The sequence below is a fragment of the Anopheles coustani genome, chromosome 3, assembly GCF_943734705.1.
Source record: "Anopheles coustani chromosome 3, idAnoCousDA_361_x.2, whole genome shotgun sequence".
Taxonomy (NCBI): Eukaryota; Metazoa; Arthropoda; class Insecta; order Diptera; family Culicidae; genus Anopheles; species Anopheles coustani.
In genome coordinates, this window is record NC_071288.1 from 60,161,970 (window position 1) to 60,234,058 (window position 72,089).

At 43.9% G+C, this 72,089-nt stretch overlaps 1 protein-coding gene across 4 annotated transcripts; it reads right to left on the reverse strand.

The window, feature by feature from the left end:
* Positions 1-2,438: 2,438 nt before the first annotated feature.
* On the reverse strand, positions 2,439-37,372 carry LOC131271519 (frizzled-2). Of its 4 annotated transcripts, none has more exons than XM_058272972.1 (3): positions 36,818-37,372; positions 33,023-33,157; positions 2,439-7,644 (listed from the first exon to the last, which is right to left on the reverse strand). In XM_058272972.1, exon 3 carries the CDS (start codon positions 7,356-7,358, stop codon positions 5,262-5,264), a length of 2,097 nt encoding a protein of 698 aa, XP_058128955.1. In that variant the 5' UTR covers positions 7,359-7,644; positions 33,023-33,157; positions 36,818-37,372; the 3' UTR covers positions 2,439-5,261. The 4 variants fall into 4 exon arrangements, with proteins under 4 accessions (XP_058128955.1, XP_058128954.1, XP_058128956.1 ...); XM_058272971.1 differs by having other exon boundaries at positions 36,697-37,372; XM_058272973.1 differs by lacking the exon at positions 36,818-37,372 and adding an exon at positions 36,477-36,543.
* Positions 37,373-72,089: the final 34,717 nt, after the last annotated feature.

Genomic DNA, 72,089 nt, shown 5'->3' on the forward strand with positions numbered 1-72,089 from the left:
TTTCTGGAAAACAGATGACGCCAAATAATTGATTCTTCGGGTGTTTGATTGTTTACATTCAAACCTACTATTATACAACGAAACTATTATTTTCAACCGTTTATGTTAAAACGCAAGGCATTTCCGTCAAAAAACGCAAAAGCGTTCTGCACAAATGGTGCTCGACTCCTAACATTTCGCTAAGGCAATTAGCGAAATCGGTAGGTGTGAGTATCGGAGCCGTACGAACCGTCATCCAAAAGTTTCGGGAGGAGTCCAGCTTCGAGGATACGCCGAAAAGTGGTCAAAAACCTGGTCCTATCGACCAACAGTTGAACCGGGAACGAGCAAAAGCATTCAAGCAAAAATAGGAAAGTTCCATTCGCGATGTGGCTCAACAAATGGGTACCTCAAAAAGTAACGTCCAATATGCCAAGGCAAGATTGAATTTAAAATCGTACAAAAACAAAAAAAATCGAAACGGAGTGCAAATCAGGCCGCATGCGTTAAATATCGGGCCCGGAAGCTGTACGACAAGCTGCTGTGCGACAAATCCTCATTCATCAGCTCGACGATGAGTCAGCCAAGACCAGACCAATTGAGATATTTTGAGCTCTAACGAAGGCACCCTTGAGGAAACATGTTAAAACTACGGAAAACATCGACAGTTTTCAAAAAAACTGTAAAACCGTTCAAAAGTGTCAAAAACCGTCCACGACAAGTCTGTGCTGAGCCATATCGGAGGCGACAGATCAAAAGTGCAGTCATTAGCATACGAAGACATTTTTTTAATTTTGTTTTTCCACAAATAGTCCAGAACAGAACCCAAACACAGTTTATGAAACAAAAATTCAGTTTCTGGAACAGGTTTTATTTTTTAGCTAGTTTTTAAATCGTGCTTATACTTTCGGGGACACCCTTTAGGCGAAAGATTTTCCGATATTTAATGACGTTCGTGGTTATTGAGTCCATTTATGCAAGGGAGAGTCAGGTCTCTGTTGAGCTCGAGCCAACTTAAATTATTGCTATTTCAATTTTGATTTAAATAGCCTTTACTCCTTTTGTAGTCTTTTTATTTTATTTATTTAAGTATCTTTAAACAAGTAGACTAAAAACCCATTAAAACTAAATTTATTTCTAGGTTTGGTTTAAATAATCTAATTTGAAAATAAAAATAACCGATGGTGGGATTTCAAATAAATTTTAAGCATTTCGACATTGGAAGATTTTGATTTCTTGTTTGATTTGATTAACTGTACGATAATGGTAGGTGGCAAATAAATGTCTGACTCGCGGGGTAAGTTTTTAGGGTCCTTTTATTTAACCCTCTTATTTAATCACTTTGTGAAATTTGTGTGAAAAAATGTAGGGTGAATTTTATTTCCTTGTGATATTTATTCGACCAAATTTCCCATACCGTGCAATTGAAACACAAGTTTTATTATATTTTTTTATTATTTTAATAATTTATTAAACAATTAAAAATATGCTTTCACTTCCACTGTATAAGAGGTTTTTCTTACTTTAGTAGAGTTTACTGGTTTTCGCCACACATTGTTCTTCCTGCGTTATGTTATATACGTGTTGTTACAATTTCTTCACATTCGTTTTACCCCTGTGGGTAGCATGCTGGCCTGCACCTTCCCCGACCGTGGTGTGCATATTAAGTAGAACTATTCGACATATAAACACACCGATATAGACACGATCTTTCCTGTTCATCGTTCCTTGAGGGTTTAGCGTGTGTTCGATTTGTGAAAAACCGTAACCAAACTACTGTACAGAGTACGAAGCGAGCAAACTTGCTAAAAATGTGAAACAAAACAAAAAACAGCAACCGAATAAAGCCTTAAAACATCCGTTATCCTTGCTTCAGTAGCTTGGTTCCGTGGGTCAGCTTTTTTTTCTAGTATCGGATGGCAGTAATGTGTCAGTTATTTTTCACAAACAACTAAATGAACAATATTCGTATACAGTCTATGTATCTGTTAAAACCAGATAATTTTAAAACGTTTTTTGTTTCTTATGGTTGAGTGTTTTTCCGTATTGTTAAATTTCACCCTAATGTTCAGCACAAAACGATACTATTTTCATTCTACCTTCTATTGCTCATCATTGTTGTGCACTGGCAATGATGTGATTGTTTAACTTTCTTTAACCTTCCGCTACAAGCCCTCCGCGAGGGTTACGAGGAGGAAGCAAACAAAAAAAAAATAAACGATACATCCGTACGTCACCACGCTAGCATTCGAAGGGATTTGCTCAGGTGTGAGCTTGTTTTTCCTTTGGTTTTCCCTTTTTGTTTTATTTTCTCATGCTACCGGGTGGTGTGAAAAATGTGTTGCAAAGATGCTTAGTGAATGAAACTGCAGAGTGAGCATACGTGCAACCGAACAGTGAAATTTGTAGTCGGATAAATATAGATGCCATTGGCAGAAAATGAAAGAATGATACAGTGATTGGAACTGCTTGATGGAATTTTTGCTCCGTATGTATGTTGTGCAGTGTTTCGGGATTTTCTTCTGCTTTTTTATTCGACGAGATTTCCTGGTTTTACCCGACACGCATGATTCTAATGAAAATGTCTTCCCAAAGCACGATTTGGATTCGATCATTCGAACGAATAATGCAACCTGCTTTCCTCTACGGACTTCAGTTTCTTATCCAACCATTGACTTAATAGTAAGTGTTTTCCTAGCTTATTGTTCTTCCTTTGTGGTTTTCCTTTGCGTTTTCGTTAATCATCTAACATTCCTATAGTGTATACTGTACAAGGGCGGTCACATTCGCACACAGTTGCTGGCTGCAAACATCTCCGCATCGATAACGCTGAGCTCGCGTGGCTGTCGAGAGATGGGCGTACCTGAATCCGTGCCATCCGCAAACGGCCGGTCAATAAATTACAAAACATTTACACTTGGTTGCCGGTGTGCCCACCTTGCGATATTCTGATGCACTGCCCTTCGTGGATGGCCATTGCAGGCATGTAGAGGGGCAAGTCGAGTGATAAACCGAACGCGGCCACACTGCTTGACACGTATCGTATCAGCTGCTAATGTAAAATGTAGCATTTTGGTTGATATGTACACTAAATCCAATTCGTCCACAAGGGGAGCACTGTGGCAGCTACTACTAGGTAAAAGCGATCTATAAAACATAGCAATTGAACGACCGCAGAAATGGGAAGGTTTGGTTCATTCAACACAAATACAAAAAAACATAGGTACGAAGCCAAACCCGCCCGCGACCGGTAGTGAAGAGAAGCCTCCGGACAAACGAACTGAAAGTAAATCGAAAGGACGAAACACAAGAGAAGGTAGCTGCGACGACCGTCTTAAAACAAAACTAACTATATTATCTCTAAACGTCACTTGCTCGGCACCCTTCAGCCGAGAAGGGGCCATAAGCTGACAGCTATATATGGCAATCTGAGAGTAACAACGCTTGCACTGGACGTTTACGAAAGTTAGCAAACACAAGTGTAGAAAGTAGGAAACGCTCGTACAAAACACATCATCAGCGAGGAAACGCGTGAGCCATCTCTCGAGAGAGAAAGAAAAAATACGGTGAAAACGAAAATAAACGTACGCAAATATGGGAGCCATGGATTGGATGAATTCAAAAACAAAACCATTAGCAAGAAGTATCCATGGGAGCTTTACAAAGAAATATCACTCGTGAAGCGAAACAATAGAAGCTTCAAGTATTTTGACTTCTCGTCACCATCAAACACATATCAAATCAAAACAGAAACAATTCGCAAAAAAAACGATGCGCACCGAACAGCGATGAAAAGTGAACCTGTTTTTCTATCCAATGATCAATGTTATTACGACGAGCTAAGGTTTGATTTCCGGGGTTTTCGAGTACTTTGTAAATTAATGCTAATTACGTATAAAAGTTCCATCTCAAAATGCACCATTTAGAAAAAACGTTACTTATGTCCGTTTGCTTACTTGAGGTCTACGGTTTTAGATGTTCCCTATGCTGTATCATGCGCTTGCGTTGGCGATTTCGGGTTAAGAGTTAATGTAAGGAAGTAGTTTTGAATGAGAAAAATCATCACCACCATTTGTTTTATGGAGCAGTGTAAGGTGTTGTTCTCCGCTTGGGATTTGCGTTGTTTCATGGTAAATAGTTTCCATTGTGCGTCAGCGTTATGTTTTAACTCGTTTCAGTCGGGCTTGCATTTTTTATATGTATCTTCTTTTTTTGTGGCTGTGAAAGGGTATTGTCATGTTTGATTTCGTCTTTAGCGCACGGAAAGTAATATCCTCCTACGAATTTTCTTCGTATCGATAAAGAACATAATTGCAAGTCCATTTTCGTACGTTAAATTGCCCACCCGTTTTTCGCGCGAGACATTCAACTGTTTGATTCAACGTCTTCATCCGTTTTCCGGCAAGAAAATGTACCTAATTTTTCCTCTCTGTACAAGGGATACACACACACGACGTTTGCTGATGCGTTACGTTGGCGGCTGTTGGCGTATTATCTTCTCATCTTCTCTACATGTATAAAATATAACTTACAAACTTCCACATACCCCGCACGCACAATTTCGTACGACGTAATACAAACCGCTCTTTAAAACACTACGTTTCAGTTACTAACCACACATTGTCGACTAGAAAAGAGAGCCGCTTGCTTGAACTGTCCTTACACGATAACGCTTGTGTTATGTCACGTCGGTTACTCCTGCCGAAGGGTGTTTCTACCCATTTCATTTATGTGTTTGTGTGTGTTTTTTAACGCATAGTAGAGGGTGGCTTGGGATGCAGTATTATTATCGTAGGTAAAGGAGAAATTACGATGATAGAATAGGTAGGTTGTAGTTTCTGTTGGTTGTTTGACTGTCTCCCATTAAACACTATCGCGACAATTAGTAGCCCATAGTAGAAGAAGTATCGATTTGAGTTGAGTTGACTTTAATACTATTAAGAATAGCGTTCGCGGTCCACCCACAAGGTCACCTAAGCACGGTCACGTTGCCTTCCTTCGAGCAAGATCCGGAAGAAATGGTGCCGGGGATGTTGAAGGAGTGGTGGCGGAGTGCAGGGAGATTTGCCGCGCGTACGCTGTTTTATTCACAGTTCACTTAGATTGCTGGGTGGTATCCATCGGCCCGTATCTGGTCGTACGGTCAACTATATCGGACCATAATCGCTGAGGGCTTGCCCTGGTTGCGGACCGGGAAGCGTTACAACGACTGAGACGGCGCGCGGATCGACGACAGATCCGGATCCGGCTGTTAGGGTAGATGCGCCGCCTATATCTCCAGGTCATACGTGGCTAAGAGGGGCCTGCTTGAGGACGTGATGGTGCAGATGGTGGTGACTCGTTGAGGCCACGCTGCCGACGGTCTGAGTGTAGGGGGTGGCAAGCAGGGAGGCCGCTGCTGACCCCGGTACGCCAATGCCAGACGTTGCGTACGGTTGCGGGAGTGGTGGGCGTGGTTTTATCAGCACCTGACCGGCACCGGTCGGGTCCGGCGAGCCGAACAGCCTTCTCCAGAGTCGTCGCCAGGAGTCGACCGTTTTGCCGGACCAGATCCACACACCGGACGTGATGCCGACGGCCAGTGCCATGAAGTACTTCAGCATCAGCACCGAGTAGAGCGGCTTTTGTCGCAACCCCGGTGCAACCTTGCACGGGCAGGTCAGGCCGGTCATCCAGTCCTCGAAGTATGATGCCTCGTACAAATGGCACCCGATAACGATCGTGGCCGGCACGGTGTACAGAACGCTGAAGATGCCTATCCGGATCATTAGCTTTTCGAGTTTATCCGCCTTCGAGCCGGCACCGATTCCACCCTGCTGCTTGATGACCGAACGGATGCGGAACAGTGACACGAAGCCGGCCATCAGGAACGTGGTTCCGACGACCAAGTACATGAACAACGGGGCGAGCACAAAGTTCTTCAGATGCTCGACGGAGGTATTGCCCACGTAGCAAATACCAGCGACCGGATCACCGTCGACGGCGGGTCGTAGCAGCACCGAGACGGTTTGAACGGTCGGGATAAGCCACGCGGCCAGATGGAAGTACTGCGAATGCTTCGAGATCGCTTCATTACCCCACTTTAGGCCGGCGGCAAGGAACCAGGTGAACGACAGGATTACCCACCAGATCGACGACGCCATGCCGAAGAAGTACACCATGATGAAGATCATCGTGCAGGAGCTCTGGCCAGTCGACGGGTACTTGATCGACTTGCCGTCGCACGCAATCTCGTCGTGGCCGAGGAAGATGCGCGTCAGGTAGCCGCACGACACGATGAAGTAGCACGCGGACAGGAACACGATCGGCCGCTCAGGGTACTTGAACCTTTCGGTGTCGATGAGGAACGTGGTCAGTGTCATTAGCGTGCTTATGCCGCAGAGGCCGGACCACAGCGCTATCCAGATCCCGGCGAAGTCCTTTTCCTCCTGCGTGAAGAACGCCCCCCGACACGGGATCGCGCAGTTTTGCACGTCGCCGACCCTTTCGACACTTTGGTTGGCGCTTAGGCTGCCGTGATGGTGCAGTAGCGTTGTGGTGCTGCTTTCCCTCCCCAGGGCTACCAGTGGCTCCCGGCACCGGCACATGCACTCTTTTGTTCTTTCCCCGGGGGGATTTTGGCAGTTTTTTGAATTCTTGCCTTTGCATTTGTTGTTCTGCTGGCCTCCGCTGCCACCGCCTTGTCCACCGCCGCCGCCACCGCCACCGGAGTGTGACTTCCTAGTCGGTTTGCTCGAATGTCCCGAGCCACCGCTACTACCTCCCCCACCCGATGACGAACCGCCGGCACCTCGATCACCACCACCGTGCTCTTCCTCGCTCGGCATCTCCATGCACAGGTTATCGCTGTCGCCCGACACGGGCAAACTCTCGCACGCCATACGCTCCGGCCAGTTGAAGCTGTACTGCTGCATGATTGGCGCACAGCCGGACCGCGCCCGTTCGCATACGCTCCGGCACACCGGGAGCGGTTTGTGGTAGTCCTCGATGCAGATCGGTGTATACATCGAGCAGAGGAAAAACTTTAGATCGGGCGAACACTTGATCTCGACTAGCGGCCAAAACTGGTGCACCTCCAGGCCGGCTTCCTCCTGCGTTTCGTGATTCATCTCGTTCGGGAACGAGGTCAAATTGTAGCCGATCCCGCGGCACATCGGGATGGTGATTTCTTCGCATCGCGAGTTCGGGTCCTTCGGCACGGCAGGTACGTGTGGCATCGGGCTGACGCCCGAGTGGTAGCTACCTTCCACTTCCCACCGTCCACCGGCTGCTACCAGCAACAACAGCCCTGCAAGCACGTACATTGCTGAGACTCTCATCCGCCGGCTGCTGCTTCTCCTGCCTCCACCGCTAGCTTTACTTCGTTCCAGCAGTGACATTGTGTGTACAGAAAGGAGACACTTTTTCGCGTTGTCCGTGTGTTCGTTAAAGGCTTCGGTGCCCCCTGGTATCCTTGCACTTGCTGCTCCCTGCAAACGCTCACTCTTTGAAGGCAAGCTGAACTCTTTCCTCTCCTTCGATTTCAGATGCTTTTCAACAAACCGAACGTCATCCTGCTACCAGCGGCGCATGTCAGATTTGCGATAGAACGCGCCTGCAGCCCAGCTGCTCGTCTCGTCCTTCCGGAGGGGGATTAACTCTCCGTAATTAAACTATCGATGGAGTCTGTTGGTGATAGAAAGCAAAAAGAATGGAACATTGATTAGAACATTAAGTTATACAGAGGTGCTTGTGATTGGTTTGTGAAATTAATCACGTGGTCGAATTACCAGGGCACCATCATGGGGAAATAAGATCTTTTCGAGTGTATAAAACTGTCATCCGCAATCGGAGGGCGTGCTTTAATGTTCAGGCGACTTTTCGAATCGGAATATCCAACCGCATTGCACTTTGGTAATTGTATTTGTCACAAAACGATTGATTCGAGATGGAAGTACAATTCGAACTGCAACAAAATGGCAGCTTCCTATGATTGGGAACCTCAACAAATTGTAAATTGGGAAAGTGATTTTTATTGAATTTAATTACGACAACAGTGCATGAATGAACATGGTTTTGCGGAGGGATCCTAGATTTTCAGAGTTATCTATTCCTGCTTCTAGTTCCTAGTTACTTGCCGCTTCAACAGACAGAAAATTAAAAAAAAAGTTTTCCACATCCATTCGCCTCACCACTAATCAATCCGGCACTTCGACAGATTTTACATTGTCTGTAGGACCAGAAGCTACGGTATTTGCAAGTGAACAGTAACCGTTTACAGCTCGACGAAATGTACAGCAACTATGCAAATGAGCAGATGGGTTTGCCTGTTCGAGAGTCCGACTCACGAGCCCGTTAACACCAACAGACCGTAAATAGTTGTACCACCACCGATTGAGAAGGAGAGCTGTCTATCGAGTGCAGTCCCCATGACGATGCACTTTACATATCCGTTTAATTTCCCGTCCCAGTCGGTCCCCTTGGGACGCCGATGTGTCTTGTGCAGCGCGCCCGGGGTTAGATTCGTGGATACGTGCACAATTTCGCGCCGTAGGAGATCTACGGGCAAATAAGCCAATGACACACGAGACCTACGCACGCAGCATCTGCATGTCCCATCCGACGACGGGAACTACGTAGCAGGCACCGTAGTTGGTCGACAACAGATTAATGAGGGAGATCCTTCGTCCCCGGGGGGAAAGGAACAGCGTTGGAATAGCAGAGCTATTTCGATTAAACGGCACGATGGTATAATGCGTAAATGATGCGGTCTTACCAGTACTGCCCTTTGCCCGAAAAGCCTGTCTTAACACAAAAGGACACATCGCTTGTCAGGAGGGAGGGGTTTGCGTGTGTGTGTGTGTGTGTGTGTATCAATTTATGGTTCTCCAAATGACGGTGGGGACATGCTGTTTGGCGGGCGGCGGTGAGTGGATTTGCCATTTCTCAGTTGACAAAACAGAGTAGTTATGTCCCCAGACGCTCTAGCAGAAGGAGGATCCGCTTGTAGGGTTTCCGCCAGCAACGAGACCTAAGACAATGGGAGGCGTTCGTTCTGGAGGACATGCCGAGGTGTAGAAAGAGAGAGAGAGAGGGAGGGAGTGAGGGAGAGAGAAACCGACCGCTTACGGTGAAGTGTTTGGAAGGTGTTAAAATTATTACACAAGTCGGTTTCGCCTTTCGTTCGCCCCGGGTTTCTTGGTCGGACTGTCGTTCGTCCGGCCGCTTCTCTTCGTAGCGACAGGATTGTGCCACTCAAAATGAAAACCACCAACGGGAAGAGGAAAGGGCAGTTGGTTGTGGAGGTTTTTTTTTGCTTCTTCTTAGGGCACACAACGCCCCTGGCGTTCGGTTACGGTGCTGTATCATATTTCAGCCACCCAATCGGTTGTGCAAATAACTGTTGGTGTCTCCGGTCTCTCCGGGAACCGGAGTGTGTGTGGTATCGATGCCTTGCCGGGTCGTCGCGTTGGGGTTCATTCGATCCGGGGTGGATCCCTGGGATGTGAGGTGGGTGCCGGAAGGCGGTGGAACGTTTTCCGCGTGCTGTTGGTTGAAACGTTGACACCTTGTGGCGTTGCGCTTATCCCGTGTTTTCCGATCCGTCCACTTTCGGCCGCGGGGAGGAAAGGCAACATACAGTGAAAAAAAAGGGACACAAACACACATACATCCTACTGGCTTGAGCTGTGGTAATCTAATCATGTGGAAGATTTCTGCACAGCATGTCCCGCGAACAAATTTCAACCGTGTCGCATGCTTCTTACTTTCCGCGCACAACCCGAGGTGTTGGTATCACTATGTTTTGTCATGCTCCCCACGACGCCGTGTCAACGTACATCGGGAACAAGACAGCTTCCATGTCGGTTTGCTATTTTCCAATCGTCTCACAGTTTTCGCATTTTCCATGGAAAATACCAGCATTTGCCAGCGAGTCAGCCGGGATGGGCATGCTATTCAATAAACTAACACCATCTGTAATACCCTCGCTAGCTTCGCAATAAAAAGGTGTTAAAGGTTCATCTGTGACACGTTTACCAGTAGCTTCTGACATGACAAACACGGTTTAAGACACTATGAACAAATGTGCTGCCGATTAATGACCCGCGCCGGCCATAAACGATGTTTAATTTGTTGATTCAAATCTCACACGACAAAACACAGTTGCAGCACCAGATCCCGGCTCACGCATCCTCAAGTGCGGCCGTCGGCCGGTTCCGACATGCAAACCGTAATTATATTCGACACGATAAGCGAGTCATACCGGGGCGGATCCTGGCCTAGGTAGCCATTAAGTTTTCATCACGAGCGAAACGACAGGAAGTGATCAATAACGTCGCGGTTGCCGGGGGGACGACGGGGCGTGTCTGTCATTAGCGTCCCGGTGTTCAGGTGCCCCGTGTCCCGGGAGTGCATATGTGTCTCCCCCGGTGCGCGCACATGTCATCCCGGGGTCCGGGGTGTGTTAGTGCGCACGAGGAAGGGAAACGGTTAAAAACATAGGATATTAACCCGCGGCAAACTGTGGTTCGGGTTCCGCCGAAACTCTGCCCCTGTTTCCGGGTGAGGGGTGATGAGTGTCTAGCGAGCGGCAAGTACTCCTTCCCTCCCACCCCCGGTGCAAGGAGGGACAAGGGAAGAACATCAAATTTTATTATCTGTAAACTATTTTTATCGAACTCGTGTTCGCGCGCGGCTCGTTGCACGAGTAAGGTGCATCATATCCCGCCGTTGTTTGTCTTCTGGGAGCCGATCTTGGCCGTTGCACTTTCGCTTGTGGCTTGAAGAAGCCGGTCGGTGCTTCTTACTCTTGAACCAAGAAACATTTGGCCGGGCAGCACACACGCTCGAAAGAACAACACACACATACACACAGCGAGTAGTCCCGGGTTTGTCAAAATCAAACCAGATGCCGGCGGGCTGCTGCTGGCGTAACCGTGGAAGATGAGGTTCGGAATGATGAAATCTCCGTCTGTTGCCCGTCGATGCCAGGGAAAGGTTCTGCTGGCGGCAGGGACAGGTACGTACACCGCCCGGTACACGGAGTTCCAGTACCGGGCACTGTGAAGTAAACATAGCGTCAAACAAACAACTGCATCCAAAAGTGCACTGCTCCGGACAACCCGGCCGTACCCCGCGGGATCCCTGTGGTGCCCGCTTGGTGGACTTCGGTTTCAGGCGGCTGCATAAAACATGTTTGAAATGTACACAACATTACACCATGCTGCTGATGTGGCGGCCATTGGCGTGCTTTAAGAACTTTGTACGCAGTGCATTAAATCCGAGCCACTGCGTCAGCATAGTATGGTAGAGCCTTTTTTCTCCTCTCCATTTTTATGATTAACGAATAGACTCCGCTGCTCGCAGTATCACCGGCAACGAGTAGCGTATGATAGTACACACATATCTGTAGAAATCATGATGTACTCAACGGGGGATGAAGTGAAAATCATTCGATGTGTGCCAATAACTACACCTGCATGATATGCTCAGCGAACTGCGCCAATTTTCACTCAATTATTCCACCAGTAATAATTCACCGTTAACTCCCACAAATAAAAGTTCCTGCCCACAGGGTTTGTTCGCGAGAACATCCCTTCATTTTAATCCAATTTTCTCAGAAAAAAAACCATATAACCATCGTTAATTGCATTTTAATTACAAGTCTCAATCCGTCCGAGCCAGCGACTGAAAAAGTAACGCACTACGGAACGATATTTAAACCAAAAACTCCATTCCGGAACGTTTAGGGAACGGGACACACATCCGCTAAAGTTTACATTACCGTGACCCGGTCGGGGTTTAGAATTAAATTAGTCTGCTGTTAGGAACGTACAGTAAATGGGGCTAGTGAGGTCGTGGTATCAAAGGATAGACACGGTAAGGGTTGTTTATAGGGAACGCTGGGGCAAAAGAATGCTTTGGTGCAAGTTTGTGAAGCGGTTATCGTAGGTGTATATATTGCGTTTCTACCAAAAATGGTGAGTAGAATGTTGCTGATGAATTGATTTATTTATCATGAAAATTTTAGTTACTCTTTATGATACACGCAAAAAAACAACAACTCAGTCACAGAATCGCCACAGAGATTTGAATGCTAAACATGGGTTCGAAATCCGAACGTGTGAAATAGTAAGTAAAAAAGTCACTAATTTCCACACGGATATATGAATACCGAGCAGGGGATTCAGAATGTTGTTATATGTTAACTCTTTACCTCTTTTGGCCCCTCAAAAGAAACAATAGAAAACGTACTCACTTACTCTCCACCTTGTGTAGTCTTTAACTGATACATTTATCATATTTGGGATTCCAATCTCTGGTGCGACTCTGGTGTAGTTATGCTTTCTCTTACACATTCCTTTTTCTGGCTTCGAGCTCTGTTTAGGATCGAAATCTGAGTGGCGATTGGAAGCTCATTTTGCGTGTTGTAAATCGCATTTGAGTCACTAAATGATTCGAATCAACGTGATGATAGCTCAGTATTTTTCAAATCTTTAAAGCAGGGGTGGGAATACTCCATATTCCCAATATACAAAATTATCACGAACTCCTTGGCGAGCGTCGCGGGGCTAAGGCATGGAAAGAAACGATCGCAACGAAAACATGATCACAATCTCCACCTCCAGATTATGCGTACGCGGGTTGTGGTGATCCGCACACGCAACTCCCTTGCGCGAGTCGAACCACGGAGTGCGCTTGTTGTTATTCAAATTTATCGTGCCTCAACCCCTATGCAAGTGCGGGGAAAGAGAGCGGCCCGAACCCGATCCTGATCTCGCTGACAACCTGTTTATAAAAGCCAGGGGAACCAAGGCGAATTAAAAAAAAACACTGCTGGCAAGTTTAAATAGCTCACCTATAGGATATTAAGGTTTTTCGCTTGCGTGGTCTTCTGTCCCTTGCCCAAACTCCCCTTTGGTCGTTGCTTCTGATGGCGAATGTGTGAGCCAGCCTCCACACATCAGCTTAATTTCCCTACATTCCCCTACGGTGTTATGGAGAGGCCGAAGGGAGCGGCGCACACACATCGTTATTTATGGGACAGTTTTGTGTAAAATAAAGAAAAGGGGTAAGTGAAAAAAGGAAACCAGATTTGATGCACTCCAGTCCACGGCCCCGCTGTCAATAAATCTCCAACGTACGTAAGAGGCACTCGCTTGTGTCGATTATTTGCATTTTAATTTATAAGTTTATGAATTTATGCTGCTTTGTGCGCAACCCGGTGCAATTCATCGTTGCCTCGTTGCAGCATTCGATGCCATCGTGGGACTCGTGCGCTCATTACGGATCATCCCTCGCTCCTCGGGGCCGAACGGCAAACCCGAACGGTGGGACGACGGCGATGAGAATATGTCATGTGTTTATATTTATTTTCCAATCAATTACTTAAGCGATTCCGTGGGTCGCACGCGTTCGCGCGTTCGATTCGAGGCTTCCCTCCAATCGATCGTCGTTTGGCGGTTACGATCGGTCTCTGTTGGAAATCCCGCACCACTCTGGGGTGGCGTGGGCAATTTGGTATTTTGCATTTTTTCCCCCTACCCCCAACATCCTCGATGGTTCGCCTCGCGAAATGATGCTCGATTAATTTAAAGCAATGGAGCGCTTTTTCGCACCCCGCAGGAATCGGCAAGGGGTTGGGTGGGGTGCAAGTAGGGCGCGGAGTGCAAGTGTAACGTGAAATGAAATCTGTTGCCTCATCTGTTTGTTGTCGTTTTGCACCAGCCTGCCGCCGACCGGCCTCTCCGCCTTGTGGGCCGACGTTCGTGGAAGCGACGTTTATGACGACCATCATCACACTTTCCCGCTCGAGATCGGCCAGATCCCGGTTGTGGTTGGCGTTCAATAAATATTTTGACAGCCAGTGTCCGCTTGTGAAGCTGTGACCTTCTTGGGACAATTTTCTTCATACGCAACAAAACGCAGGCAGGCAGGAGGAACCGGGAAGCAGCAACGTTGGGATGGTAAAATCGGTCGCCAGCAATTTTAATCAATTCGAATCAATTGACTGCCAATCGATCGAAGGCTCGGTGCACGCTTTCACGCAGCATGTCCGCGGCTCGGCTGGCCAATATGTATATTCATGAAGAGTGGGGTTTGCGAGCGCCCAGCAATGACACGACGTCGAGCAAAGGTCTGTCCAACCGAACTCCAATGAAGGGATGATGAAGCTTTAAATAGAAGTTGATATCGCCGCCTTCCGACCGGAGCCCCGACCGTGGCTGTGTTTTAGCTCATGTTTGCATGGAGAAAGATGGCGATACGCAACCATAACCCATGTTGTGCCGGTGTTCGGTAAAACTATGGTACGAAAGCTAGCGAAACTGACAAACCGAACAGTCATTGTGCAGAACAAGAAACGTTTATCGCGATGGTTCGCGAAAGGAAAAATCGATTTCCAAACAATTGCACACAGGAGAGTCGAGCGCGGTGTCGTATTTTTTTTCTGTTCTATGACGTTCATGTAAAATGTCGGTCCTTTTTGATGCTGAAGTTTCTCGGGCATCTTCCGTGGTCCGCATTTTCCTCCAGCCCTCAGAGTGAGCAGGAAGACGAACGCATCGAAATCGAGGAAAAGTAATATACATACCCAGTGGAACACATGTCTCCTCAGACGGTCTCGTGTCGGAGGGTCAATATTGACGCTCTCAACAATCAAAACGAAAAAAGGCACACACATACGAGACGATAGAAAATTAGGCTGACTTGAGATGAAATGAAAATACCGAAAATACAAATCTTTAAACCACCGCAAAGTGGCCTAAGCGTATATACTCGGCCTACCTTTTGCGTAGCTGAGCGTGGGGAGGTACGACGCGTGACGTTGTTTTGCCCGTTCGTTGTTTGAGAGAGGTTGAAGAGAAAAACCTCCCGACACCCAAAATACACGTCTTCAGATCGTGCCACCAACCAAACGGCCGACTTGGGAGTTCCACAACGGGTTGGGTGTGTGTTTTTTTAACCGTTCCTCGGAACGGTGACATTAATTTGTTCACGCCTCCGTTGGCAAATTCAAACATCGTGAGGTGCAAATTTTGACAGTTCGCTGTTGTTCGCTGCGGTGGGTCCAACAACTCCCCCTCCCCTTTGATGTTTCGTTCCAGTTTTGATGATGCTGAGGGTTTTCGAGATTTTTTAACGCTTTAAGTTGGCACCTAAACAGTGATCTTTTTTTTCCTTCAACAAGAAGAAACCTTCACGAGTGTGTTTTTAGCTTTTAGGTTCGCAGACTTTATCGAAGCCATCACATGTATGAACTGAACGGTAAGCGACAGTGGATCTTCCGCTCAATGGTGCAATTGTGCAATCGAGACACAGAACCCGGCTCGAATCGAACCCAAAGGCTGCAGGCTAGACTAATATGTAACTATGTGTCATCGTTAGCCCGGACAGCCCAGACAAAACACACAAAGATTTCCACGTCTGGTCGCCCTATGGCGGGTTGCAATCGGAACTCACGGAACCGCAGAATCCACCGCTCGTAGCGATCGACCGAGGAAGCGACCGGTACACCGTGCATGGCCTCAATAATGCTGCCACAACCGGCTACACTCTGTTTAAATATGTATTCTCAGCTCGACATTCCTCGACAGCAGCAACGGCAGCAGCACTGTCCTGTTTATTTTTATTCTCCTACATTTTTTAATATTTTTTTTCACTCTACCCAGCTCCTAGGTTTCTTTATTTCACCGCCATCTTTACTTATCGCTCCCCGCTGAACGAACGTCCTCTATCAGACGCAAGTGTTTGCCAGTGTAGCGCACATTTTCGCTGGTTTTACTTTTTCCAGCGTTTTGTTTTTTACACCATTTCATGCATCGATGGCGTTTGTCAGATTCCTCGCCATTAGTACACGCTCCTATCAAGAGGCAAGCGTGTTTGTGTGTATGTGGAGTTTGGTTAGAAAAACACAGCCCAGGAAAAGCGGGTGCGACGTGGCCACAAGATGTGATGCTACGCGTGTTCGGTCCGAAGCGATGATTGACATCGCGTGAAAATATTGAACGGAACGCAGTGTGTTTTTGTTGCTTTCTTCCCTTTCCATTGCTCGCTGTCTTGTGGAGGCCCTGGGGCTGATAGGTGCTGGGTAGACCGTACCACCGGGCAGGAAATTAGTAAACCGGCTAAGTCGAAATTATTCGCACCCTGAAGGAGCTGCCCCTCGTGTCTCGTGCGGAAGCGACTGGTCGCGTAACGACAGATGGTAATTAATAATAATTTCTGGCTTTTCAACACCAATTTTGAGGCAAGCAAGCAACTGCAAAGGCTCCGGCAGGAAATGCTGTTCATGCGGCAAAAAAGACCACGAACAGCTGAGAACAAGACGAGCAGTCCATTATACTTACCAACGGATAAGTAAGTACAACCCGCTTTTGCTTAATGGAGCAAATGTAGTGCAAATCTTTTGTGGACAACCCGATTCCAAGCCGATGGGGAAACCTAACGGCTATTCGCGCTGGCACTGGTCACATCCTACGCTGGCAAATATTGACATCGGCCCATGCGTGTTCTTGTTTGTCGACATCGATATACCTTTCTTAAGTGCGCTTCCGTAAGCCCTCCCGCTTCATGCCGCAGAGGGGTTCCGGTATCGACGGTAGTGCAAACGGTGCGATAAGGGAAGCTTAAGCTGCACTTCTCGATCGGGAGGGAGATGTGTGCTGTACACGATAGTGCGCAACATCGGACGAGCACTTGAGCTAGTGCAATCGCAAGCGCATTGGATCGAGATCCGCCTTAAAAGTCGATTCGCCGACGACGGACGGTTTGCATTTCGTCAGCATCCGATACCGCACCCAAACTGCGTACCGTTGCGGAAATGCACTCAGCGATGCAGAAAGAAGGATCGGGCGGGGAAGGCTTGGGAACATGCACCATCCCGTTGATCGACTCCGAAGGGGACGGAAGGTTTGGAGCGAAGCAGTCCATGCGAGGAAAAGTGCGCAAGCAAGATAAATAAAAGTGAAAATTGTTTGTGGAACTGCTAGATAAACACTATTAAAATCTTAATTTCCACCGCAACAATCAATAACAAACAGCCCCGGCTTACAGAATCCTCACCCTCGGGCGGGGAAACTCGGGATGAACTTCTTCCGCTTCAACATCGCACCATCATCGCGTCATCGCCGTCGTCTTCTGTCACCGGAAATCGAAGACTTCATGCAACGGATGTGAAACATCAGCAGGGGGGTGGGGTGAGAAGGAAGTGGGAGGGGTGGGTGGCTAACCAGCGGCTCTAATCTATTTCCAAATTGGACAAACATGACTACGGATCACCCGCTGTTCGAGGCGCTCGTGGCGTACGATAAACAACGAGCCGCCTTCGGGAGTTCTGGAACTAGGAATAGAAGTTCTCCTGCACGTGGTCACACACACACACGAGAAATCCACACCGCGGAAGTACTCCACTCCATTCGGCGAGCATGTGTGGAGGAGCCGCTAGCGGGGTTAAAAATATGATTGACAATCCGGATTGAATTTCGGAAAGAGACTATACCCCCGCCATGGAACAGTCATGTGTTCACGAGCACCCGACTAAACAAGATCCCTGTTTGTTCCACTGATCGGTGCGCATAAAGCCGGGTGTATTAGGAAGACAGATGTCGCAGCGAACCGTACCATCGTCAATCCGGCCAAGTTAGTTGTCACTTTCGCTTTTCGCCACAACAATTCACCCAAGGGGGAGGACGCGGTCGGTACACAAGTGAAGCCAGCAGTAAATTTCAGTCTCCCGAAGCCCTCATCTGGGTGTCAAATGTCTTATCCGAAAAAAAACCCGGCCCATATGGCGCCCAACAACCACGCGGTCGCTGCTAAGAGTTGATGTGTTGACTTAACCTAATGGCCATATTCCTTAGCGGCCTAATGCACCGAACTCTGCAACCGTAACTCTGAGGGCGCAGGTTCACCGCGTGTAGCACACACGTACACATTTTTCATTTGGCTTCATTTTGCATCGATTCCCGGGGATCGACATAAATTTCCAGTCCACCATCCATAGCATTGCAGTTCATCCGCGACACACCGAAGCGTGGCGGTTAATTTCGGGGGATGATCTCTTGGTAAACAGTGAAAAGCTGTATGCCTTGGAGGCGCGCCACTCGGTCTGCGCCCCGTAATAATAACACCGTCGTCAAGTCAAAATAACGTACGGATTTGTTTTTTGTTTTCTCCCGCGATGTACGGCCGGAAAATCACGCACTTTGGTTACGGGAAAAAGGTTTTCCTCTTTGGATGCACACAACGAGCAGACGACGGGCGTGAGACTGGAATGATCATTAGTGTCAGAAGCAACTTATTGTCGCCATAAATAAATGCACCTAAATACCAACGTTTCCAGAAACGCAACTTCAGCAGCAAATAAGAGAGTGAACTGATTTTTTTTCGGAAACGGAGGCGTGCAATCATGCGTTATTGGTTTTTGATGAATACGTTTGGATAAGCATAATTTAGTATACGTTGTTATAATACAGGTCACTGACTGAAAATGTTGATGATCAAATTATTGATTGAATTGTGCTTATTTTTGCATAATTATGAACCTACTTTTAAAACTCATTCATTCTCTAGAATTTTGATAAAATATTCCATTAGATTTTAGAAATGTTCTTGGAGTAGTGAAATTCATATCTACACATCCGAATCCAAACAATAGCTCGCATGCGTCGTCTCTATTTTCCCTACTTGCCACAAAGGGCAATGGAGGTTGCATTATTTTCCAGTTTTAATCTCGACAACCGGAAAACAAGTCGAACAGCAGCAGCAACAAGAGCGGATGCATAATGTGCGAATAATGAGCATTATGTGGTGCAAGGTCTGGCACCAGCGGTCCATTGTCACCGAGGGAAAGCGATTTTACGCCTCAGTTAAGCTTATCCCTTATTTTCACCTTCTCTGTGCATTCGAGACCCTCGACAAGTTCGAGGATTTTATCAGGACAACTCCAACTTTTCTACCAGTTGACACCTTTGCGGGCCTTATTTTCTGATTTAAACGCTAAGGGAAACTATCCATTGCGCGGAAAAAGAAAGTCTACCACAATCGATGGAAGGAGGTTTGTTAAGTTCATCGTCTGATTTAATGAAATTGTATTACGATACATCCGATACATAAAATCTATTGCATAAATCTTTCTTTTGCACAAATACTCATCCATAATTTAAAAACATACTGAACGAGCGTAGGTAGGAAACGTCATGACAGTGGAATTTAATTTATTCTAACATGACCTGCCCCTCCGGGAACGACCCCTTCACCGGGATCCGGTTCCATTCCTTGGCATTCATCGATCGCAGATGATCGTCATTCTCACCGGCCGGCATGCAATCGCCTCCTGCGGTTGCTGCCGGATTCTGGGAAAATTCCAGCTGTGCCCGTAAAAGAAAACAAACCTCCACGGAGCTCCTCCAAAACCAGAGCAAGCAAAATAAATAAATTTTAATTATTTATGACAATTTATTTATACATGCACTCGGCTACCGTGCACCTCATTATTTATCCCACCTCGTCTCCCCGATGCGATGGGGTCGGTTTATCGTACCTCAACTGGTTCGAGGGGGTGTGTGTGTGTTCGTGTGTCTCCTTAAGATATTGTTCCCGGTTCTTAGGCGGGCCGGGACCACAACGACGCGGTGGCTCATTCCCGTGCCCCAAAACGAGGCCCGGGCCTTCTTCGAGAACACCGAGACGGTGGTGGCTCGATGGCCCTTTTTTCTCCGATGCCACACTCTCGAGCACTTTCCGTCATCATCGTCGCCGCTCTCCGGTTAAGTTGATATTTTGCATTTTTAATGTTCTTCTTGTTCGGTGCACGATGATGAAGTGGAGCTTGTCTTTTCCATCCAGGATGAGATGGCTGGTTTCTTCCTATCGGTGGTTTACGAACCGCGCGACCAGAAAAGCCAGAAATGAGTGGTTTGTGTGTGTGTGTATACAGCTGCTACCACGCTGTTGTCCCGAAGAAGTGGTTACCATTTATTTTTTAAATGTAGCAAAAACGTGTCCTTTTCTCAGCCTTTTTTTTGTTTTGTATTTTTAATGTCACTCGAATGCGCAAAGTGCAGTTTTGCAGTGGCATACTTCGCGATGGCAGTAATGAGCCACGTCGGCAGGTCGGGTGCGTGGTTTGGTTGAGTTATGTGCATTCTTATTTTTATATCTTTATGGAATGTTGTATGTGATGCGAACAAACGCCATATATTAAAAGATTCAAAGGTGCATTAAATGTGTTCTCGTTCGACCAATCATTCCCTAGATTAACATGTTCAAATCTCTTGTACACATATTGAAAATAGTACAATACATAAAAAGTATCTTCATCATGAATTCGATACATTCAAATGCTTTGAAACATGGGATGGCTAAACAACGACATACAGCATTCCAGATCATTCGACCACCCGGGATGAGAGGCTTGCGATATCTGCTTTCAGTTTGGCAAAGAGGAGTATATTATGGCGTTAAACTAACGCGAGGAATTCAATTTACGGTCCAGTCACCAGTTGGTCGTACTGGATACATACACCAGGCGTCGGACGTGGGAAGAGCAGAACGTGGCGTCGTCCACCATTATTGGTGGTTAGATTAACTGTCCACCCGGTTCAGAAGTGAACTAGTTCCACGAGCGCTACGAGAAGAGCGCAAAGTGACGAAAGTGGACGGAAAATTATGTGAACTCAGCTTTCCGTTTGCGCAGAAACGGCGCAGAAACACACGCCGGGAGACGAAACCAACGGGGCCTTATTGTCGTACTTCCTTCATCGCCTGGCAGAGATGAATTGTGCGGAAACGTACCTGAGAATAAAACCCATATTAATGGCGAAAAGAAAGAGAAAAGAGAAAGAGAGAAAAAAGATTAATTAGTTTGGTGCCACATAAATAAAGATTTCGGAACAGCTACGCGCTTGTTTGATGAAGGTGGATGGGCGCGTAATTGAATTCGAAAGCATGCCACAAGAAGTGGACTTGGCCGAGAATTAACGAGAAGATGGATCACATAAAATGGTGAAGGACGTCTTTTTCTTCGTATACTTTTAAAGTATTTTAGCCAGATTTCCAATTTCTGATATAATAGCTTGGAGAACATTAAAAATACAGATCAAATGCCTCAAAACCAAAAATAAAAAAGATTTTTTTCATATTTGTGACTACATCGGTTGAACAGTGTGTAAAAGTACCGTACCAACGATAATTAGAGACAAAAGAAACTTCCATAAATTACTTCACAACTGTTTTTGACGTTGAAGCATAAAACATTCGTCGATAGGAATAATTTCGTGACGTTCGCAACCGTAAATAACTTTTTCCGATCCGCGCACCGGGTTGGAAAATGTTGAAACGCATAAAAAAGGTTCGCTTTTCCATTCTCGCTCAATTTACGTGCCAATCTACTTGCTCGCCTCACTTTAGCCGTCAAATTCTTTCTGTAGGGATTTTCTTTTCCATTCCGCAAACAGGAAATCATTTCCATCCTGCTTCCCGTCTTGCACGAAATCAATCAACTACACCTGATTTTTTTCTCCTGTCCCTGCCTTTAGATCAGTTTTCCCCGGCCGAGTACCTTCGGACAAAAGGACATGGTGGAGGCAGTGATTTCTTTCATTATCATTCTGCCATTTAGCCAGTTGCTGGCGTTGGATGAACAAGCTCTGTGATTTTCCCTACCAAGATGTGTTTTTCGCCAGGGTTTTCTTTTGCCCTAAACGCTAAGGGGGTTAAGTTTGGCGAGGCGCGCGATAGGCGATGGGGATAATTTCTTTTGAAATACTTTCCCCTCCGAGGGGCGTGCGATTTCAGCGCGAATAAGTTATCCCCGGTTGCGTGGGCAGAAAAATAGGATTTGCTTTGTCTGCTTTACCTTCTCCTCAATTTCCATCTTTCCAGGCGATGGTTTGTTGTCCTTCTGCACATCATTTCACGACTCGCAGGTACCAGAGTTTTTTTTTCTGTTTCACCAAAAGTTTTTCCCCAACTTTTCTTGCCATGCGCAACCGGGCAGAGTCTAGGCGGTTTCCCTATTTCTTTAGTTTCTCTTGACTATTGGCTGTTGTGTTTTTCGTCAAACTTTGCACCGATTCAAGAAGGTGAAAACTTTTTCGATTAGTCCACCACTTTCCACCGCTGGCCGCCATTCATGTCCATCATTTCGAGAGCATGATTCACTGGAAGCCACCGGATTTACGTCAAACGAACTGCCGTGAACTGCGCGACAGACATCGGGTCCGCCACAGCGGAACAGCAGTTATTCTTGCGGGGTTTCAGGTTGATTGTTTACAGATTAGAGTTGATTGGTGTACCGGCTGGTTGCCGTGTACCGTGTTGGTGAGAACTTTGGTGGGAAGTTTTAAGTTTAAGCAAAGCACCGAAAAGTTTATACATCCTTGCCATTTATTTGGAGCTTAAGGAACTCGCACGAAATGGATGTATTGCTTCAGCGTGACTACGATTTTGTAGATTCCAATAACATCCAACGCTTGAAGGGACGTGCCTGGTAGTCATTTAGAACGGCCGAAAGTAAGCCCAAGTGGCGTTCTTCGTGTCCTTATAATTTACGAACAACAGTATTGCGCAGTGAAAGGACAAACACGACCCCGGTGGGGCTCATCCTTCGAGCCCGCTGAAGCGAAGACGGGGAGGATGTTTAAGTTTTATTTCGAGCGATCCCTGAAATTCGATAGCTCACAGCTAGGGCGTCGGGAGCGTTAATGAGCTGAAGGAGTCGCCGCAGAGTAGCGGCAGCTCACGCTTTTTCGAAAACTAACGAGCCGGACGGCATGGAGTCGAGCCCGGCGAACGAGCCGGCAAAAGGGAACCCAACAAACGTGGTTAATTAACGTGGTAACGAAGCGGTGTCGTCGTCGTCGTCTGCCAAGTCGCCAAAAACACCCGATTCGGGTGACAACTTGGACAGAAAATGTCGTCCGCTGGGTTTCTGTGTTGGCTTGCGTCTTGTCTTACGTTCCGGATGAAACATTGCCGTCCGCTCTTCCACCAATGCCGTAACGAAATCTTACGAATCCGCCAAAGCGAAAAGGGACGACCACGACCATTTCCCAGCGGGGGACCTTCCGGGTGCGGTGGTGGTTAACGGAGGTCGAAAGCGTGGTCTGCGATGGCCGTGAGGTGAGCAGCGGTCGGGCAGGCAACTTCGACGACAGCGAATTTCCAGCCCGTCGGCCATGTTGGCGTAGAAACGCTATTATCAACACTTTCCAATCGCAAATGTTGCTCTTGCTAGCAAGCACCACGACGACCCTCAGGCACCGTATTGTCGCCTATCCGTCGAACGCGGACCGAGGTGACCGGTAGGGCAAGCGACTGCGAAATATGACAACTTGCCTTGAGTCTTTCGAGTAGCACTCCGTACGCCTCAGGAGTTTTGTTGGCTATTCTAGCTAGCAGGCATCGGCCGTTATCCGGCGGCGACCATTCCTCGCACCCGGTAGCAAACACCCTGGACGACCCAGACGATGATGTACTGTTTATCTTTTCAATTTTTACCTGCCCACCAGACGACGGTCATCGTGGGCTGTCGTGGGACACCCCGAGGACGTGACATTACCTATTCGATTAGTCTGGCACTGTTTCTTGCAGCAACGGTTCAGCGAAATTGCGCACTACACGACACTCAACGGCGAGCCACGTTAGGCCTGCAGGTTTACCGAACCATATGCTGGATAGTGGTAATCACGAGCTCACGAAATACTTGTAACGCCTGACGGTGGGCTAGGTTCAACGCTGAAGATCGGGTGTTCTGCACACGAAACCTGCCGGTACTCGCCGGAGTCCTTGTCATCGATCCAGAAGATGCGTCCGAGTAGATAAAGAACTGAGAAAGGGGGTTCTTAACATTGCAGGGATGCATCTTTTACCTCCGGGAATGATGGCGGCAGCAAGGAGCGGTTTCGGTTAGAGTGTAAAACCAACAAAGCGTGTTCGAGCCCGAGCGAACGACGCCAGATGTGTATCGATGGTGAAGATGCACCAGTGGTCCCGGATTCCTGCCCACAACGAAAACCAATGATACAACGCACACAAGAAACAAAAAGGAAGCCGGTAGAGTTCCAAATTCTGGAATGGTCCCACGCAAGTCTCAGGGTCTTGGATGCAATTGATCTTTTCTTTTTCGTTCCTTCTCTACCTCGGACGCTGTTGCACGGTTACGAGGATACGGTTCTCTTCTTTCTAAAGCCGCTGCCCCTTCACCCCACTCGGACCTTTCTTACGATCGACCTTCGCGATCGAGCGTCCCTCATGTGTGCCTCTGCCCCCTGCCACGAACGAAACAGATCAGATTTCGAACAGCACGGCCGGGTTTTCTCCTGCTGGTTTGCGTCGCTGGTCAACAACACTCACACGCTCGCTGGTGGTTTCCGGGAAACCTCGGAGGCCCCGTCTATTGCCGCGCCGTGGCCGGCTTCCCAACCGATGGCTCGCGATCGTATCAGAATACAGGAATTTCAATAACGATATTTTCAACAATTTATACCCATCTCATCATAACATGTCGCGTCCGTAAACTTCGCTGCGTAGGCAGCGTAAATTAACTCCACCAAGATTTTCGGGGTGCGTAATTTATTTCACTTTCAAGATATTTTATGTCACCGATATTTTACTGAAACTGAAACCCCTCCGAAGGAAGAAATAAAACTGTTCGCTTTTGAAGGAGTTAAGGGAAGCTTAAAAAGGGAAATGGAACGCCAGTTCGTACGACATGTTCCGAAACTTCCGTGAAGGGGTTACTCTCGCAGTCCAATTGGTTTGGTGCATGTAACCTCCCAGCTATCGGCTCGGGAGATCTCGGTTCTTGCAATGTTCAGAAGAGCAGCTTTACAACGTGACAGTAAAACGAATTGCTCGAGGTTTCGAAGCAGCTCGTTGCGGAACGCACAGAGAGTCGTACGTAAAAAAAGATGAATATTTAATCAAAACAAAACAAATCTGACACTACCGAGAACACCATGGGACATTAGACTGCAGTTTTGCGGACGAGAGGCGACGGGCCGAAGAAACGAAGGGAAACCATAATGAAAGGAGAACCTGTACGCGCAGACAAGTCGCTTGCCGAAAGAATGTAGCCTTGTGCAGACGGATTGGACTGCTGCTTCTTATGCTGGTCGCCCTCTTGACGTCGCCGAGCGCTTCAACCGGGACTTAGTCAAACAACTTCACGCGCAGCAGGAGGGCCCGGCAGGGTCTTGTGGTTCCGTGGCGTCGTCGCCGTCCGACGCAACGCCACCTCGGGGTTCGCAGGATACGGTGCGCCGCCGGATTCTCCGGAGGATCGTACGCCACGCTGGCGGCGGTGTTTATGTTCATGTTCATGTTGGCTGCCTGGAGAGCGCGAGAGAACCGGGTATACGAGAACACGCGAGATGTGAGCTGTGTTCGCGTCTGATGTCTGTCTTTCAAACACGACACGCTGCTTGTTGTACATTGCGGCATGCGGCCTCCCGCCGCTAGCTCCTCCGCTGCCCCCGTGCCTTAGCTCGCTTAAAACTTCCGAGAAGCGTTTAAAGGATATCTGATTTCATCCGTAGGCTGGGCAGGGCTTCTTTTTTACCCATCTCCAATGGTTCTACGGATCGCTTGCTTTGGGCACGAAGAACGGCGTGTTTGTTTTATTTACTTTACCGCACCAAACCCGATGGGGTTCCACCGGAGGTCCACTACTCCCGGCTGGGTTCATCCAATACTCCAGTGCGAGAGTAATAAGTTTCTGGTAATACAACCGAGGCGTCGCCAGTCAAGCGGTCAGTGAATCCTGCATCCATGTTCGTGTGCACGAAAGGAAGCACAAGGAACCCGTATCCGTTTTCTGAACTACCTGTGTTTCGCCACAGCCATCCTTCCATGGTCAAAAAAGGATCATGGTTCATATTTTACACCTCACCAGAACGAAGCGATGCATTTCTGCAGCGTATGATGGGTTTGAAATTCATTAACTGACACAGTACAGGCCCATTGAAGGGCAGGAGGTACGAAGCTCCATACAGAATCCACGAAGGGGGGTCCAGCCATGAAACGGACGATGGTGTGTACCTGACTGCCGGATCGGTATGCACCATTTAGCGTCGTTTACCTTCCCAAGCGGCCCCCGGGGAGTCCCGGAGGAAACGGGACAAATTTCCTGGCACCCCCCTTCAACATGCTGGCTACGTCGGTCCAATCGTAGGATTGTTTTTTCACTCGTTTTCCTCCTTCCTTCTCCGGCCATGTTGTGAGACAAATGGATGGTGCATGCACACCTTGTACACCTTTGAAAAATAACTCAAACTGTAATCGTGCCCTTTGACTCCCGCGCGTTCCGAGGCTCGTTTAAAGCCAGCATGTGTCGTACATCTTTCATTCTTTCATTCATTCTCTATCGCTCCTTCGTTTCAATCGCGATGTGCATCGTTTTCTGTTATATTTATCATTTCTTTTAGCTATTCCCGTATCATGTATCTCTGTTTCAATGCTTCACTTTTTTTACGCTCGCTGATAAATGACACTCGTTTATTAACTTATTCACGCATTCAGGTGCTGGTGGACGCTGCAGAAGCTCGCCTTTGGGATGGAACAATCGCGCCGGAGAAGTTGGCGAGAGTTATGATCAAATATTATGACAACTATGTGTTCATTCTATGCGAATGAAATGATGATCGGTACCGGGGTTGGGTTTTTTTCCTATCACACACATTGAGTTGGGACGATTGATTTGCTAGCTTTGGATGAAAAATAAACCTTCGATGGTGCGCGGCCGAGGGGCGCCGAGTGATGAAGAAATTTAAAAGAAGCAACAGTGAAGGAAAAAAAAAGGTAGAAACCCCGTGCGCTAAGAATGCACGAATCTCAGCTATTCGGAAAACTACCCACCATTAGGCACGGTAGTGATAGTCCAGCCACGATCGGGTACATTATTCTCTTCACAGTTGATTTGATGCTAATTTTTCATCGACTGATCATCCCGTGCTCGCAGCAGCAAACGGCAGGATGGATCGCGGTGCCGTTGCTAAAAGAAGACACTCCCTGGCCTGGGTGTGGTGGGGGGGAGCAGATGAAGACACTGTTAGCCACGCATTGCCAACCCTGGAAGTGACAGCGTGATCGCCGAGGCGAACGTGTTCGAAGCTGAACGCGCCGAAGAGCACGAGGAGAGGGGCGCTGGAGGAATGAATGAGTAATGCAAACATTACACGTCGTTTGTTTTTAGCATTTTCTATCGGCGATCCGCGAGCATCCGACGAAAGGGGGCCCCGGAAACGGTTCGACCACGACCACGACGACGACGACGACGACGACGACGACGACGACGTGTGCTCGATCAAGAGCATCATCAGCAACATCATCAGCATAAACAAGCACCAAGCAGCACAGGGCCAGCCAGCCATGTTATCGCGCCTCGTATGCTCGGACTCACGCTGGCGTTCGTTCGCACCACAGGCGTGCCACCACCATCGCACTACACGCGGTCCCGGGGTTTTGCGCCCCGGTTTCGCGATCTGCGAAATGAAATCTCGTCCCGAGCCGCCAGCTCCGTGTGACGGCACCGCAGGAAGGCGGGGAAGGGGAGGGGGATAAAATTGGAGTGAGAAGCGATTGCATGCCCCACCAAACCACCGCAGTGTGTGGCTTTTCTTCATACGCGCGCGTGTGTGTGTGTGTGTTTATGTGGGCAGGCATAAACAAAACAAGCGAGAAGTCCGCGAGGCAGATGCGTTGAAATGGATCGTTAGCGCGATTCGTACGCCGTTCGCCCTCGTCGGTCGTCATCCCCTGGCCGTGTAATGCTTCCCTGGGGTTTCAGATACGCCATCTTTCAGTCTGATCCCGGCTCGGATACGGACAATTTGGATCTGTTTGAGCTAGATTAACTTCGAATCGGGTTTAGGTTAGAGAGCATGTCCGCGGCGAGCAGAGAGCGACGAAGATCAGCCCTGACCGTTATTGTTTAAAATAGAAACGACCATTGATATTGCAACATTAATATTGTACAAATTATTTTGCACTTAAACAGACAGTGGAAGAGTTCACAAATGTCTTTCCCTCTACCCGATACACTCGGCTTCCTCCAACACCAGGCAAGAGAAATCCTTACATGCTCTCTATAACAATTTAAAATATCTATCCTTCAACAAAAAGGTCGCCGAATTAAATTAAGAATTACATTTACATTTCTTAAATAGGAGAACTGTCTCCTTTGTTTGTTATGGAATGTTTTAAGCTAAATCCCTGATGTACAGTCGACAAACCGTTCGATTGACCACGAAAAACATCGATGATTTTCAATTTTGAAAAAAAAATTAAACAGATCACACTCATATCGAAAAAATAATGAAAAGATCCAGTTGAAAAAAAATTAACAGAAAATATCAACAATATGTAGTAGATTTCGTACCCTCCTTCACGATCGCGATACTTTTCTGTCCATTGTGAGTGAACCTAAACATAAAAGAAAACAGTTAACCACCACGGTGGAGGAAGCACCAAACACCAATCACCCCCGAGGTAAAAGAGATCCTTGTTAAGGATCGATTGTTGAAAGAGCCCCTTTTACGTCCATCAACGCCAAATGTGCACCGATTGGTAGGCGGTGCACGGCTCGTTGCTGGCAAGTGCAGTGCCAGCCTTGCAAGTGCTCGCATCGCTCAAAGCAGGAGGAAAACTACTTCATCGGGTTTTCAACATTAACAAAAAAAAAACCAACAGCAAAAAATATACGCGAACCACACACAAAATGGGACGATGGATGGAAATCCGCAAATAATTTGCAGGTTCCCTTTTTTTAAACTCCTTTCCCAAGCAACCACACATTTGCTTCGAACTCCGTTTCGTTCCACACTATGTTTCGCGTCCTGGAGCTGCATTGCACTCCGATGGAAAAGGGAAGGAATCCCTTACATGGACCTGCACGAGCCGCACGGAAACTGGACGCTAGCCAGGCTCGAAGAGGGGATGAAAACGCCAAATGAATGAGGTGATGATAAGCATGCTGCACATGGTGTGTGCGCGCGCGCGCTTGTGTTTGTGTACGTGTGCATATAATTATTGTTTTTATGTGTCGTGCCCTGTTTGCAAATAAAACAAACGGTTCGGCAAAGATAATTTGGCAAATGAAGTATTTATGGCGCGGGGTGGGCCGTCCTAGAAGTTAACGAGGCGAGAGAGAGAGGCGGATTTGCAGCGATGCAATGAATTTTCCTTTACTTTAGCTAGTACGGTACCGATGATGTTTTTCTTCGCAACTCAACTACTTCTTTTTATTTATAAGGTCGATAACGTCACTTTTTTTTCATACGAAAAGCCATCAGACGGATCTACCATAAAGTGTAATATTTGGTCAACTTTCCTGTTCATTCCTATCAAATATCAAACCAAGTCGTTTATTTCATATGATGTCCATCACATCACGGAAAAACAAACTCACATACGCGTTTATGAACGCAGGAGATTATTTTGAAGAAGAAAATGTTTTGCACCGACAGAACATTCTTTTCCCCCACCAACTCATTAGCACTGCTGTGCCGTTCCGTTCAACCCAATACTACCCAGTTACCGGTTGAGCAGGAACCCGAAAGAAGATGACTCAACGCGATGGTACGCCGCGAATGGGCCATGGCGCGTGAAAAGCACAAAATCAATATTTAACTAACTCGCGTATTAAAGATAACAATAAACTCGGCAAATAATTGCCGTTGTGCTTCCGAATAATTGCCTAAATGATCGTTCGAATGGTGGTTATACTTCGCACTGTTGGTCTCTTCAACCTCACCCCTCCACTCATTCCCTCGAGCGTGGGGAAGGGGGCTTCCGTTTGTTAGCCTCCGATTTTGGGAGCGGCTCACACAACCGATCCGGAGGTTTCTTCTCCTATCGTTCGTTGGCATCTTGAGAAGCAGCCTTGCAGTATATGCGCACAGAATTACTTGAAATTCGTAAACATGTTCGCCTCACGAGGTGAGTTGTTGGATCTTTCCGATACCCCTCCTTGTCCATACCCTTGGTTTGTGGGTTTTTCTTTCCGTTTTTTTTTTAAAGCTGTGAGGCCTGATTTTCGCCGTTCCCATTCCGGCCAGCGTGCGAAGGCACCTCAAGTTGTTCACTCGGCAGGAAAACAAACAAATAGGAACCTTAAACTCGCCCCTCAGGAAGGTGACCGGCCTCAGTCGACTTGTTTCTCCTCTTGCGGGGAGATTTCTTCAGCACGCTGCCCTTCCCCCTTCCAGCCCACTCAGCCCCATTGGGAAACGATGTCTGGAGAAGTGCTTCCAGGACGGAGGATGGGGCATCAGAAATCGTTCATTTGTTTCGTTTCTTTTGCATACTCCATCATCATGTCATGCTCGCGAGCGGATGCAGCGTGAAGCCGAGGGACTCGAAATACCGCAATCATGTTGGCGTCTTCTTTGCCCCCCACTTCCTCGCCCGTTGCGTTGATGGTCCTCAACAGGGGTTGGTAAACCCCAGCCTACTGGATACGGCAAAGAATGGTTTGCAAAAAAAAACAATGCTTTTTTTGGGATTTACAAATATGGTTGTGTACTATTTTCAGTTTAGTCATAGCTAGTTTATCAGTTTAGTCGTTTTACGATGTATTCATTTTATAAACTGCTGAATCAAGCCCTGGGGGTTAGAGTTTGACGAGCCCTGATCGAGAGGAACGACAATCGGAGGAAGCCGCACAATCTTCTGCCGTGGCAAGCCCTTGGCGCAGTTGGTTGATGTTTTCGGTGTAACTTTCCGGTGAAACGAGCTGCCCGTGCGACCGCCCGATATGTAAATTGGGGGAAAACGAGAAAAATGCAACCTTCATCGCTGGCATCAACCAACCACTAGCACACACACACACCGTCGGCTCAATGGGTAATGATTGCGCAAAATTGCACGAGTGTTTCAATCTTGCGTAGAGTATCTGCGATGTTGAACTTTCTAAATTAGCTTGAACCAGGCGAGCTCCGTTCGATTTTTGATGCAACCGGATGAAAATTCGTTCGACGGGTCTGGCCAAAAAGCAGAGTAGTGCAAACATTCGGTCAACCGCACACACCCATAGTTCTCTGAGGACTCCAGCGTGCGTGCTTTCCAAACATCAATCATCGATTCAACTGGAAGTTCTGAAAGTTATGCCATGCCTTTCCGTGAGCTTCAAAAGTGACATTTTACTTTGACATATTACGACCTAACCTCAAAAAGATTATTTTTTTAGGTTCGCGCTAGTTTCCTATTGTACTTTATTTTTTAGGACGCATAAATAGGATAAAATTTTATTTTTAATTCATCTCGTTATTTTGCGCCTAGTTATAGCAAAAACCGCCAATTTAACCCCTTAATTAAGAACCATAAAAAATATCAACAGCGGAATCAACTTATGCCTTGCCAGTATGACGAACTAATTAATTTTCCTTTATAGTATCTTTCAGTGCAGTGCAGATTCTCTCTCTCCTACAACCCCACAGTAAAATCAATAACCTAAAGACGTTTCTCATTCCTTCAGCTTAAAAGGTGGCAACCACTGCCACTTCCACGAGCATTGCAAAAAAAAAGCATATTCCCGAACCGCTCCCGAACGAAAGCGCACCAGAAATCGTGCCATATCGTATGCAGTAGTGACCACCGCAACATCTGCAGTCCAGCAGGGGCGCGATGCAGGCAGGATCGATCAGGGACTCATTGGCTTGCATAAAAGATGGCGAAACGGAACCACTCCCCTTCCTTTCTCAAAGCATTGCGTTGACCACGCTGTTTACGATCCGTTTTATCATCGGTTTTGCTAATCGAATTCTTCAAGAAACGAGCAATAAGTGGAAAAGGAGAAGATGAACGAGAACAACATAAATGGCATGAAAGGCAGACAGGCAGCATAATGTTCGTACCGGGCACGAAGTGGGAAAGGAAGTAGCGAGAGAACAAGGGAAAAACAAACAAAGCCAAAAGAATTGGAGAAAATTTATGATATCAGCATCTGACGATCTTCACGCGAATCGCTTCGTAGAAATGTGAGGATCGACTCCGTCCACCCTGAAGTTGACCGTTCGATGTGAAGGCGATCCTAACTGACCGGGACCAGACGGCTTCTGCTTGGTGTGCCTTGGAATTCCGTGAAATCGCCGATCCATTCGAAGCTGGAGCTGCATGGGTCGAGCCCGTGCCTCACAGTCGATATATAGATATACATTGATAAGTTTGCAGAACAATCTATTGCGAAACTGATTCATGTTTTTGCACAACTCAAATTTAAATAACTTTACTCAATTAAAGTTTATGCAATTCTGCAAAAAAGTTTATGCGCATTTGCAATAAGCAGTTGAAAATGTTTATAAAATCATAAGCGAGTATTCATTAGCATCGCTCATTTATTTCAAGCACGAAAATGTCAATAACACCTTCAGAAGATGCCCTGTTGTTCGTCTTATGATGTCCGTAGTACTTTTCAATCCGGCAAAACCACCGATTGGTTACAGTAACACGCACACAACCATACCGAACGAGAATTGCCATGACGGTGGAGCCACCGGAACTGATGCTCTTCGCGTGCGCAAAAGTATTGTATCTTCCCGGTACCGCGGGGAGTGGCGGATATTGCCAATGGTCGGGCCTTGTTTGCATTCTTGTGAATCGGGGTAAATTTCCGTTTCCTTCTTCCTGCGTTCGGAGGGAAACCCCCAGGACGTGGATCACCAGCCGGGAAAAGATGTTTCGCTAATGAGATGAGAAATCGGTCGACGTTGGTCCACATCCTTTTTCTCGGAATCCCCTCCCGCGCACCAGCGACACTCGAGCACGCGGATCGTGTTGATTTAATTAGGTGGTGCTCGATAGGTAAAGGCATTTACCAAAAAAAAAAAAAAAACAAATCCCCCTAATTAACTTTGCCGGTGGGTTCGAGTTGAAAATTCGAGCGTGAATGATTGAACCCTATCGATATCAAAATAGTCGCGTTCTAACGTCGAATAATATGTCACGCAAGCGTTTTTGGTAACAGATATTTGGTTTCGTTTAATATTCAACAGGATGCGTCAATGTTTCGGTCATGGAGTAATGAAAATTCCACCCTAAATCAAATATTTTCAACGGAACTTACCTCTTGCAGTCGAAGATCCACAGTAGATACTTTCACCGTTTGCCAAATTTCGCAAACATGAACCGGAATTGGTCGGTTCAACGACGAGCTAGCTCACGACACCCTACACTCTTCGGTTAAGTGACTTTTCCGGAACTGGAAAGAGACAGAACGGAGCGAGAGAAAGAGAGAGTGTGTGTGGGTGAAAAGGAGCAATAGTTGAATGAAAACGCACCACCAAACACGACGAGCTCTAACTACTTTCGAAACGGAAAAAGGGTTGAAAAATTAGTCCAGCTCATTAGAACTGTAAATTTGTGCTCGTTAAATTTTCGTTCCGTCAAGCGGGTGGAATGTTGAACGTGGGTGGATGCTGAAGCACTACACCTTTTCCAAACGCCCTACGATCATGCTTGCTTCCCCCGCGTTTCGATGGCGGAATGTGGGAGGCAATGGTTTTTATTTTTCCCTTTTGTTTTGTTACTTTTAATGCCAGTGCGTTTAGCGTCAGTTCTGCGCAACGTCCGGCCTCCGCCTGTGTCAGGCTTTAATTTCTAGTTTAGAGGAAAAATCGGGCGCGAAAGACAGAGAAAGGAAACATGAAACACGGCTAAAACAATAACAAATAAACTCATTCCGTTCACGCGCCCTGGTAAAGTTATTCCTCATGTTTAGCAAGTCAACATTTGACGATCGGGTTTTTTGGTGGTTTTCCCAAAACAAAAATGCACTCTCGTCACAGGTTTTCTTTGATACAATTTTCCAAGCAATTTCAACACCCAGTTTCTTCATGTGTTTGTGTATCTGGTGAACACCAAAGTGGTTTTTCAAAAACTTTCTCACAATTTTCAATAACTTTGTGTGTGAGTATGTGCTTTCTTAATATTATTACGGTTATCACTGCTGCGTCTACATTCCTTCAAGCAGCTATTAATTTTCCCTCTTGATTTTCCAACAAAGAAAAATCCGAGATTATTATTTGACGGGCATGATTTAAACGAATGGCCAATGGTGCACATCTATTTATAAAGATGCCCCGGCGAGAATAACGGCAAACAAACAAGGTTTCCGCGGTTTTCCGCCGGCGAAACCGACGGTTTTGCTAGGAATTTTTCTCCTACCAGCCTGGTTCTCCGCTGCTGCTGATTGCCCCGATAGTACGTTATTAGCACGATGACTCCCGTCCGTTGGATGAAAGTGAGATTACCATCGCGTCGAGCGTGAGATAAATAATATTGGAATAAATAAACGTAGTGTAAAGTTTGTTTCTTCGTGGGACGAACAAGACGATCATTTGCATTGAGCAACCAGGGACATTATTTGTAGCATGTTAACAATGACATATATTCAAACAAATATATAAGTTACAATCTGTATATATTGTGTCCGTGAAAAACAAATTCGTTTTAAAGTTGCCTATCAATTACGCGCATAAAACTGTGAAATAAACTGAAGCAGATCATTTCAGTAAGCTTTACAATTCAATTGAAACTCGAGATCGTTTGACTCTCATCAAATACTAACACGGCTTCTAAAGTCGACAAGAAATAATCTGAGCAGGATTGAAAACATATTTGCATGGAATACTGTTAGTTACTTTCAGACTTCTTTTTTATGACTTTCCATGTTCGATGGCATTCGTGACTCGAAGTACAATTGGTACGCAAAACAGGCATCCAGAGAGGCGGAAAATTCAAACCGAATTAAAATAATTTGAATTTTAAATGTATGAACGAGCAGGGGGTGTAACAACCGCGAATGCACGTTTCGTGCCGCTGAATTGACGGTATTGATCCTCGATTAGGCAATTGACGATTGGCCAAGATTGAACGCCACGGAATGTTCAAAGGATTCGGGAATGCCATTGGCGAAACTCATCCAAATGTTCGAACCGTTCGAACCGTGGCATAAGAATGAGAACGTTAAAATAATGGCGTCAAATGAACCAATTGATTTGAGCATCTCTTTATTCCTGATGTGTGGTAGCGTAAGTAAGTAAGAACTTGTCCGCGATGCAAAAGAATCATGTTTCAGTGAAATTTGGTTCTTTTTTCATCATTTTTTCTGCCCTAATCGTGGTTCATGGCGTCAATCCACGAGTGGAATAAAAGTGCATTGGACGAGAATATTTCCATCAATGTATTTGCAACTTTTCGCCCATCAAACTGAGTGTCCTTCTGCATGCTTTCTGCCGGTCGGCATGGCACGGCTTTTGGCATGGTAATGTTACCATATACCTTGCTATGAATATTTATGCATTGCTGATGCTGATTGCCACCAAACGAAGAACCGTCGACAGTGTGGCCCGATAGACATCCTTCGGCGCGGGCGATTTCGCCTTCAGGAAGCCAGAATCCGCCCGACAATGGCGACTCTGCGACATTGAGGGCATATTTTGTGGTGCTAGTGCATTTTTTTCATCCTACATTATTCATTCCAGTTTTTTTTTTGTATTTCTTTGTTTTCGTGTGCATTGGAACCAATGAGAAAATGCAGAAAACCCATAAAATAAAGGATGTGCTCGTGTTGCAGTGCTTTTTGTTTCCATTTTTGCGACTATGCACCGCGCTGCCGTCTCGTTGCTGGGGTTCGATGTGGCAAAATCATAGAAACGGGCGAAGGGTTATGGGAGATCGTAAGTTCCGGTGGTGGGTGCTACTTCGAGTTCAAAGAATTCATTTGCATTTCCAGTATTTGGGAAACGGCGTCATTAAACGTTTGTGGTGCATTTCAGGTTAAGGGTGTGGAAATTAAAAAAAAGAGGATTAATTTGGCTTTCGAAAAAAATAAATTATACTGGACATAATTTTTTGGTTTTGGTTTAATGTAGCCAAACCAATTTTGTATGGGAGTTAAAGATGTTTTACCAAATGCTTAAAGAGTTAAAAACAAAACATGAGTTTACATATCTCATGCATTCTTGTTGGTTTTAATTCTATGAAGGGTAGTCGATCCATTAGTAGAGATATCTTTAAAGCGATTGCGCTAGAAAAAGGGTAGCAGAAAACAGGCAGCCGTAATATAAATTGCCCCTAGGATTGGTGCTATTTTCAGCCAGTACGGAAATGGAGCGGTCCACTTGGTCCATGCATTAAAGATCCACTTTAAGCGACCCCGGTGGACGTCAGTAGCCGTTGGCTACAGCTACTAAAGTTTCCATCATAAAATCATTCACCAAAAACCCTATCAATAAATCGATTTCGGGTTTTGCGCATAATTAAACACGCCACGAACATCTTCGCCAAATGGGCACCATCGTTCTGCAGCGTGGCCCAGAGAACGTCGATGGTAAAAAAGATCATGATGGTTTGGTGAAATAAAACTACATTAAAACACATGCTTTTAGCCCGTTTTATAGCGACAGAGGATGGTGTACTCCACGCAGCATGGACTATCTTTCAAGAAGGTTTTCCATCGACCTTTCTGTCTGAATTTTTGCTTCCATCGGCTTGAGGGAAATTAGACACAAACTCACTTTTAACGCCAAGAGGGTGTTGTGTTGTTTTGGTATGGCAGATTTTCGTGTGCTTTGTTGACATTACATCGAGGAGCGTACGATTTTCACGATGCTCTTTTATAAATGCCGTTTTTCACCGCATACACACATGAACACTCGTACACTATTACAGGCTACAACACCAACGCACACGCGAGACAATGCACGAGGGAAAGAAAGCGTGTGAGGAAAAACATACCATTTGCGGAAAATCTTCGTCCCCTCGGTTATCACAGTGCCCTAACGGAGTGTACTTTTTAGGTGGATATGATTGATGCACAGTTTCGTGTTTTGCCCGTGTCGAAGGAGAAGGAACGTACCTTTTCGTTTTCGTTCCGTCTCAGCACACGCATGTACCGCTGGATACCATTATTCTTTGCCTGATCCGTGCACAGCTCGCGTTCTTCTTTCCTCGTTCGCCAGGAGAGCAGCAAAACGTTCTGATCGTCGACGCCGACACACTCCGCACACCAGCTCGTTTGCCTATGTGTACGTGCCGCGTCGGGGGAAACCGTCAGTGCATGCGTACTCCGAAACGATGGAAACCGTCGGCGGATTGATCACAGCACTTTTCCACCCTTTAACTTTGCTACAACTGGGCGCCGTGTTTTTCACTAACTCGTACACAACCCGCTACCATCGCACACTCTCACAGCGTTTCGTGTCGCCTCGTACGGGCTATTCTTCTTTGTCAGACAGCGCGAAATCCACACGCTGTACACACAACACTCTCGCCTGACCTCGAACCACTTTCAATCGGCTTGCCACTTCATACTGGGATTCGAAGCGATACGTTTTGCTGGACAGACCGTGCACACTGAATGGGAAAGGATGACGCTAAATGGGTCGCCGAAGAGGTAAATCACTGTACCCGTCCCATCGGGAAGGGTTTGTCGCCCAAAAGAAAATTCTCAAGTGTCAAACGTACGCGGTTTCAGACCTGCCAACCGTTCGCGAACGTAGTAAACATTGAACTGAGCGGAACAAATCGCACGTACTCCAACGCTCCCCTAGCTCTGCTTGCACGAAGAGAGAAGCATCTGTCAAACGGGTTGAACCAAGGGAGTGAGTGAGCGAGGGTGTGCGAGAGTAAAAAGGATGGGAACAGTTGGAGAGAGTTTCAGCTACGACACGCACACTATCGTCCACTGGGCGCACGCTTCACCAACACAACCTCAATAGCATCTTGTAGGTGAATATTCTCCACGAATAAGATGGAACATGCGGAGCGATACAGAAAGCAATGGAAACGTTGACCAGAGAGCATAGGAGAACGGCGTCAACAGACCTCGAGAAAGAGAATCGAAGAAACTAAACGATGTTCGTACGTGTGTAGTGCGCAAGGTGCGGGACGTTGCCAGAAACGAGTACAACGCTAGCGCTCCTCTCTCTCACACGCACGACGCAAGGTTGACAGAACGAGTTTGCTCCGTTCCCTGTTCCTCGACTGCTTCCGACTCGCTCACTCTGCAGCCAAGTACGGCTCGTCGCATCTGTTTCCATCGTTTGTCAGCCCATAACTCAAACGCCACCATCGACAACGGTAATAGCGCTGAAGCATGTGCATCACTTGCTGCACATCCTTATGCAGGCGTCGTCCCTGCCTGGGAAACGCATATGCCGGGCGATCCTCTACAGAGGGCCTCGCATTCGACGCATCTTTGGGCATTTCATGGAACTATATGGTCCAACACGAGTGACAAACGGATGAATTTCAAGTATTTTTCCTCCCAGAAGATTGTTGCACTGTTATTTGTATACTATCTAATTTATTATAAAACAACCAAGTAAATTATAAAATTTTCAAATTTAGTACAGACCATCGAAAAATCGTGAGGAAATGTTGCAGATTCCGCTGCACCTGAAGATGTGTATGATTTAAACTTGCGATCTATTAAAAATATTTTACCGTAAAAATAAAATGTTTTCCATCATTCCTTCTGAACTTTGACGCCGAGCATGAGAGTATAGTCGACTTTATACGCGTCACTATTCCGCTGGCAACCTGTCGAGGCAACTCGAGAGCACTGGCATGTCTATCTTTGATTAAAAACTTTGAGTAAACATTCGAACACGTTGCTTCTTGGATCCGCTCTCCCCCAAGCAGCATCTTCTTCTCAAAGTGCACCTTTTCAATGCATCTCACATGTGCATCGTACGCCGCACATGGTGTATGGTGACTGGAAAAGCTTGCAATTCTCCAGACTACGACTTCCAAACCTACTCAATTGCAATATTCCTTCGAAGGGAAATAATTTTCCTTTCAAGCCATACCAACAGCCTTGCATCATGGCCCATAAAGGTGCACGCTTTGGGCACAGGCGCATGTGTGGTTTGGCGTGGCTTAAAGAAATTCTGTCTGGTTGTCTGGGTGAGGCGTGTTGCATCCTAGTGATGCCCCCAGTCTGGCCCGTACAAACAACGCTTTTAGATGAAGAGTAATGAACTTATGATCAAGCCTGCAAAATGAAAGATAAAGTTTTGCACAAGACACTTTCCCAAATACGTGGGAGACGAACGCAGTGCAAGGACCGCTGGGCATATGTGAGACAGATAGCAAAAGGACTTTTGGATTCTGTCTAAGGACTGGTGGAAATTCGGGTTGGTCAAATGCTTAGTACAGTAAACAATGTGCCTCCAATGTAGCTTCTTTTTGCTCACACCATTTTTAAGCACCTTTTATTATCAGTATCACATGATTGTTACCAATCCAAATTCTTAAATATATTGTGGTTTTGAAATGATTAGGTAAAGATTTGCTTTGAGGGGTTTGCTAAGGAGCGTATGGGTTCTATGGAGCTTGCTATCTTCTGCATCCTTACTTTACATCTCTGGATATCTTGCAAGATAAAAAATCTATTTCTTCCTGTACAATAGTTTTAGAGCTGGTGTTGTGTGCTCGCTGTGGTTCCTTTATCCTTGTTTGTTTTGCCTTGGCACAGGTATAAAAGCGGCACAAAATGCTGATTATCCTGAGGAGATGTTTTTATGGTATTAGTTTCTTGGGTGTATGAAAAATTTATGGTCGTTCTTTGATGGTTCGAAAACCATCTAAATGTGCCATACGTACGTTGTAAACAGTGATTAGATGGCAACCGATGGAACAACAGTTTGAATTTATTGCCATATGAGATACATGTAATTAGTCCTTTCATTGGGTAAACATGCCAGTTTTGTGACCACGATTTTGCTACTTCCTCGTCTTCAACAGCCAAATGGCCAGCGGGGCAAAACCTAAAAATGGCTTCGTTTGTTAAACTGGGACCTACTCGCCCGGAGGACACTGTTTGCTCCAGCGCCTTGTACCACCTGAAGCGTGCTGATATGACGGTTGGGCATTTGTACAACAATCCAGTCTACAAACATTAGCGTAGAACAAATACTAGAACACGGTTCTGGGCCGCGTTACGTGAGCCTCATGTTTCCTACGTATAAACGTTCCTCATCACCAGCCATACCTTCCTGTAGCGTAGAGGTATGCTCACCTGGAACAAATGAAATTTCGAAACGAACAACTCGAGCCCGTGGAGACATCGATGAATTCGAGATTCTCATCTACGCGAGAGCAGCGGAGTATGGCCAACCGATGGTGGAACACGACTCTACCACGAAGGTGCAAGCGTTGGTGATCAGCCGGCTGAGGGGTGTTCGGACGGGTGGAATAACAGAAAACATAAAAAATAACGTAGAAACAAGTCGAAATCATGATAAACCATAATATATGACCCTACTGATCGATTGGACTGATCGAAGATGGATCGGAATTGAATGAGTCCACGAAACGAGCCGAAGGGTAGGAAAACGCTCAAGAATGGAAGAAGAAAGCAACGTGAAGGAGGGACAAGTAACGACCACCATAACTACGCCGCAGGAAGAAAATCATGTTCAAAATTAAACAAACAAAACGCAATCTCCAATTCCATTCCGGACCCATGGAATGGCCACCGGACGGCATGCTGTGGCGCGGGTCTGCTGAACCGAGCACACGAGGACCCCGCTGGCTATGGTGGTGGTGTGTAGGCAGTGGTCAGGCTTGGTGGCGCATGTGTTGGTGTTTGTTTTAGAGCGTGATGCGTGTTATAGGAGTCAAATCATTTTTTTTCTCCCGTATCTCGTTAGCAGATATGAAGTTCGAAGGATTGATCCACCTAAGAGCTTTTATAATTCGACTCACTTTATAAACTATCAGACATTTTCGGGGGTTATATTCATCTTTAAATCTTAAAGTTCTTCCAATAAACAGAATACAATACAATCCATGAGGAAGAATATTTAATAGCATGATATAACTATCATTTCGTATGATATAACCATCATTCTCCTTCTATAAAATAACGTGTTGATCAAATATTGATGACATTGATTTCTTTAGCAGCGTACAATTTACCTGGTAGCTTGAAGCAACCATTCCGAGTTCGTTCAAAGTGACACAAATGCTAATAATAACAATCTTCATCCACCGTTTTACTTTTGGCTGCTGGCTGGGAAAGAACAGTAAATTGAAAATTAACTAACCAAACGCCAAATATCTGCTCCGGAGGTGACGGCTGCTGCCGAGTTTGGCTAGTTACTAGCCATGTCGGTGGGTTGCCTTTCCCTTCCATTCATACCTGTCGTTGTTGTCATTGCCTGCTGCATTGGAGAATCTCGGATCGAAACCAGGTTGGTAGCCAGGTAGGCAGGATGGTGGAATCGAAAACCAGCCTTTGGCACGGCTGGGGTAGGAAGGTGTGGAGGAGAAAGAACCGAGGCGAAAAAGAGAATAAACTAATCTCCATAAATAAAACATCTTAACAAGATGAATTTTAAATGTTTTGGTACGGAAAACAAAACGAAAACTCACCCGAAAGAAGCGGACAGAATTGAACTCAGTGCAATTCTACGGACGTGCAGACGGGGAAGAATAAGAAACAAACACACGAAAATAAAAATGGTAATCAGAGGCAAACGAAGGTGCCATGGAGGCAACCGCACACACTACAATGCTCTCTCATATACACAAACACACACAGTGTACCAAGGCAAACTGCAAAAAAAACAACCAAAACTGTTCACGATATTCCCGCTTCTTAGTCCGAAAGACGCAAGAAGACGCGTCCCTTGGCAGGCCGGCAAACCTTGTCTTGTCGAAACAGTGTGAAGCAAACGAGATATGTTCGATTGATGTTCAGCGTTTCTAAAGGTGTGTGGGGCATAAACATAAGCATAATCAGCAGCCCTCCCACCTTTTGCCATGTGGGGTTTCACGGCAGTTTCTTGGTGCGTCCGTACGGGGAATCCGTCATTGCCTCTTTAGCAAAAGTACGATAGGTAGGAGAGAAGGGTAAATAGGATGCAAGATGTACGTTGTTGCTAAACGATCGAGTTATGAGTCTAGACCCAAACAAAGGATGCGACGGGATTTGGGGAGGTCTGGAAATGTTTTGCACGCCTTGGCTTTAATTTCAATTATTCAATCTTATGTATTCTGCAGCAATTGCGTAAAGCTCGCTCATACAAACCGATTTTATCTTCCAACCATCCTTCCAAACTGCCGATTATTGAAAATACGTTGCAAACGTCTGTTGAAAGAGGCCAAATTTGTCGAACTATGCCCTCCGGGTGATCGATCAAACAGATGCTGGCTTTGGATCAGGGTTCGGGATCAGGCCATACAACATACGTTCCCCCATTGCTGCTAGGTCACGTGTGAATTATTGAGCATCAACGGCAGCGAACTGGCTTGGAGCCTATAGGTAAAAGGTAAAAAGCCTAACGTAACGTATTCAGCATTTTGATAATGATATGAACAACGTTTGCAGTCGCAGCCGTATCTGGAGCGCATTGGGTCGGGGTAATGGGTATATGTGCGAACGAGAACCTGACTCGAGCAGAAGTCTTCACCAAACCATGAACCGTTAGAACCAGAATCTAGCTATATCCATTCAGTATCGCATCATTTACCAAAGAGCTTGTGGAAATGTAGGCCTGTAGAAACGACGATGCTTACCAGTACATGGTATCTTAAACTTACTACCGTGTTTGCTAAATGGCAGTCGCTTAATCGTTCGGCTGCAAATCTGAGCCAATTTATCCACGAAACTCCCATGCAATGGAGGCCAGAGAAAACTGACGCAATTAGTTATCTAACCGACTACGACAACGAAACCGACGATGATCAGCAGCCAAGGGAAAGTGACGCTGCCGAAGCTATCAGTTTCAGCTTCAACTTTCATCTTATCGTTGGGCTACATGGGGCAACCTGGATAGTGCCAGTGCCAAATGGTAACTCATAAAACAACACCACCCCAAAAGTCACAACTTTGTTTCGGCCAACGCGCGTGTCTCAGGGATTTGTGATGCTCGTCTCATCAATCATTGGGCACAATCTCGGCAGGATCTGCTCGGTTCGCGGGAAGGAGTAAGCTGGAAAGGCAAGGCTCCGACCGCCATCATCCGCTACCAACCCATCTGCTTTCCGATGTCGGAGTACTACAAACTCTGTGATACGATGGTGCTTTCAAAATGCCGAAAGGGAACATTTTCGAGCCGCTTTCGGGCTGGACGAACTGTTGTTTGATTTGGCTTCACAGGGAGAACACACGGGATGGAGCAATTTGTTTCAATCTCCTGCATAGTTTTCGAATGTGTGTGGACGAACGTCCTGCGGACTGGTTCCCTGCTTCATAAGCAAGTTTGGTTATGCTATCGACATGCTCAGATCAAATGAACCGAAACTTAAACTAACCTGTGCTTTGCCGGTGATTCTTTGCCGATGGATTGGTAGTAGCATAGCATCGTATGGAATTTCCAAGGTGCCACTTGGGAATGAAACTGTGGAAATAGCGTTTATGCGCGATGGCTTCGGCGGCAAGAAGGCGAAGGAAAAAAGAAACAAATGGTAAGCCTGAATCTGATTGGATAAGGCTCGTGCGTCTAGTCGGATCGCCGCGTCAGGCGGCCAAAATGTTGGACATATTTGACTGACAGCTTTTCGAGGTCAGAACATCGCGGTGTCTCGACGAGACCGCACACGAAACAATCTTCTCCAGCTAAGAAAGTTATTTGTTTCCGTGTATTTCCTAGGTACAGCTATCAAAAAATTAATCAATCGATCCAAAGAGCCAATTTGTTTTATTGATGTAGATAGATTGTGCAAATTTTTAAAAAAAGGTAGGATTGGCATATGCTAGCCAAGTCGTATTGTTATGTGAAATGAATAAATAAATATGTTCATAATATTATGAATACCCCAAACCTTAAATAACAAAATTAGTATATAGCTTACAACATATTATTTTATTTTGGAAAATGTTTAATGTTTAAAACTTAAATATTGTACTATTCCTAGTAAGCCATACGATGGGAGCACCGTTTAATTATTTCTGCCTTATAAAATATTTAACACTATATCTGCATCATTTCTACGAACGATTAACAAATAAGATGCCAAAGACAGGAAAAAAAGACAAACTCACTAACAAGCTTAACTGTGAAATGATACATCTTTGATTACAGCTTTTTTGGCTTCGGTTACCAACCATTAAGTGTGATTTTAATATTTTATACAAATCCCTCCAAACGGTGTCTTATCCAGCGTCTGATACCCCTGCCATTCCTGAGTGCGGCCGAAGCGAGCGAGTGATAGAGCAACTGTGATTTTTATTGTCGGCAATAAACGACTAATAAAACAGTTCCTGCGACGCTTCGTGCCGTTGCGAAATGGTTTTGGTAATAGATTTCATGGAGAGTGGATGAAACTGGAAGGCTAGAAGATCTGTGTTCTTAGCGGTAGGGCTTTTTGATTGCTCGTTGAAACATGACGAACAATAAACCTTCTTATGATAAAACTATCTATTTTATCCAATAAAACCGGACCGAGTTCGTCAAGAGAATCTTTTTTTCATTCGTAGAATGTTTACACAGCACACGCTACGTGCCAATTATGTCCTGAATATGTATGATATATAGCTATGATAGTAAAAACAACCATCCTGTTTTCGAAGCTGCATTTTATTTTGTATAAATTCTGGAGTAAATCAATTCAAATACCTACCTGATTTTTTAGTAGAGATCCTATTTCTAATATATATTTCGATCCCAAGTAAAACGCCTAGCCGACTTCAGTAGCAGTATGGTTGGCGTAAGATTGTTATAGTGGAACACCCAATTCGATGATAACAATACGTGTACTCGCCTCAAATCGCCACCAGACAGTGGAACCATCGGTGAAAGGAAGGGCACAATGCTTCACAGCCGGGAGGAATACGGCTTTTGATAAGGTTTTGATTAATGGCATCAGTAGCAACAGCTCGACTGGTGCTACCCAATTAAGCGAAACCTTCATGCACTCGATTGAGCATCGGTATTTGACGCGTTACTGTTTGGGTGGAGCGTCGGTTGTGAAACGGACCTTTAGGATCTGAGTTACACCTTTATACACCACTACAACCACCACTTGACTATATGCTAAGGGTTGGTTTAACGGTTCAGTTGTTTGACTGGTGTTATTGTTACATTCTACGGAAAGATAATACGGACTTTTCTTTCTCTTTAACAACGGCTATTCCTCAGCACAGCTGATAATGATTTGTGTAATTGCTATCGACGGATGTGAAGTATAATACTCGATGTTGCTGGCGATGAACTCACGGTGTCAAGTATCGTGAAGCAAAGGCTGATAACGATAGCAGCAAACGATATGATTACATGCAAAGTTACAATTTGTTAATTTTCCAATTAGGCTTATCACAAAGCTTGAAATAATATTAATAAACATAAATTTGTTCCACCTAAATTGTCCCATATGTAGGTCAAGATATTGATTCTATATGTTTAGGTTAGTATCAAGAATAATTATATTGTACAAATAAATGTAAACGTTCTACGATATGTCATTTACAGTTAAAGTCTGGGGTATAACGAAAATGCAATTGTAGTACACAGCCAACAATTGCAATCATGTAAATCAGCATTACTTTAAGCGATTAAAACAAACATACCACATTCCTGTTGGAAAATTCCTCGCAACGTAATGATGATAATAAATAGCCGTGGCTACTGACGCGGAAATAAACATCGCCCGGGAATGAAATAGTTACCGGTACAGACACGCGTGCAAGCATGAATGAAATTGAACGTGAACGAGTAAATGCATAATTTAAAGTCTCAAACAGTTCGAGCCAGAACGGCCACTCCAACGAGCACCGGTTGAAGCATTCGAGCGAGTGAGGAAAACTATTAAAGAGCTGTTCTATAAATCATCCGCAACAAACTGTGCGACGAAACTTTTCCAACATACCGGCCCGCACGGTACGCATGGTTATTATTTCCTCCATGTGCACTACAGCAGTCGGAAGATTCACCATCCACGGGCCATGTTGGCTGTTGTGCGATGCGTTTTGGTGGAAACATGTTCCTTCGAGACTCCTACTCTTCCCAGAGGATCGAGTATGCCAGGCCAGGCCGAGTCTAGTGGCTGGCGCGCTATTTATAAACAGCGTAGCACGGTGGCAGACGTGTTAATCAGGTATGTGGAAAATAGCGGAAGCAGTAATCAACCCAGTTAATTAAACCCACTGCGTTTCCCTCGACGCTGTTCGGTTTGTTGCTGCAGACGCTGATGCTGTGGGCAGACAAACTACAACGACGAACGCTACGTCTCCCGCCAGCGAACGAACAGCGAAGGCAAAGGAAAGGATTAAAATGGGAAACTGCTTAATCACAGGAAGCATGGGAAAAAGAAGAGGGCACGATCAGGGTCCGCTCTGAGGGTGTAGCGGGCTTATGCTGCTCGATGCTGCCGATGCTGACGAGGTGTTTGCCTGTCTGTTTGGCAGGCTTGGCTAACGATCCAGTAAACATCGATCGAGCATTGGTAATTAGGGCCATCGATTGCTGCAGGTTTTGCGGAAGTGGCCGATTTTTCTCACTGTTGCGGTGAACATTTCCCTGCATTGTGCCTAAGAGGTTTGTTACTTGTTTTTAGATCTTTAAAATTCAGTAGGCTCAGGAAAAGTGTCGCATTTGGGATAAATTGTCTAACGGCACAACTAATTTGCTACCGGAAAAGGAAACTCAATGCAGTTGGCATCTGTATTCTCGCAAAAAAGGAAGAAACGATGTGTATTCGATAGTTATTTGATCAAAATGAAAATGTGGCACGATTCGAGGAACTAACAAGTTTTGTATTTTAACTTTCATATTTCGTAAAAAATATTTAGTCAGACTCTTCACGTACGAATGAAAAGTTTTGAAAGAACAATTTGGTTGGAAAATTGACGACCGCACAAAATGTCACCAACATGACCGGTTGACTGATGAACCGGATTGGCAAACCGGATCTCGAACCCTACGAACGCCATTGCCATCTCCTCCGCGGTTCGGTTCTAGCCACCATGGCGCACAACTGGCCTGGTCCGCACGTACACTCGTTCCAATTATGTTTCTATCATCGTCAACGCGGCTGTCAGGCAACATGATACGAAAGGACGAGAGATGAGAAGGGTCGAGCGGTTTTCCATCCACACAGAATCGGTTTTTAGTGATACGGCACCGACAGGAACACGTGGTTTTCGAAGGACATTTTTCATAAATATTTATAGATCACAATATTTCAACGGTACCCATCGCCACGCATCTATGGCTGAGGCGAGTGATGGTTACGATATCCGTGAACTGGGGGAGGATTGCTGCTTTCCTTTCGCCGATGGCTTTTTCGCCCTTCCTTTTCCTAACCAAACAAAAACTCCTTAAGGTTACAATTCTTTCCTCAACACCCACACTTTTGCTCAGCACAGGCGATAGATCCTCGCTAGGATCCTCACTGCGTAACTTCATTTATTGCGTGTATATTTTTCCGAGATTTTCCCGACCCGCCAAGGAACAACTCTCCGATGAGACCGAAGATATAACGGTCACCAACCGGTGCGTGTGTTTGGAAGGGTCGTGACGTCTCCAACGATAAAGTATGGGGAAAAAATGAATATTTATGAGACAGTGATGACGATCCGTAATAACAACACTACACGGGAAAACGTTGGGGGAAACGGGAAAGCGAACGAAAAAGGAAAACCAAACAAAGCGAGGAAAAACGGAAAGATTATGCTGATTCTCCGGGGAGCGTAGCTGTGTTGCTTTTAAGGAACTAGCCCACAGCGATCATCTGAGCAGGCACCTTAATTTTCTCGCGACGCTGTCTTGGCGGGATAAAATCCGACGTGACGTACCTTCCTGTAGGTTATCGAATTTCAATTGAAAATTCTAATGGTAGTAGACGTTATCCACCTGGCGCTTCGCACTATCATAGCTGATGAGAATCGCATGATAGCCAATCTTCGACGGTGCCCCGCGCAGTGATTTGATTGAATGTAAATCGTGAAGCGCCGCCTCTTGTGTGAGTGACAGCTCCTCAGCTAGCAGACATGACACGTGTTTATATTCTAATCAAGATGTCTTGAAACGATTAGTGTTGTTGTGATTTATTCGTGAAGCATTCAAACCGGTTGATAATAGTGCCACCAACTAACTCTTGAAAAAGTTTTTCATTTTAGAAAGTATATTCTTTAAACTTTTCAAAAGTAACCTTAGATATTGTCTAGAAAGCTTCTATCTACCTTCTAATTTATGACGCACATTTGAACAGGAGCAGATAATTGTTTGCGCCACCCAATGACCCACCAACTTTGCAGGGCTTGTAATCCAGTGATAGTAAACTATAGACGCCACTGTAAGGTCTGCCACTCACCGACCGCGAATAAATTGTTTGGCTTCCGCTAGACGCTCGGTCATCATTGCACTGCTGATAGCTTATCGCCCGAGGTCTGGCGGACGGGGTCATCAAAAATGTAAAACAAATGATAGATTGTGCCTTCCACCAGGCTAGCCGAAGCCTTGGCGCGTGCGACATCCACCGTCGTTCGAATCGTCTGGACCACCATTATGATGATTGAGGCTGAGGGCAGCAACACTCAGCACAAGTGTTGAATTTTCCGCCTATAGACGTTATATTTTGGCGTGTTGTGATTAGACCAATCTTGCTTTTCATTAGACAAGACAAATAATCTGTTTGCTCATGGACGAATCAATGCGTTTGAGGAAATTTCGAAGTGTGAGTCTGTAGAAAAATTATCATGCAACAAAATGCCAAAATAAATGACCGTGTAGAATTTGCATATTCATCTATGTGAAGCATGTTTCATGTTTCGGAAGCAAAAGTTTGCAGATCTGGGATTTGGAAAACCTTTAGTAATTTCCAGCTTGATAGTTAAACGTGAACTTGTCGAGCACAATTCTGATTGCAAAACCCTGAAATACTTTTTTGCCATTAACAGTGTTCTTGGAGTAAAGGATGAGTCATTGACGAGCTGAACTACCCAACCATTTGCCTACCAAGCGCAGTATATTCTTGTTTAATATTGAACAGCTACGACGTCCGAAACGTCGTTTGGCAACATTCTTTGCGACTACTACAACAAACGAGCAAGCAGACAAATGACACCCACACCCATCAGCCATCATGTTAGTCGTTTCCGCTCCCGTGCTGATGCTAAATGATGATAGAAAATAAATTATCATTTCTGGAGCGGCCATAAAAAGTGGTTAAACCTGCAGTTCCAAGGTTTGCCAAGACTCAGGCTGTGAGCAAAAAGGACGGCCGGAGCACTGCACTTCGGTGAGAAGCCGATTTGCCACTGCTTCGGTCATTTTTTTTAATTAGAAAATAAATACAAAAGGTTTTGGATTACAAAAGTTTTTGTACAGTTTAAACAGACTGCAGAGAGATTGTTAATTTTGGGTTAATGTTAATTTTTTTGGTATTTTAAGAAGAGACTAATCATGCAATAATTGTTCGTTTGTGTAGTTAAATATATAATGTTGACTGTTCAATAAAGTAATGTATTTTTTCAAAAAATGTATCATCAAATTTCGTTAGTAGACCATGGCAGGTTTACAACATGATATAACCGGGCTCATTTTAACGCAACAATTATGATGCGCTTTTGCTACGGAGGGCTAGCCGGGATAACGGTACGAACAGTTTTCTGTTTTCCAGATACCGGATGTCACCCTCCCTGACCTGTCTATGTTTACGAACGTGCAACATCCAATGTTTACGGAATTGCCCCGGCTGGTGTATCTCACGACTGTGGATACCGTACCGGATATGATATGGGAGGATGCGATTTAATTAATATTAATCCGAATGTTTGTCGTCGCGCCCTGTAGTCCGGTGTGGCATTGTTATTCACGGTTACCGCTTGGCAGGTGTAAAACAAATTAATGTGCAATCTTTTTTTTTAATTTATGGTCGATTGCAACAAACACACAGAAAAAAATAATGCACTTCAGGGCATACAAAAATTATGTAGATCTAACTAAGGCATATATATTATCACGCTATTCCCATTTTCTTGTCAAGTTTTCCACCTCCACAATCCAAAATATGTTCAACTTTTAACCAGTTTGTGACTTGGTGCATCTACATGTTGCTAAGATAGCAAAACGCTAAGATTAAACCGGAGACAGACCTTTCGAGAGACCTTTCATGTTGTTGACGTCGCCATAATCATCTCCGTCTGGGGTTTCGTCAACAAAACATCCGTCATCCCGCGTCTTGACTGTCATTAGCCTTCGGTTATTCGTGGTTTAGGTAGGGTTTTCCAGAACGGAGAGGATGCACCAGTGAACCGAGGCAGCAAGGGAAACGGAAGGAAAATCTTAGCTTCCGAAACAACAACCGATTTTAAAATTGTTCCTTGGGTTGTTATGTACGGGTTTCTCTTTTTGACTTGTGGCCATTATCGGTCAACTGGGATAATCTTTTCGAGGGTATTTTCGAAGGATGAGGTGAGTGTAGCAGGAAAACAAATATTCTCTACCGGAAGGCTTATGGCTTGCGGTAGCTGTTGATCTGCAACGATGGGTAAACATAATATTTCGAAACTAAGGTTGCTTCGAAGGTTAAGCAGATATTTTTTAAAGAAGAAGCATATCACGATTCCGACGAAACATGAATAACAAAAACATGTTTTTAAAGAAACATCCGCCATGTCAAGCCATGCACATTCATGTAGTAATCAGTTTAGTTAAAAGATACATGAATGATGTATGCAATGCAAGTTTTTAAAATATTTTTTTCGATTTTCAAACGATCATTTCAATGATAGCTGAATTGAAGTCTCTGGCTTAAAAACAGATGATTTACAAGCTGATGGTTTATCATCAACGCTACAGATTTACAATGAAATTCAGTGATTTCATAGAACACAGAGTAAATTTCTTTTGAAAATGATAACAGTAATTAATGTTTTGAGGATTCCAAGTTTTAATTCAATGTTGTTTAATTAGGCGTTTATAACAAAGTATTAAAATGACGTTAATTAAAGTGCAAACCAAATTCAGTCAGGTTTAAGACAGAAAGAACAAGTATAAAACCTCTTTTTCTACAAATACGCTCTCATAAATAAAGTATATGCCATAGATTATAGCAGTGTTGAGAGAAAGAATATAATATGCTGATGATGAATCTAATGAATGCTTATCATTCAAATAATTTAATCAACCGAACAAGGCTGCATGAATCGCGCCTCGGAAAAGGGAGGCGAAAGAAAATATGCAACATTTCTTCTCCTGCCAGTACCAACTGGTGATCGGGGTAACATGTTGCAGAAATTAAATCCATGCTGAGCGCCTGAGTTGGCAGACAAGTGCAATGCTTTTCAATAAATATCCCAGTTAATTGAATATCAAAAGTGACATTGATGTGATCCTGGAGGAAATATTAATTAACGAAACGCCATCGCTAGCACCGAACGCTGGAACGAGCTGAATCGCAACTCTGTCCCTCTCTCCCTCTCTTTAAGTTGGATCTTCATAATTTGCCTTTTATCCAGCCGGGTAAGTGCATAGGAAATTGAAGGGCTTTGGTAGTGTGTAAGGGCGCATTCTTGGTTCTTTCATGACGCGACTCGCCAATCCCGGGCCGTGGCAACAAAGGCTGGCGTTGACGGATTGGTGTTGACCTGATTTAGCTGTCGTCTCGCAGGATGACGGGTCTGGGTGTGAGCTTCGACGCAGACTGACAGCGCAGGGACGAACCAGGGAAGCATCGACCAGGGAACAGTTGCATACCAAGCGCACACCAAACTAGTACGCAGGCACAAGCTCGTCGGGTTGTTTTTGCAATTCACACATCCATGTGCTGTTAACATTTTTTTAACTTTCCGAAGCAAGAGTTAACAAGCGCATAGTGGTGCTCTTTACAAGACCAGGTTCGAGCTAATCAAGTTGCTACTTCTCGGGCTGCCTGATTGCATGGATGTGAACGGCAATTTTGCTTTCAACGCGTATGATAATTGGTGGCTCGGCAGGAGAATGTTTCAACGATTTACCAACATGGGTGGCCCCTCAATTAGCAGAGATAATTTGGACACGGCAATTGTAGCAGCATAAACTTTTTCAAATAATAAGATTTTGGTCCACACAGGACCATATAGACCACAAAATATTGATTGACAAAATCAGCAAGTTAAAGTACTGGTACTGAAGAGAAATGGTGTATTCATTGAATTAAAATGAACAAACGATCTGTTAGAAAGTGTTCTACCACTTCCTAACAAAAGTGCAAAGCAATGTGAAAAATAATAAATTTAATAGGAATTTCGGAAGCGGAAAAAACCAAAAAATTAGTCTTTATTACGGTTCCTATTTGCACAAAATCCTCGATTGCGCCCAAACATGCCCTATTTATCGGGCTGTCTGTGCTTAGCCGAATTGGCAGCTGGCGTTAGAATCACAACTGTTTCTAACACGATCGATAACTATTTTACACTGCTTAATGCTCTATGAACTGCAAGATTGAAGTTTGTTTTCAAATATAAATCACATGATACGATTTCGGGTTTACCAAATTTCGTTACCTTTTTGGCTCGCATGCGTTTGCAAAGTTTGCCAAAAGTTAAAATGATATTTTCGAATATCACGCTATTAAGAATAGGTGAATATTACCAAATCATACCGCATTAGGAAAAAGTAATCATGTTAAAGGAAATCGTTAATCCGAAATTCTCGGAGGACCTTGTAAGTCGTCCAGGAAAAGATTGACGAGCATCCAGAAGATGGAAGCCCAACGTGTTCAATCATCCGTTGGTGATTGCGTCAGAATAAGGGAAGTGGATGTCACTCCCTTGGCAAGACTCTTCATCATAAAGGATTATCGGTGATTCTGGGCGTCGTTTCCGACGGTCGCTATTGTCAACATGCTCCAAAGTGTGGGTGTAAAGGGCATGAGATGTTCATTGTGAGCTGACTGTGACTAAGGGGGCTGTTTAATACAGAACCCCACTTTTTCAGGGCCGGGTTGCGGTCCAGCTTGACAAATCAATGACTTTCTTGCGGGAACGAAACATTATGTTTTTGGAGTGTTAAAGAATCGAAGCAAAAAAGTGACTCCAATAACTTCAACTTAGGCATGGTCACACAAACATATCAATTTGTTTATGTTATTTCATAGCAAAGCCAAACTGTAAAATGCCTAAGACTTCGTCATGCCGCCATATGGATGAACACTAAGACTTCATTTTGGGTCCGACAAGATTAGATATGTTTCTAGGTTGCCTTATATTTTATTTCATGCCTGATCAATTTCTGAATAACGGATCGAGTTAGAGCAAATAATATAACTATTTCTCTTATACTGTTGGGGATAAAGTATGAATGTTCTCTTTAACAATTAACACTAATTATAACTAATTTTTCTGACTCAGGATTTGTATTTTTCAGTAAATTATGATTCAAAAAACGACTTGCCAGAAAAGTAATTCTTGAACGATTTTATTAAATGTTATTTTGCGCTTGAAAAGTGAGTGTAAAAATATTGCATCGTTTGTATGTCTAGAACATAAATGCACTAAAATAAATTTCAGCTTTGTATTGCTAACCTACACAAAACTTCTGACTACCGTACTAGTCCCGTTGATTTCATATCGTCTTTTTGGTACGTTTACGCTACGCCTGCCACTGATGATGATAAATTACGTTTAATTTCGATCCAGTGCTAGATTTTGCCGGGATTCTAATGGTTTGCCTTGGTGCGGTAGCAGGAAAGGCCAGCAGAAAGGGAAGGTCTCAGCTGACAACTTCTGCCATGAAGATTGAGTATGTTCGTCTGGCTCGTTTATGTGCCGATAATCGTTGGGAGAAATTTTGGGACGGGCAAAATTTCAATAGCATATTCGTGTATGTGTGAGTCAAACGTTGGCTGAAGGTCCTTTCGTTTTCTCGTTTCCTAAGTAACGAAATTGAGCTTTTCGTACATTTTACCGGGTACGCTACGAGCGCCCGATTATAATCCATCAGCAGGGAAACGCTACTGTCCTCATATCTGGTGATCAATCAATTAAATTCAATTACTTTCTGACACTTTTCCTGAGTTGCTTCGTTTCTCCCATCACTACTATAGAGCAGTAGATAAAGTGCCTCGCAGTAGTTCAACTTGTTAAATCCTGGAACGGATTGCAATTAAGGGAGAACGAATTACGGCGCAGCACCAACCCTATCGTTTTATGTGAAGTCGCACCGATGTACACCGACGTACTGATTGTAACAAACGACCACCGAGATGACGAAGAAAGGTATGCTGTCTAGTACCGTTCCTACAATTCTATCTCTGTTTTGTTCATATCATTTATCCATCAATCGCTTCAAGTTGATGTATGGTACGAAAATTGAAGGCAAGAAGTGAAAAGAGTTTTGCACTCAAAATTTTGATTATAATAACGTTTAATGCTATTATAGAACTAAAGTTCATTACAATCAACGCATAGCAGTGATTTGATTTTTTTCAACGACGAGTGGAGATATTTCAACCTAACATGGACACTGTCCATTGAAGAACAGCCAAAAAGTAATTAGTAACAAACAATTCGTCTTGCAAACTCTTTACGGTACGTCAACGTTGCTTTTATGGCGGACACAATATAAAATCAAATCGCCAAAAGAAGCTTAGAGCGGGTAATTCACTTGTTTGCACGGATAAAGAACATGTTTACATGGACAAGCTGGAGGAGAAAACGGAGTATTAGTATGTGAAAACAAAGCGTAGTCATAAACCTAAAACTGTTTGCAATCTATTTATTCTTTTAAAGCGAATCGTTTGCCTGTATCTCGCATGAAGGTTCATTGCACAGTGGCTGAAGTGTGGTTAAGGGAGAGCGCTTCCATGAGACACTATATTTTTCTTTTGGCGAGCGAAAAAAGTGGTGTTTTTTCAAAAATTGTCTGAAGCAAACGGTGCTTCTGAATATTCGTTTGTTTATGATATTTTAATTACCAATCTTTCGCAGTTGGAACGTCAAAATGCGTATGTACAAAGTAGTCTAATCGTTTTTTAACAAACAAATTATACAACAAAGATGTGCGAAATTAATTCACTGCTCGTTACCAGTATCAGAAGAAATATTATAGTATCGAACGGTTCGCATTATTGTCAAGTAAAATCCAAAGTATTCCTACTTCACAATCATCATCAAGGAGGTTATCAATTACATATATGCTAAAAATAATCCTCAAAGCTGTCTCTTATCATGTATTGCGCAACAATACACTATAATTTTCGCGGTAAATTAAAGAAAAGTATATTAAGCCTGTTGACAGCAGCGAATCATGTGAAGAAGAATGAAATGGATCCCGTTACCTTTTCCGTTCGCATGCGTTCGCAAAGTTTTCCAAAATTGCGTAAAACTTGCTTGGTGGTCCATTGCCCATCACTTCACGAGGTTCTAGAAAGGACTGTCCAAGGTATGGTTGATGGACTTGATATTTGATTACCAAATTTGTAGTTACACCGTTCTACCTTTTTTTGAATTCGAAGTCTTGAATGGGATACATACTTTGTACGAACGATTGAAATCAGGAATATCGGTGTATCCTTATTTTGCAGTGCAGGACTGTACTTCATTTTTTCTTCTCAGTTGATGATTTTTTCAGAATATGAGCATGCTCAGGTCTTTTGCTGATCAATAGGCCGATGCCCAATCTTGTTTATTGTTCACAAGGCCGTGCAGAAACGTTCACGATGATCGCGATTGATGCAATAATTATTTCATCGATTAATATTTTCTGGTTGTTCGTCTTTTATATTGGTCCAATATAGCATGGGCAACGATGCCAGTCTTGTTTCTTGCTGCATATGTAGTTCTTTTCATGCTCCCGGAGGCTAGCCAGCAAACCATAACCAACAAGACATCCGTTTTGCATCGACAGGGTTCGATTACATTTATCGAGATACGTGGCGCAACAGCCACGAGACCGGCCGGAGATCTTGTTGCTCGCTTTGGTTAACTTGCTTTATTTTTATTAGCTTCTTTTTATCATGCTACGCCGTTCCCCAGTCCTGTTCACCCAGATTCAGATGTTGTGTGCTCAACGCACGATGCACAAGTGCATGGATAATAAGATCGTAACGCAACTCTGGCGAGACAGTAAACGTTGGTGCATTTGCCAGGTTGGCCTTTCGCTTGGTCCCGATGCAGGGCCAGTGATGGATGGAGCACGATGCACCGAATAAATCAGCCCAGTTCAGGCTGGGACCGCAGGAGCTGGCGTTGACGTTCGCCAGAGCCACTCGTTTAAATAAGGGATAATTAAATATTTCTTGCTAAAAGGTGGCGTACACTTTCCGCATGTAATCAGCGTCTGTGGAATGGAAGACGGAGGGACTGACTACCGTGACTTCTACAGGTGCACTTTGACGGCAGTTGCCTAGGAGCGTTGCCAGTAGCCCTGCGTAGCAGCTTTTAGTTCTGGAGATGCTTGCCTAACTACCCACTGTTAAGTCCTGCATGACAAGTTTACTGGCCTTGATAAACGGGTGCAAACGATGAGCGGCAAAAAACTACGCCTCTAAGGTAAACAATTTTAAGTCTGATTTATCGTGTTATTTTTTCCAAGATTGATTATCCACGGACTACGCTATAAATTTCCTATCAACCAGACGATCTTAAGAATTAATTTATACTTCCTTTGGTTCATCTTAAAAAAGTTTATATCCGTACGGTCAGAATATATGATTATATTTCATAATGCATATGAATATCAAACCGTTAGAACTTGCAAGGCTTTGGAAGAGTAGCTATATAGGCTGAAGAAATATTAATTATTTGGCGAAGCACAATACTGCACCATTAGTAAGATTTACCATTTCTTCTTCTTGGCGTAACAACCCGTTGGTCATGCCTGCCCGTTAAGGGCTTACGAGACTTTTACCCTATGTGTACGTAGATAGTCAGTCCTCTCGTACAGGGGAAGGTCCGGTCTCGGTTGGGATTCGAACCGACGCCGTCGAAGTGGTACTATTTATTCGATGTAAATAATGACTGGGAATCTTCCTTAGAATGTCACCTCCCTTGATTGTATGCATTTATGATCTATTCTTTTCTTCGAAAGAACATTAAAATTTTTCAAGCTGTACTAGAAGGGTGTTTCCATTCATACTAGGAATGTTAGGATGAAGATGCAGACAAGCTGCTTAATCCACCTGAAATAAAAGCCTTTCTTTGTAACTTTAAAATTTACTACCAAAGTGTGAACGTGTTGTTGTAAGATCTTTTATATAAGGAACGATGCAATTCAATTTGAAAAACAAAAGCTGGTAAAATAAGTATACAAGCCAACATTCTGGATAAATCTACATGACATTAAACTAAAAAGCCCGGGTATTTAAAATAAAGAAAAAGAAGTTATAATATATTCTTTTATTGGCGTGAACATCGCTTGATTCTTACTATACTTTCCCAGATAAACTTTGAAAACATGTGTTACATATTCGTGAACGGTTTGACGCCACTTACCAATTGCCAATCGTATTACTCGTAGTTGTCTGAAAAGTAGAGAAAGAATAAATGCAATGAAGATCAGAAATATATAGTTCTGATGTTAGATTGACAAGCCAGTTAACCATTCTTTTGCCACCAGCTAGACCGTATCGTACAAAATGTTATGGTAATCCGACAGATGCTTGATCTTTGATGGTGGCCAACGCTTTTAGGTGCCTCAACCCACGCACTATCACCACTATTATGGACCTTTAACCAATCAAGGAGATTTTTCGGACGTCGGAGTAGGTTTCCGTTTTGTCTGATTATGGTTGTAGTTCGATCACTTTAGATAAATTGATTTAAACGTATTTTCTCACCCAGTCAATCGCTGACACTAATCCAATAATGTCTCTATCGGGTGACACGGTCGCCGTGCATTATTCATCCGCTCGTGTTCAGCAAACGACATTTCAAACGACGCTGGAGACTTAAGCTTCCAAAACAAACCCGAAAACAAAGCGATAGCCCGCAGAAAACGGGATCGTTTGATTTGAAAATAAAAAAAAACAAAAACAAAGAAACTGGTTTGGAGCCACCTTCCCGGATGATCATAAATTATGGCGTTCAAGTATCGTGTAGCATCTTGGACACGCTGGGGAAACGAAAGTTGGACGACTCCTATACGAACAGGTATGTCACACCAGAAAAACGAGATTTGCTTCTTTTTTGGACACACCGTGTGTTGAAGCGGAAGGCGTGGACCGCCAATGAAATTCACGCAGTGGAATGTATAGACTACTATCTTGTGAAATCATTTTTACTTATTTCCCAACAACGTTTATCTTTGTCGTATTGCTTAATGTGGCTGTGGCTTATGGGGCTGTTGTTTATTTGAGCATGAGAAAGTGAAAATTACAAACATTACTAAGTGCACTTTAAATTATGCGTATAAAATTCTGGTGGTTGTTTTTACCACTAACTGATCAATCTTTGTTTGGTAAAATGAATTGATGGATAACAGTTTATGGCAATTCAAACATTTCCCTGATTATAATCAGGGCTTAAACAAGTGCAATCAAATGTAATCAACCTTCTGAAAAGCTCTTCTTCGCTTAGTTTCCTGTTGCAGCGTGACATGCGATGCCATTCACATCAATTGGCACCACACAGTAACGAAGTATCGTGCAACAAATTGCATTGATTAAGTCATTTGCATCCACAACCAGGATAATGCTACGAGCAGATTCGTGCCGGATTCGGTTGCAACCTTTAGGCTTTCATCAACGACCACCCAGCATCAATAGTTGTCAGTCCTCATAGCCGTTGAATGTTATCCTATCAATCTACTTACGAATTATCGCGAATTAAGTACCATCCAAGCGATGTGGACCAGAGGATGATTGTTGGGTCATGACCAAAGTTTTCTCACAATATACGATTGAAAATATAATTTAAAAAAACACCAGATATTCATCTCGCGCTCATTGAATATACGTCTAGAAACTGCCGATTTCCGAACCGAATTTGGTAATTAAAATTGTTTCTCTGTATTTAAATTTGTATATGTTATATTACGTTCATATCAGGCGAGAAGCGAGTAAGTTAATCGTAGCACGAGTCGACGGACCAGTGTTGGTGAGTAAATATTTTCAAAGGTAATCGACACCCCGAGCTAAAGTGCTGGAAGCCCAATTTCTACTGGCACGGTAGTACGGGCCCGCTGATAAGATAAGCCACCGGGCAAACCCAGCCAAAGTTGAAATCACATCAGCAACGCCACCGTTCGACAGCGAAGCTCTAGCGAGCTAGGCTGAACGCTAAATGGTTTTGATAGCACTGCGCGCAACACGTTGTCTACAAGAGAGGGAGAGAAGGTCCGCGGGTTGATAATCGAACGTGGAGGGCAAGATAAGGCTTACAAGTAAAAATATACCGTACACAGAAAAAAAAGAACGCTCCTCTAACATTGATTAGGTCGCTCAGCACCTGGATGAGTTGTGTGGAATGGTTGTCGTCAGCGGCTGTAGCTGCAGAGTCGGCCGACAGTTACCGGTTCATGGTCCAGTCGATCCGCGTTAGGCGTTGATCGAATTCCCAGGGCGACAGCGTGTGCGTGGAGTTTCCTCCGCGTCTACTGATATCATTGACACAACGAGCTGATTGTGGTGCGTCCGCAGCAGGAGTGACTCGAGGGTGACATTTTATTGTGCATGATTTATGGGTTGCGGATTAAATTTGATCGATTTGTTGATTATTTGTTAACGAAAGACTGTTCGCTACCCACCAAAGTTCGAAACGTCTGCACCGGACGGAGCTTCGGTTGGGGGTTTTTTGTAGAGCGAAACGTTGGGTAACAACCCCAGAAAGTGATGCCAAGCATGAGCAGTCCTAAGCGATAGGAGTAGGAGAAATAGGCGGAAGGGAGCCATAATTGGTACGGGGTAAGGGGATTTAAAATTTATGACTTGGATTTCTCGCATGACCAATGGCATTAGCAATATTTGAATATCTCGCACAAGGGAAATGGTAACATACTGTTGTACTGGTAGAAGCCGTTTGCGAAGTGCGAACTGATTAACTCTGATAGGCACTTCGAAACTTATCTTTAATGCTTCGTAATCCCACGTGAATAAAACGTTGGCTTCTGGTGATTATGTATGTAAGAGCCTCGATAGTGCAGGAGTCAATGCTTACTTAGTTTTTTTTTAAATATTAGCAGATTGTGTGTTGTATTTAATGTTATTGTATTCTCATGGCATTTTCCGTGTGTACCTGTGCCAATTAGGGCGGCTTGCAATTTATGCTTTCTCACTTGTATCTATTTGGGATAGATAGGACGCAACCAGCACAGCTGAGTCTGAAAAATGGTTCATGATGGTACCTGATAAGTAGGTTCGAATTAGAAATAACAATGGACTTTCTGATGAGAAGGTGCATCTGCTCCGTCTTGACGTGAACGCGAAATAAGAAGGAAATATGACCTCCACTACTCTCGCTGTCACATAAACGTCATGGCTCGTTATTTATGTACCGAAACACTCAATTAGGTTCAATTTAAAAATAAAACCCCAAATACCACAGTACGTTACGTTTTCGTTCTGAGAACCGAGGATGACGCGGTGGTGTGGCTAAGGCGTGCGGCAGTTGTGCCACTCAGACTGATCTGACGGGAGACTCAAGTTCTAGGTGTTGGTTGGTAGATTGCGCACAAGGAATGCTGGTTATGTGCTGGTGGAGAGGAATAATATTGCACTACGTAAAATTCACTGAAGCATGAGTTATTAAGTATGCAGTGGATGCTTTGGCTAACGAGCTCAAGAGATTTCGAATGACACCAGCTCAACCGTGTTAATGAGGTCAAGTTGCTTGGAATGAACCATTAAAAGAAGAATACACAATTGTTTTTCGTAGTACGAGATTGAACAGCCTAAAATTGAGGATTAACGCTCAAGAAAAAATCATCATCGTTGAAGCACATTTTAGCTAAATAAAAATCAAATGATCAGGACTGATTTCTTTAAGACACTTGAAAAACATTGCCGATTAATGATCATAGAGCTCAAAAAAAGGCGCAGAAATAATTTGTATACATTAAACAATGTTGATTCATACTTTTTTGCCAAGAAAACGATATGCCGACTAAAATGTTCATCTAACTTACGGTCAGGGATATTGCTGACGTCTCTACGATTATGCCCTTAGTACTGGTAATCAAATCCACTCAAGTCAATCAAGAAATGTTCTTCAACGCAAAGATCCCAAAATTAGCTATCTCATGCTTCTTGAAATCTTGAACGGACTATTATTGTGGTTCACAATCTACCAAGTGCACATGGAAAGAACATATAAAAATGAAAAGAATGATTTATTTAACATACACTTAACTTAATTTAAAAAAAATATAGATAGAAAGGAATTCTTATGTACAAATTATGTAACTGAAACTATTGTACAGACCTTACCAGTCCAATATGACGTAAAATCGACAATCGTCGAAAAACTCATTAAAATTTAGGCACGAATCGTGTTGTTAAAACATTAGTTCATTGGGATACTTCAAGCAGCAAAAAAGAAAAATGAACTTGAGCTGAAATTTTAAGCCATCTCAAGAGTAGCCGACTCGATGTCTGTGTACAGCAGACTGTGGCACCTCGTGGCATCTCGTGTATATTGACTCCCCAATTGAAGCGAGTGGCCTTTCCACTTCATATCCATAATCGAGCAGGCCCGTTGAGACAGGCCATGGCGGCCCATCTACGAGAGGAAAGATGGCCGTGGATTGGACAGCAAAGTGCAATATGTATGCGAACACACTCTGGCCCATCATTGTTCCGAGATACGTGAGTTAGTAGGTATATCCGAAAAATAAGAATATAAATGACTTCAGTTTAAGACGGTTCAAGATGGATTCCATATGGTGCTTGAGGGGAATTATAATATACCGTAATATCCATGCAAATGTGACTTCATTTGCGTTTGCGTAACACATGAGTTGCTCAGCCCAGCTGTTGCAATTTTTTCGCTATTCTTTCGTTGTTCGAACGTTATATTGTGACACACCGAAGCGTCAGAGGCTAGGCGTTTCAAGTGTAGAGTAGATGAGTAATGATTAGCTTACAATTCGATCGCCGATCAGTACCATTTCAGGTACTCGTTAAAATATGTGAACACATTTAACCTAAACTGCGATGATCCTATTTTTCTTATTTTCCAAACACAGATCTACTATCCACCTAAGGCAAAAGCGATTCTTTAGAGCAGCTTGCGATCAATTTCGGATCTATTTGCTATAAAAAATCCTCTCCGAATTTCCGTAGTAACCTTTCTTAGATTTCTCTTTCGTTCTTTCCGATCATGCACCTTTCTACACACTCATCGTCGATGCTGTCATCAATCCGAGTGATGAATTATTCCTCCAAAGTAAACAATAAATCAATAACCGATGACAGTCCGTGGAGTTGTGTTTGTTATCAGTGGCTGCACAGCTCCAGGGAGGGCTCTGTGGATTTCATTCAATCATTCGAAGCAGTATGCGCAGCGACTGGATAGGTGTTATATGATTTTTTTTATTTGCTACTACTATGCCTACGGTTTCAGAAGCAATCGAATCGCTTCCCGCTGATGGTGGTGGTCGAGCATGCTGCAGAATGGTTCAATATATTTTTAGCCTCGCCTCCATGCGCCGTTATCGGAACAATTTCTACTGCAACTTCATCCAGAGGATCGATGATTGGACGAGCTAATGTGCTACAGAAAGACCGTGCTGAACTCGAAAGCGTTCGTCGCATTGAAGGGGAAAGAAAGTTCGATTGATAGCACACGGCACTGCTCGTTCATTCTCAAATCGATCATTGATAAGCGTTAGCTGTCAAAACTGTGCTATGTAAACGACGTTCGGTTACCTACTGTCCCAGAAAACTCCAAATCAATCTAGGAAACCGTTCATTAGAATGAAGAATGAGTGCACTATGACATCCCAGTTGTATGTCAGTACCACCGCTTCCAATCACATAACACACATAAACAGTGCAAATGAAACTATCAGCGCAACATTCACTACCAAACAAAAATTTGTAGATGATTACATAAAATTTGTTATGTTCATAATAAAGTGATACTGCCTGTTTGTGGTGTCAATCTTCTTCTAGAATCTTTTCATCCTAGAACTTTAAGAATTCAATCGTCAATTCAAAGGCAATCTTGATTTGTCTATAGATCACGTGTTTTGACAACTTGTTTTATGACCAGGGTTGAAAAACGAGCAAAACCAAAATAACATAAATATACGTGAACAGTATGAACACAAGTAGTGAGTAGTTTTATGCAAAATGTATGCGATTTTTAACATAACCCACTCTTATTTCCGGTGACGACTGATTGTCAACGAATATAAATGTTTCGATCATTCTATCCTCATTACTCGCACATTATGTTAAAACATGAAAGCAATCAAATGCAATACGTATGCCAAATAAGTTAATACGTTATTATTTATTGGTGCGAAATCGAGATTTTTTTATCACGTCTTACCTTCTGCAGGAAATGGTCGCGTGTTTCGTTGGGAATGTAAGTTTATCAGTGCAGTCACCCGGCACGACCATCGTTCATAGCAGAAGAGCTTTCGGTGCTGCAAGATAAGGACTCTGATACCTGTTTTATTTTGCGACGCTGTAAGAACGATCCTAAACGTGCAAGAGAGAAAAAACATCAGCCTTTTTGAGTGAACAGGTTGGAGTCCATGCCAACCGAAGCCATAAATCGGCACGAGAAGGGAGAAGACAACCCTTGCAGAACGGTGGGAATTACGATCACATTCCCAATTGGCTTGGGCCAGCCTCCTTCAGTATCTGTTACACCTACTTCTCGATTCGGGCGGATTTCTGTTTCCGACCTATTATCTATATTCCTATATTCCTTAGTGTATTGTGGGAACAGCTGCATCGAATGTTAGCTTCGTCTCGGCAAAATATTTACCACGGCAGCATTGCTTATTTCACGTGTTGCAAATATTCGGTGCTTAGCAAACTCTGTTTGTCTTAATGAATAACGAAAAATCACAACGGTTTATAGCTCACGCAATTCCATCGATAACGCGTGTTGAAGTTATTAGAAACACGTTTGATTTTAAGTCCCAACACGACTGGCAATGCTACCAGGCTGAGGAAAAAACAACAGATCGACTAGAAGCTGGTGGTGGAAAGGACAAGATAATTTTATTCGTGTTTTGCTGAATCATGTTCATAACGAAGCCAGATCCAGGCATGCCCAACAGTGTGCTCCACAGTAATGGCAAGTAAAATTAGTGGCTGAATGCGACAAGCGTTACCACAATAAGTAATAGAAATGTGGACTATGAGCGCGCATTATATAAATCAAATAAAAATTTACACCCTCAGTTGGTTGGATTTGTATATGATAGTTGAGGTAAACATATAAACTAACTTTTAAATGCTTAAAACAATATGTGTGTGCCACAGCGTAAGAAAGAGAAAGGGCTGAAAAAATCACTTGTACAGTGCAACTTCAGGAACAACGCTGTCCATACAGCCAAATGGAATGCAAAGAGCAAGCGAAAGAAAAAATAAACAAACATACAATCTTGTCCCAAGGGTTTTCCACGAAAGGGAAGCAGCGAACAGAATTGAGAAAATGTTAATAAATAATTCGAAAACATGTCATGCACGAAACGTGCTGTAAATTTTAATTATATCCACGTACTTTGACCAGCTAGATGGGTAGGAGAGGCCAAAGTAAACTTTGCGGTTGTGGCCGTGAACAACAAGCACACAAAACACTTCCGTTCTTGTTGAGGTTTAATTTTGATCGATCAACCTGTTTGCGAAGCTGTGAGTGAATAGTGGTTCAGATGTTTGTACTGTTCGAAGTGGATACAATTGGAAATTTATTTACATCGCCTTTCAGTTTGCTTTTTGTTATATGCATATTCTTTCGTACTAATAGAACTGAAGTCTGCAGAGTTATTGTAAATAGCACTGAAATAGTTCTTTTAAGCTAACGAAACTTTGCTGTTTTACGTTAAAGATTTGTTTGTTTTTGTTGGTATTTTTGTACGATGGTATGAAAATAAATAATAAATAGACTTCGTATGTTTTGCTGAACCTGTCAATGTAAAAGGTTTTTCAGTGCTTGGCAACAACATGCATGAGTTGTGCATTGGAAGAAATCATCTTTAGGCGCTGTGAATTGCTCCGAACTAAAGTAATTGAATAATTATACAACGTATTTTCCCGATCGTGCAACTGTATTTTGCTCCCTTTGGGATGTGGTACTTGTATCTCGGTTCAGGTAGTGTAAATAGCTGAGATTTTTTTTATTCATATCGGTCGGTACCACAACTTTCTTTTAATTGAGCAATTTCAACAAATTAAACATATTCTTGTATATTATTTGTTATTTCCTATTAATTTCAGCAAACGGTAGTTAAATAAGTTTGGTGATGCATTCCTATTGTTGCATAGTGATGTAAAGTTGCTTTCAATTGAATAAGAAAATATTTATTATTTTTGTATCAAAATTACTACTTGGTTAACATCTAGCTTCAATATGTTGTGTTAGAAATTGATATTATGTTATACTCAACTACTTTTTTTCACACAATTAATTTAGCAAGTAAGTTAATTGTTCATGATTCAAGATTTTATTTTATCTCATACATTAAAATTGAAATTCATTCAAGTGATTTCCAGAGTGTTCATCTAAACTGGTGTATTTTTATGATGTCTAACGCACATCAAAACCGTAGTTGCAGAGTCGCCTGCTAAATATGTCAAACTGTTGACAACTTCTTGCTTTTACCACTCGATTCGGGATCCATTCAATCGAAACCTGTTACTGTGGTCTATAGCAAGATTGTTTCCGATATGGTCATTGGTGCAACCGTATGCGAGGTCTTGTACGGTCGGGCATATAACATAATGGATGATGCAGCTTCTGTTGCCGCTTGACGGTTTTGACAATCGGACACACGTTGTTTCATTGCATTATGCTCTCATTTTGACATGTACTACGTTAGCGCTGTAGTTTTACCTTTAGATCGAATAGGTTTCCTTACTCGGCCAACACCCTTGACAGCAAGGTGGCAACCTGCAATAGCCAGCAATGGTGATGCTGATCCAGTTCTGAACCATGATGTCCTTTAATTGAACATGATTTTCCATAACTTTTTCTACCAAGCATTCGACCATGTTTCAAATATGTCAGCTCGTTGGATGGTACGAGGGCATATATATTGCACCTGCTGCAGCAGACTTCCATTTTCATGCACTTCGAAACGATCGTGAGGTGACAAGTTGTCCTCTAGATCGCGACTCTCTTTGCTGGGTTTAGCGATTCGCGGGAAAATTAATTAACTACATCGCTTAATGAGCACGATAATAAACGGAATAGAGGGATGGAACTGGTTTTCCGGTTGGAAAGGTTGTTGTCTGTCTTTCATAGCCAGGCTGGTACGCCGTACAAAAACTGGAGCAAGTCCAGCAGCCTCATTATCATTTTGTTGACGAATAAAGGAACAATTCCTTACCATTATGTTTATTTCAAAAGCAGGAGCATACAATTTGCTGGTTTTGTGCCGGTGTCATCAAGCAACAAGCAGAAAACAGAATGAATTATAAATGTATGAACTCACTACACGACTTGAAACTGGCAACATATTTTTTTACAACCGATTTATGGTACCATCTCGCTACAAAAATAGCACAATTTTACATTAATTAGTAGGTGTATAAGCAATGAGGAAAATTTAAACAAGATTTCGGCATGATATCGCGGTGTTTTTCTTGATATTTTTTTTTATTGTTAAGAAGTTCTGATATGAATTATTAAGGTATAATTAGGTAAAAAAGAACGATAAGGAAAAACATACCATCTCGACGGCGTGGGTTCGAATCCCATCTGAGATCACGTACAAAAAGGAAACAGTCTTCTAAGGTCGTAACGGGGGCAGGCATGACCATTACGATCGATATGCCAAGAAGATGAAGCTAAAAATCACACTATTGCTTGAAAAGTATCAAATAAAATAAAGAAATCACCTAAACGTTTTTTAACCCCAAAACATTATATGAAATTTATTGTGTATTGATGGTTTTTACCAAGATCAGTAAAAAGAGAGGTCGGGTCAAAACTATTTTCTATAAGATAATTTAAGACTAGTTGTTCAGGAAAGCTCATGGTTTTTGCATTTCATCTTGTCAGCCAGTTAGTCGAAAGTTTAGGTGATGTTTAAATTGCTACCTATAAGTGTTAACGGCTCCGTTTGACGAGTGTTGAAACTCCCGGGAAAGGTGGTAGAAACGTGTGTCTGGAGATAGTTGCGCAGATGATTGGAACCATTCCGCAAACAAGTGTACAGAGCGAAGCCGTGAAACTGCTGACGATCATCCACACGCTTTCCAACAATAATCCTGTGAAGCAATAATTGCACGCATCGTGTGTGTGTGTGTGTGTGTGTGTGTTAATTGAACTGAGACAATTTTCTTGACATGTTTTATGCAACGTTTTGACAGGCTTTTCATTTGACAGGCTGTAGAGAGAACGAAAGAGACGTGGTGAATAAAATCCTTTATCAAACAAACTTTCTGCAGCTTAAATATTTTCGTCACGCCGTTTCGCTTTATGTACTGTGTTTTAATGCACGTTAATGAATCGTAGAACTCTTTGCATGACTCAATGCGTGAAGAAAAAGCATACCGTTCGCAGACAAAAAAAAAATGTTAATTTGTTAATTTTACAACTTTTTCATGGACTCGTTTAAACTACGGCCGGGCAACGAGCAACGGTGCTGATTCGCTGTTGCGCATTAACCGGCCAAGCATTCACAAATCACTGCCATTACAAGAATAGTTCGTGAGCGTTTGCCATCTTGTTTGTGCCACTCAGAAGGAAGTCGCTAGGAAAGGCAAACGGATCTTAAACGGCTGGTCTCGGCGGACATCCCAGGAAACAACGGGCGTAGATTTACGACCAACATAAATTAACATAATCGTGTTATGCTGCTGAAAGAGTTCGTCACGTACGACTGGAAAGATGATTGTTGTGACCAACACAGGCGTTGGATTTACAAGGGAAACGCGCAACGGAATGGATAGTACGGTTAAAGAAAAGCAGAAAGCGCCCACAAGATAACACGGGGAACGTAATGTTTCAATTATTACTACATGATAGAATGCTAATCATACGAGGAAAAAAATAAAAAAAAACGTTCCCTCAATGACTGGATCAAAGATCTGCCAAATGATGCAGGTGTACTATGTCAACGAACAAAAATTCATATTTGATTTTAATAACAGTGAAAGTAGAGAAAGAATTTTACAATTGAACAAATAGGAATAGCTTTAAAAAACTTAACAAAGTCTGGTATTAAATTAATAGTATTTTTACATTACATACACTATGCTACAATTTCTGACAAGGTGCAACACGAGTCAAGATAGTGCTGAAAAAGTTATTTAGTCAGAATAATTAAAAATGTATACGTTTTGATTAAATTGTTTTCTCAAAGCATTAAGCCATTCAAAAAAAATGTTGAATAGATGCTTTGGCGCCTACTTTTTGTTCAAGCATTTATGTAATTATGCAGAATTGATACAAAACTTATGAAAAAAGAATAAATATTCATGTGCTCTTAACCACCTCATGTAGCTTAGCATATGATTATGCGGTCAGATTTTTGTTACCGACTGATGCATATTATTTAGTATTTTTGCAGCGCCATGGAAAGCAGTAAAACAGTTGTTTATTCGAGTCGAACGAACGTCATTGCCTCGTTGCCCGTTCAACCCACAGAGGCGCGCCAATGAGTGGAGAAAGATTCAATGCCAATTGCGGCCAAAGAGAATCATCAATACGCGAGCGAGCAGTGCCATCGTGCGCGAGAAAACGTAGCATGTGGAACAATGTGCCGCGCCGGACATCCGGTCGTGGGTAGAGTGCAGTGAATGAGGAATCCTATACATTTCCACTGCTTAATCAGACTTACGTTCCGCGCTCCAACTGGGTGCGACGTAAAGGAAACGTATTGACGGTGCAGACAGGCTGATGCAAAATCTGCAAGATTGCTGCAGTTACTCTCATGGTGGAGGTATTACCCATAAATAATCCTTTTTTATTGCAATCTCCGATCCGTACAGCAATTCGTTTGTGGCAGAGTCGACCGGCACAGTCCGGCGAGTCGAGTCGAGATCGAGCCCGGTTCCGACGGACAACTTCAGTTCCCTTACTCAAACTGGCCATTCGGTCTGGTACAATGTGTGCATGTATTGAGTTTTAATAATTTATCGCATAAGTTCAACGTAGGTGGGCGCCCATGACGTGTTTTATGTCGTTCGTTGTAGATTCCTTATTTAGACTGCGTGGATCGCGATTCTAAGGCGTTTCTTGGTACGCAAAATTAATAATAACAGAGCAGCCGGAGAATGGCCTGCAGGCGACACAGTCTGTCAAGGTGTACCACAATGATGTCATATCTGTGGAGTGTGCCTGCCTGACTCGAAGAAAGTGTAGAAAAGCAAATTTGTGAAGTGGTAATGTAAGGTATGATAGCTTAATTTATTTTACATTCTAAAATATGTTGCTTTGAAGCTGTATTCTTAACTTCTTCTTTGTCTTCTTCTTCGTGCACGTTACGGACTTACTGTTTCCCTTTGTGTACGTGGATAGTCAGTCCTCGCGTACAGGGGAGCGTCTGGATTCGAATTCTGGGATTCGAATCCACGCCCTAGAAGTGGTGAACCTCAGTGCTCATGGGCCGATTTTCTCACCAGCGCTACCGCTCGGTTGTCGCGGACCCTTTTCTTTCTTTTACTTTTCATCTTGAATAAAACTTTGAAGAAAGCTATTTTATATACAATGTTAGTTAGTATAAAAATGCAAGTTACAAAGTGATTCTAATGAATTCTTGTTTGAATTTGCACACAAAGCCCATGGTCGACCTATTCCAACTCCAGCACAGGACGTCAAACAGTCTTACTACAATATACCCCAAAGGCACACCAACTTGACACGAGTATCACAATTGCCTTCCTCTACGCTGACACGGCTCGCATCCTTTTCAACGTTTTCATACTCTAGAAAAAACATTCAGCTTGAACATAAAAAGGCAGCAGAAAATTTCCCTTCTTTCATATCCGTTTCCGTTCTATTTCTTACTATCACAACAGAGGGTACAACGTTCTGCTGTGAAGCTTCAATGCTGGGTTGAAGGGGCAATTTTTTACCTTAGCTTTGCTAAACTCCAAATCCGTCCCTGGTGTTTGTTTCCGCCGCCGCTAGTATTGCTTCCGATCCATGCCGATACAATTTCAGCCGGTTCACGACCACATGCAAAGGAAAGGGAAAATTGACATAGGGCGAAAAAAGCAGACTAGAAATCATTTTTCTCCCACGGGAGGTTAGTTGACTGTACGCAATTGCTGCCACCAACACATGCGCAATTGTGGATGCTTTCTGAGAAAAAATGTGCATGGAATTGCTACACACCTTCCGCTTGGCGTCGCACCAGAAAACGGCCTGCCGAAAAGGAACGGGCGAAATTCACCCCAGCATGGTACTTTCTTCCCATTTCCTGTCGTACTTGCGGTATTGGCAGGATCGGAGGAAAATCCTCCGGGAGTTTCTCTTCATGTACGGTACGCCTTCAACTTGCAGCGTCGTTGGTCAGCCAGGGGAAAGTTAAATTATATTAGACTCCTCCAAGACACGTTTTGCTTTCGTGCAGAACGAAGGCGTCCTGTTTGATTTTCTTTTTTACCCTCGATACAAGGATTTACTGCAGTGGCAATATTGCTTCGCACCGGTGTACGGTTAAGTTTTCTTAACCTATGTGAAACGAACGCTGGCGGACGCGAACCCTTGTACACGTCTGGCGGGGAGAATATGTACTGAAGTATTTGGGGTTGGTGCCCTATCAAATCTGCTTCCGGTTAGTGCAACATGGTGTCGTTTAATGTTGTGCGTCCAATAACTGGCACGAACCGAACTAAAATAAATAGCGCACAGTTCCTTTAACTACATTAAAATTGATTTTAATTTGAAATTTCAGTTAAAATTCTTTAAACCATCTTATAGCGACGATTTGCCTACCTACGGTGCACATCTATAGATGAAATTGAAAATAATCATATAAGAAAACGTAGTCGACATAAAATGTATTCCCTACAACTGAAATGCACAAAATCTAAAGCATAGTAAAATTAGGTACAGTTTGAATCGATATCAGAAATTGGACAAATACAAAATCAAAATTAAGCCTTTTGTGTAGATCTCTAGCATAAATCAAATTTTTGATAATCTACAAGAGAAGAATAAATCATAAAATATCTTTTACTTCATGTAATTTCTGATTGCTTCGAGTTTTTCGAAAGCAAAAAGTCATGCAGAAGAAAGGCGTCGATTTTGACTATCAAGATATCGAAGATAAATGCTTAATAGGTACTTCAATAGCTGATGTTTGTTTTTAAAATTTCTCAGACTGCCGTGTTTACAAACACTGCCTAAGAAGGGAAGAACTGTTCTTCTGGACTAAATCGATTCCAATACTGTCACGCAGCCTCAACCTTCTGCTACTCCTGCCATCTCAAAGCTGCCCAGGATTTGGGCATGGGGTTTTCCTTTGGATTCGAGTTGGTGAACAAGGGGCGCATATCTCGCACATAGCAAAACCCTGCTATGGGATGAGGTAAAAGTATTAGCATTCCGTTCGCTACCAGGAGTTGGTGTGCGTGTGTTTGGTTTCCGGGTGGCAAAGAAGCTAAACTGAATCACCCCCGAAAGGCTCCTAAAAGGTCGTGGTATGGCTAAAGCATCCGGTTTGCCGTCGTTTATTTTGAAGGCATGGAAAAGGTTTGGTGTGTTTCATAGAACGCCGAGTGAAGAACAGGAGTGATAGAAAAGTATACATTTTCTGAAATGACAAATCACGAAGAAACTCATGGAAAAGACGGTTGCAAATAGGAAAGCAGATATAAATATGATGCAGACTGTTAAACTTGGTTGCAACGAGTTCACACAATTTATTTACATTTGTTTTTTGAAAAGAACATGTGTTGCATTAACTGAACTTATGGAGACGCATGGTACTTTGACTGATTATCATATAAATTTCGTATGTTTTACAAAAATGAATACATTAAAATATTTTCTAGCAAGTGACATAAAATAAAAACTTTATTTTGTTACAATACCTATTATTTACATTGTATTAAAATTACCTTGCCCATAGCTTTTATCTTGGCGATAAAGTGTATCAACGGTTGAAAAATTCACTTTTTAAGTGCTT

Coding starts and splice junctions, on each gene's coding strand:
- LOC131271519 (XM_058272974.1), bottom strand. CDS start 7,358: ATGTCACTGCTGGAACGAAGTAAAGCTAGCGGTGGAGGCAGGAGAAGC.